Consider the following 72,089-nt stretch of genomic DNA (forward strand, 5'->3'; position numbering starts at 1 on the left):
CTTACAGTTGTTAAGTACATGTAAGTTTATTCTTGTATTATTTTCATATGAACTATAAACCTATTGCCCTACCCTGTGTATAGAGAGAGGTTTAAGAAATTGGCTCCCATGATCGTGGTGGTTGACAAGTTCAAAACCTGCAGGCCAGGCCAGCAGAGACCCAGGGTACAGTGTCCTTGCAGCTTAAGCCCAAAGGCAGTCTGGAGGCAGAATTCCCTCTTGCTTGGGAGAACTCAATCTTTTCTCTTAAGGCCTTCGCCTGATTAGATGAGGCCCACCCACACCAGGGAGGGTAATCTTTTTAAAGTCAACTGATGGTAAATGTTAATGACATCTAAAAGCCATCTTCACAGCCATGTCCAGACTGGTGTTTGAGTAGACAAGACATCGAGTCTGAGTGCTGTGGCCTAGCCAAATTGACACACAAAATTTTAACCATTACACTAGCCGAGAGTCAAACATATTCTGAGTAGAAAGATTTATAATTGACCTGTGTTGAATAAAATACAGGTGAAATCAAGACATTCTGGATTTTGTTTTAGTTTTAGGCTAAAATTGCCGATATTTCAGCATTTTAATCTACAAAAGGGGTAACCCGGTGCGGCTCAATGTCATACTGAGACTTGTCTGTGGTTGCACTGATGCTGCCATCTTTGCTAGGAGGCTCGGTCAGGAAACCTTTGATAAAGCTGATTTCTCTGGGACAGCGCTAAGCCTTAGTACAAAGTGGTGCCTTTGCTTAGGAAATGTTTGCTAGGACAAATACTGTATGATCTCACCTATAAGTGGAACCTAATCAACAAAACAAACAAGTGAGCAAAACAAAACCAGAGACATGGAAATAAAGAACTGACAGAGACCAGAGGGGAGCAGGGAAGGGTCAAGTAACACGAATAAGATGGACAAAGATGGACAAAGGACAAAGATGGCAGGAATCTGGGAGGTGCGTAGGGCAGGGGAGAGTAATGGGGGAAAAATGGGGACAAGTGTAATTGAATAGCAATAAAAAATATTGAAAGTTGGACCCTGGCTGGTGTAGCTCAGTGGACGGAGTGCCAGACTGTAAACCAAAGTGTCCCTGGTTCAATTCCCAGTCAGGGCACATGCTTGGGTTGCAGGCCAGATCCCTAGAATGAGGCATGTGAGAGGCAACCACACATTGCTGTTTCTCTCCCTCTCTCCTTCCCTTCCCCCCTGCCTCTAAAAATAAATAAAATCTTTTTAAAAATTTGAAAATGAAGGGAGGGGGAGAAGGAAAATGTTTGCTAAATAAGTGTTTAAGGAAAAGTTATAGCAAAACATAAGCTGTCTGTAGCCAGACTGAACTTTCTCCTCCTCTTAATGGTAAACCACTAACATTGGTATGAACTTTTCATTCTTGACAATAACATGAATGAAAAATCTTTCAGCCCCACTGGGTCTATGGTGCAATAAAGCAAATTGCATTTCTAATTACTCTTCTGTAAAGTAGATAATGTCTTAAATGAATTAACCCCATATTTTTTCAGAGTATGTCAGTTCTTGACATATTTCATATTCACAAATTTAAATATATTGTGTTACTGCTAAGAATTAACAAAAACTTCTAGATGTGCTGGAATTAAGATGTGAAAAGAGGAACTGCCAACATTAGAATGACTGTACATATTTTTTACGTCTCAGAAAGCCGGAGAGCCTAAAACAGGAAGCCATGAAGGAGGGATTTTCCCCATCATACTGAAAGTGTTGCTATGAGATATATAAAAAATTATTTCTATGATTGTTCCTAGATAAATTGAATTTGCAGAATTAATATCTTTTTGAAGCTCCATTACTGTTAAACTTAGGAGTTTTAGATGAAGTACGTGTGTGTGTTGTTTTGGTCTACATGAATTGTCACGAGAGGGTTTTCAGCAAAATTGTAGACGAACAGCCCAGGAGAACTTGTAAAAGGATTACCTAACGTGCCGACAGACAGTGAGTGTTAAAGGAATGCCAGTTTTATCTCCCACAAACAAGAAACAGTATCAATTTATACTTTCTGATGATAGCCCTTTTGGATTCTTTTTTGAATTCTCAACTGGATTAAAGTTTTGATGCATCATGTTTTGACTTTTTTATTTACAATTTCTATCCTTCCTTTAAATGTACAAAAGTTTTTAGAAAAACAAAAACAAAAACAAAAAAGAAGCCCCAGAACTTTACATTTCATTTCAATAACTAACTGTTGTCTTAGAGGCAGCTATTAGAAACTTGCATTAATACTTATCAAATGAGAAAATATTTAAAATTCAAAGTGAAGAAAAAAACATTTTACCAAATAGAGATTTACCATCTATTAAAATTTCAGGAAGATCTATATTATCTAAAGCCATTCTATAATTTTATTCATATATTTTGTGGAGTTCACATATCTCTTTCTTACAGCAAACATAACACTGTAGGCCACAAGAAGCTGCAGTACTACTGTTTAATTAGCAGCAAATTTATACTTTATATCTGGGTAACTGGACAATAAATAGCCTGCTTCTTTGGATGTGGATGTTTAAAATGGACTATCACTGCAGCTTCATAATGTGACTGCTATTTTACAGAGCTTATACACACACAAAAATATGATCTTTGTCTATATTTTATACAAATACAACAGTAGTTTGTGGATACATTTTAAGTACATGATATACACGATAAGCCACTTGAATTCCCAATATCACAGAATAGCGATTTTAAATGCAATAAAAATATACAAAATTCAGCCTGGAATGCAGATTTTTTTCTTTCCTATTCTGACTCAAAATTTTATCATTAAGTAAAACATTTTTAGAATTCTAGTCCAAACACTTTTTCTTTAGCTTAAAGTACAATTTCAGCAGTCCGGCTTACGTTCAGGCACGATGCAATCCACTTCCTAATGGATTCCCAGTTTTTGTTCAATTCAAAGGGCCGTTAGTAACACAGCATATTCTTCGCTCTACACCATGTTATAAAGCCCACTTTTCTTTTTGAGTTACAGTCACCTTGTAGACAAAAGCTGGGTTTTTTCTGATAACATTTGCATGTCCAAGATTTCCTTTTGCAAGTGCACATGAATACATTGTGGTGGGTGGTGTAAAAGTTTGTAATGACAAATTAAGTCACAGTATAAAAATATATTGTACACCTTTACACCTAGTGAAGTCCTTTATTCCTATGGATAAAAAAAAAATTGAGTGAATGAGACAGAGACGTTTGTAGCACCATGAAGAGTTGTATCCCAAGTTACATTAGCAGCATGATCCAACATAAAACTGAAGGAGTGTTTCTGAGAAGATAAACATTCATTCTGGTTCATCTGTACCACTGAAGCTTATATAATGAAGTGTTTTATACATTAGCAATAGTTCTGTCATTTCTAGAGCTAGATAACTTTATCAAAAGACACTGCCTTCCATCCTCAGAGGGTTGATAACGTTGTAGGAGGGGAGAAGGGTGATCTAAGAGTGCCTTTTGGTTGGCTGTAGCATCTTGTTTTACATGATCAAAAAGGAGCTCTTAAAAGGTGTTCAGCACAAGACTACACAACATCACTCATGTGGATCTATGTAATCATAACAAACTATTTGGTTGTTGATGTGACTGCTGACACAGTGAGAGAAATAAGACAAAGTCAACTTAGCCACTCATCTGTCAGAGATGACAGTCTGCCATTACTAATGAAGAATACTCAACATTGAAAAGATCTCCTCCAATGCCTCATGGATCTCAATAGGCTAGAAGCAACTTGGGTGAACTGGTATTTTAAATTTACATACTGGGAAGACAGTGTGTTTTGAGACACGTAAACCTTGTAAAAAATAAACCATTGTAAAACCTTATGAAAAGACACACACTGATTCTGTGCAATATAGCAAATTGATAAGAAACACTGTAAAAATGTACCTGTTTAAAATATCGTCTACCATTTTTGAACACAAAGCATTATATATCAAAGGCCTACATATATATAATCTAATGGCACTTGAAACAAATCATAATAAGTCTTAAAATAAAAGGCATAACCTATAAGTTTCTGTAAAGGTTTAGATTGTTTGAAAGTGCTATATCTTGTAATATGTGTAGTATAGAGGTTGACCAAGCTCTATTTTTTTAAAAAAACATATTGGCCTATATATGTGTATTGCTTACTAGATAAATGATCCTGAAAATATGTACTCTTTAACATTCAATATTAGCTTAATAAAGCAGTCAGCTCTGGCTCATGTTTCAGTCAGTATATGGTTTTTAAAAACCGCTACTGTCCAAATGAACACAATGTATCACTATATTCCACAGATGACTAAGAATAATAAAGCACAAGCAACAAACAGGCAAAAATACGTAGTTTGGAAGAGACACTGAATGGAACTCAACAGTTGCACAGGGTGGTGCACGACCAGCCAGGACAACCGAAATTCTGAACAACTGAACTTGGGGATAGGGTTTAAAAACGCAAATTTTCAGTGACCAATAACTAAATACAAAGATGATATTTGCATATAGAAGCGGATATTAATTGCTTACTGTGCCAAGATCCTTCCACAGTCATGCTTCTGTGTCTGGTGACCGAATTTATACACACATGCAGAAGTTCAAACTGAATGAGGTTCAATATCTTGTCTGAGGTCCAAATTCTAAACTGAAATATTTTTACTTGATGAAAATCCCTTTAAATATATTTTAATTTTTATTATTAGTAATATTTTTGCCAAGCAAAGGCACTAGAAATTTTAAGGATGATTCTGGCCACTGGAGAACAAAAACAGCATTGGCAGTAATTATTTTTAATCATATCCAGTTGACCTAAAAACAGATGTCAATTTTTTTTCTAGGAAATAAAAGGAGCCAATTCTGTGTTATATACTTGTTAAACCATTGTGAAATGAAAACAAATGAGCCTGCCTCATCTTTAACAGAAATTCTCTCCAAAAAGTTTTGGTGACCACTACAGTCAATTTAAGAAACAAATTAGCTCAATTCCTCTCACTTGGATATGTTATTCTAAGTCTGTGGGCCAGCAACAGGCAAAGAGATGTATGTAAGAAAATCCGGACCCCACAGCTGTAACACTGGTGCCCTGAAAGATGTGCCTCCACGTATCTGAATCCCACGCTGGGCGAGAATTAGGCTAAAAAAATATATACATACACGGCGCCTTTCCCCATGTCTAAAATGCTTTCTTTAATAAATCCTAGTACTCCCTTTTTAATTTTTTATTAGCAGTGAAATACGGCCTAGTAAGGCTGACTCAGTTCATTAATTTGACTTCTCCTTTTGCACATCTTATATAATAAGTAGTGTTTCCACACTTGCATCTGTAATTTCTATTTAAAAATAGGTTTTCTATTTATTTGTGCTCTGTCACCAAATTTATTTTTTTCCATTTTTAAAAATGGTCATTAAAGCAATATTGAACACTAATCATTCAACTAATGATTTCGGTAAGCAATCTGTTTCACAGAAACTAAAGGAAGCAGTAATAAAGCAGAGCTAAGAGCCTACTTTCAGAGCAATATTCTCCTAATCAAAAGCTTAGGAGCAGTTTGAAAAAATTTTAAATGCATTTCCTTATTAACATATATAATTTTAATGCCTTTGGAACACTTTTATAAAATGTAATTTTTAATAATAAAATTTAAATATAAGTATAAAAACTACTGCTCCTAGGATTAAAAAAAATAGGAGCATGATAAAATATCAGAAGCCAAAGTTCCTTAAGAGAGCAACTTTGATTCTATGAAGTGCGATATATGTGTGTGTGTATAGATATAATATAGAGTGAAACCCCCATTTACATTATTACAATTTACATTCCTCCACAAATTATACTACTCCCAAATATTTTAAATAATGCATTATATTCAGTAATCTGCACTCATTTTTTAGAAATTCTTGGTAAACATTGCAATCTGCAGTAATAATTGGCCCTATAAAAGGGGAAAAAGCTTCCATATAGGGCTGAGTGCTCAAAATTTTTTTTCTTTTTAAAGAGATATATACTCTTCTACAGCTCCCTCACCCCCACCCCTACACCTGCCCCAACAGAGAGGCTCCCAAATAAGGTGTTAACAAGTGCTTAATAGGTATGGTTTTTTAGTTTGATGTCCCTACTGATAATTAGAAAAATATGATAATTTGACATTTCACAAGATTATGGTGGTTATCCGACATGAGGAAAGCCCACAACAACTTTATTGATTATTTTCACATTAATTAAGATAATGTTTTACTTCACCTTTTCTCCCTCTACAAATTCAACTTACTGATTTGCAACACTCCCCACATTTCCCAGAGACAAGTAAAAGTGAGTTTTACTGTATATATTTTTAGTTGCGTAAAACTTTGTGGTCATTCCTCAAATAGTTTTCTACTGCATTTCACTTTAAATTCTCCATTTGAAAATAGCAAGGAAAGACAAATTAACACGGAATGAGAAAGATACTAAGCTAAAGATATGTAGCTAAACTGTTGTTTTCTGCTATTGGCTCTTAAAAGAAAGAAAATGTTATCAAATTTAGCTACAAGTGATATAAGCAACAGGTTTTACTTTACTTCTCCATAGTCTAGTTTCCAACTCTGTTAACAGGGAGCATGATCCCTACACAAGTCCCCAGATTGAAAGGTATGCTTCGTATCTTCCAGTTTAGGATGTTTAATAAACCATTTAAGATGAGACGGTTCACTCTGGGGTAGATACACCCAACACCTGTGTTCCACGATGGCTCTGGATTATGGACCAACTGTGGTCCAGGATCTGGATTAATAAAAAAAATAAAATTGCTGGCTGCATTTGACCCACCCTTTGGCCTCGAAAGGTAGAAAATATAAAAGAGAGCTATCTATGAACTGACTCTGAAGAATCTGATGCCATATACATTAGTATTATTAAATGGAAAGAGAGCAAGTTAAAAAGTGTGAAATGTGGCAAAATATCCTGTGTACTAATTTAAGGCCAACTATTGAGTAACATGGAATGCCATGTCACCTTGCTAGGAGTCTCTTTTTGCTATAAATACTGGTGCTTTGTGTTTAGGTTTTGTTTTCCTTACACGTGCACAACGAAGACAGGAACTATTTGAGCCAGACGATAGCAAGTCTTCAAAATATACTGACCTGAAGTTACCGTACATCGAAGAAGCGTCTGTTATCTCCCCACAATGGACTCTTAATTCATTTGAAATATATGATTATGAATCCATTTAGAGGCTAGTAAAAAACTTTAAAAACTCTTGGGTTATTCATATACATTTTAGAAAACTTACATTCTATTGCAAATTTTTTTAATGAGCCAAATGTCAAAAGGTAGAGCCATAAGTAATGGAAAAAAGAAAAAGTCTAAGATCAAAAAGTAATTCAAATGTGGGACTTGTAAGACGTTACTAGTAATAATGGCTTTCCTATATGAAAAATAACCTTAAAATATGACAATTGGCAGTGAATTAGGGCAAAATACTCAGGTAAACATAACTGAACACAAACGGTTCCAAAGCTAGTTTCTATTTTATACTGGCTTAATGAATATTGGTACTATACAAAAGCAGAAACTTTTATACTGTCTAAAAGTAGGCACTAAAATAAAAAGAGTCTTCTAAGGCAGGGCTACACACACATTTCTGTATTAAATCCATGTCCTGGAATCCTACTGAAAAGCTTGATGGAAACGTGGGAGGGTGGTGCTTGTGCTTAAACTACTGGTGAAAGCTGCTGACAGTGAGTGAAGAGACCCAAGACTTATAGTGTTTGCAGGATCCTGAAGATCCTGTGTCTGTGAGGGGAGCTGAGACATAGAAGAATGTGCTTCTTCTTGGGAATAGCTCATTCCAAGGCTCCCCACTGATATAGGATTATAGGGAGGACCATTTAATGGTATGAAATTAAACAACTGAGAAAAATCCAATGCTGGTGTGTTTAGAGGGTCACTGATAGAAATAGAGCTTTTTGACAGGGAGAGGTCCCCTGCACCATCATCAAGCGACCCCATCTGAGAATCTAACCCTAGTTTAGATGACGATGCTTGAGAATCCTGGGATGAGGAGGGCACGCCCCCTTGTAGCTCCATCAGGTAACTCTCAATTTCTCCCTTTAATGGCTGTTCTTTTTCAGGAATGGAAATTGCATATGAGGTAGAACTGAATGGGTATTTGAAGGAAAGGTGGTGAGAGGGATGAACAGCATCCATGTCTATTGGGCATGTCATTCCCAAAGGTAAAGTTGTGATCATTTGGTGGGCAGATCCGGAGCTCTGCATGGACTGAAACGGAGTGTTATAGAGGTTTAACTGCAAAGTGTTTGTGAATGGCTTTGACAACAGTTCACTGGAAGGTAAGGACATCACTGGAAGGAGCTCATCTTTTATAGGCACAGAAACATTACAGGTAAATGGATCCAGAAAATCCACTGGTTCTGTTTTGACCTTCAGAAGTTCTTGATTGTGACTCTTCTTCATATGTCGAGTCAGGTGATCCTTTCGGCCAAATCTCTGTGCACAGTACTGACAGAGGAAGTCCTTTCTTCCAGTGTGCACCACCATGTGTCTACGGACGTCTTTCCGGGTGTAGAACCGGCGGTCACAATGCTCGCACTGGTGCTTTTTCTCTTTAATCCCTCCAGAGGACTTGCCTGCATGAGATTTAAGGTGCTCCAGCAGCACTCCCGTGCTTTCGAAAGTCTGCAAACAGACCTTGCAAGTGAGGTCACCACTTGTTGCAGCGTGCAAGGCCAAGTGACGTTTGAACCCAAGCTTGGTGTTGTAGTTCTTGCCACACTCTTCACACTTAAACGTCTCTTTGTTAGGGTCATGTGTATGTAGGTGATTCTTCAGGTGATCTTTTCGGTGAAACATTTTCTCACAATAATTACACTTGTGAGTTTTCTCAGGAGAATGAGTAGCCATGTGCCTTTAAACATAGACATATTCTGTAAGTATCATGACAAAAATGGCATGTATTCACTTTTCAAATGGAAGCTAAACTACTATGCTAAAACAGAATTTCCCTACTAATGGACACTTTTAAATTTAATCTATACTACAAGGATAGTTAATATACCTAAATACTGTAGAACTTGAGTCATTTAAGTTGCCACTTGAATTTTCACTGGCTGGTTTTCAGCTATTATTACAAAATCAAATGAGCAAGACTGAATATACTCACGTAAACGTCCATACCTTTTCTTGTAATTTCTTTGTACAAATGGAAATTCTATTCTCTAATTAAACATTTCATTTTTAAAAATCCAAAGACACTAACACATAAAAATATGTGATTTAGAATACTAAAACTAGCCAATGTCTAATCTACTTAACATTTCCTTTCTGCAAATCAGCTAAAAAATGTGTATACAAATATATACGCTTACAATGGCTTCACACAGCCAACATCATAGCAAATATAATCTGAAAGACAAATAGAGTTTAATACCTTTGTAATTTGTACTTAGAAACAAAGGCTTTGGTGCAGTCTTGTTGTATGCACTTGTAGGGCCTCTCTCCTGTGTGAGAGTAGGAGTGAACCTTTAATTTCTCAATACTGTTAAAGGCCTTGTCACACAGTTGGCAAGGAAAGTTTTTTCTTGGTTTGGTTTCACCACGCTTACGTTTCCCTGAAGGGACTTTCTGGGTATCTCTTACTTCTGACAAATCACCAGGAATGACAGTGGCCATCGCAGCCTAAACCAGGCCTTCTTGTTGGACACTTGGGAACTGCCCAACTCCACTAAATGATTTAGCTTTAGGTGGCTTCTCAAGTTTCATGTGGTCGTAAAAGAAAGCAAAAAGGGACTGGAAAAAAAAATAAGAAACAACTAGTTTGTAACTAAATTTAATTTTTAAAAATTTTATTTGCTATGTGATGCTTTTGAATTAAAAAGAAAGCATAAAATGGATTCAGCTGGTCTAATGTAATATCTGTAGGTTTCTTTATATTTGTCAAAATACATATTAATGCATTGCTCAGAATGAACAGTTCACACATCTCTTGAAATTCCACCTGACAAATGTTGCACTCAAGAAAAGCAGTAGCGATTTCAGAAGCACTCAGGAAGCATCAAAACATGACACTAAAAAAAGTACAAACAAAAACTTCAGACCTTTTAGCCAGTAATTCTCATTTTAGAAATGAACTTTATGGAAATATACAGTCTCAGAAAAGATTCGTTTATAAAGATCATTATTACACCATTATTTATACTACCAACTGCTAGAAACAACCCAAATGTCCAAAAATAAGAAAAAATGTATAATTATGAGGCTTTCATGTAATATAATAAAATACAACTATTACAAACGTTATGTTAAAAAGCAAGATACAAAATACATGCAGTATAATTACTTTCTTGTAAAAAAAATATGCATATGACATAAAAAACACTAGAAGAATCTATATCAAAATGTTAAGTGTTGCTGGCTCTGAATATTGAACTACGGATTATATGTATTTTCTTCTTGGTAACTTTCTATGTTTTCCAAATTATCTATTATGCATATATGCCCCTTTATAAAATTAAGATATTTTTAATAAAAACAGAAGTATTTTTTATCATAGTTAGGAAAATAAAGTACTATATAATAAAAAATTACACAAATCTACAAGGCAGATTTGAGACAGATGGAAAGAGACTAGAGAACATAAATCTGACTGTGAACACAAAAATGTTCCCACAAATATTTTAATGTCTAAAAATCATTTTAATTTGTGTCACATTCTTTGTTACAGGAAAATAAAAGTAAGCAATGGAAAACTCTTTTAGGCACCTTGTGAACTACTCAGTCCATGATAGACATAGTTAATGCAGACACCAGAGGCCTGAAAGAGTTGAATGGGTCACCCAGAGTGAAAATATACTCTTTACATCAGTGTCATCACACCCAGAGCAATTTCTGAGTCAAGAGTAGAAATGGCTAATCTTCACAACAAATATGCATTCTTGAAATGGTAAAGTCTTTTGATGTTACATATTAGGTGAGGATCATGGCTCCTTGTCATTTGGAGGAAAGAAGGATTTGGTTGAAGTAATTTTCCTCACCGGTTTTCATTTTTCGCATCATAGAAAATGATTCTGTTCATTGGGCAGACTGAGGTTAGTGGACGAACCAGAGTTATCAGGCCTCCCCAAGAGCTGAGCGGTCAGTCTTTGACACACCTGTAACCTGTGTGCAGCACACCGGTGGGACTTTTGGCTTAGAGCATGGTACCTATGCAAGGATACATCATTATGGAGGTGTTTCAGGTTGTAAAAACATGTGTCAGAGTTTCAATTTATTATTGATGCACTGAGAAAGAAATGAACATATTGTAGGAAACAGAGTATGTCTATTTAAACAAAATTTTTAAACTGATGGAAAACTTTGAAAATTTGTGGACAAGAGAGAGTAAATATTATCAACTGTATTTTTCAGAGTAAGAAACGAACCCCAAACATTCAACTGACATAAAAGAGCTAAATGATTCCTCAAGGTTTACCAATATTAGTATAGCAATATACTTTTAAGAGACACAGAAATAATACCTACAGACTCTTTTAAAAAGATGTTTTTAAATTGAAAACTGAATGTGGCTAAATAACTGTTATCAACTACTAATCATCTGGATTTTTTATCCTAGTATATATTCAGAAAAAATAAAGAAAATCAATTTCTTTGTATCACTTGTCATTGGCATGAGACTGACACTTCACAAGCTAGAGGTATGACACTGACTTTCCCAGATTCCAGTTACATATTTGGAGAGACTTTAAATTTAACCTACACTTTTGTCAAAATAAGTGTATTATTACAATATCCCCTATTGTATTTTAACATAGAGGTGTCACTAAACAGTCAAAATAGAGTAATTATCCACTTATGTGATTGAAATGTAAAGCATATGGGTAAGCTAACCAGTGTTTGGTTCGTGTATCTTTTCTTCACTGGTAAGCAAACACAGGCAAGGCTTTCCTTTATGCTGTTCAGGTTGCCTAAATCTCCCCTGCAGTTTAAAAGTGACATAAACACAAAAATGCAATTGACATTACTAATACTAACTCAGTATGTGCCCTCTGGTTTAAGGTCCAGTTTGGAATCCAAGGACTTAGTCTTTCCTGGTATAATTTCATTCAGGAGACGCCTCTCTCAGAAATATTTAAACAGTGATTCTGCTGTAACCAGTAATGACAGCATAAATTGGTATAGAGCACTCTTACAAGGCAGGAAAAAAAAAGCAACTTCAACTGTTTGATTTCCTAACGTGATGCTCTTGTACGCCTATTTAGAACATTGCAGGAAACAAACTTACACATTTTGCAACTGTAAAATCAACACAAGAATGCAAAGAATCTAAATCCCTGTATATAACTGATATCTGAAAATATTTCAAAGACTGGTCATATTTGACATTGTATTATGAGATCCAACCATAATGGGCAGAGAATTCCAGCTGAGAAAAATGGTAACTTCTAAGTTATTGTAAAAATTATAAAAAAGTACACCATGAAACAATATACAAACATTTGATTATGTAAAAATTGGTGATACTCAATATGGAGTAACAAGTGAATTCTGTTATCATTGGATGTACATACTGAGCAATGAGGAATTGCAGATTTCAAATATTACACTTTTCTAAGACCAGCTGAAATTTTTTCATGGCTAATAATATCTTTTTATCTCGATATATTACAAAACTCAAATTAGTTATTGGTGCATTTAAAACTACAGGATAAATATAAGGTTGCAAGTTCAACATTGAATAAAAGTCCACATTCATAATATGCACTATCAATCAAATACTATAAGGACACATGCACAGAACTGTAGTGAATTCTGATCAATGCACACCTGATGACAGATGGAAAAAGCCTCAGACCTTGACCTTAGCCAGTCCCACTGACTCTTCGTGGAAGAGAACGGAATCCAGTCCTTCCCATTTTGGCCAATCTATGAAACAAAAAATAAGAATGGACTACACTCTAAATGGAACCAGTAGGTAAATATTGGAAAATAAAGAATCAAAGAATTGCAATGTCATGGCACATGCTGACATTCCATACTCTGCTGATGAGTCATGCATTAATTTTCACCAACTGCAAATTTATTAGTTCTAAGCACATTTACATGACCAAGTAAATGCAGGAACAAAAAATAAAATAGTATTACCTATATAAATGGCATTTTGTGATGCTGAATGACTCCCCACTTTTTCCCAAATTTAAATTTTTAAATCTAACTTGCCTACTCAGAGAAATAGATATTAGAGTTACTTATTTGTAAATCAAACAGATCAAAATTTCATTAAGTTCAGTATTATGGAAGAAACAAACTCAGCTCTCTCCTAGAGAGAGCACATGTGGAACGCCACCAAAGGACAGCAGCCTCCTGAAAACAGCACCTTGCAGGCCCACACTGTACACGCTTATGCAACTCGGGCTCGCTACCTGCAACGCCTGCCAATTTACCTCTCAGAATGCTGCAAGGATTGCTGAAATGTAGCAGTAACTCTGTGCTTTTTAGATCTCAAAACACACAAAGGAAGTTAAATACAAGTTTGCTATAGGAGAAAGGGATGTCATTTGGTTTTGAGAGGTCATTGTTGGAAAAATCTTAAAATGTTTAAAAATGCTTATTAGTAGCATGATCTTCAGAAGACTAAGACCATGTATAGAAAAAGAATGGTTACTAATTTTTTGACTGTGCAAGTAAATGTGAAAGGAATAATGGCCGAAGGCAGAATAGACTAGAATCATCTATTATAGACAGTACAGGGCACAGAGAGCTTACTAAACAGTATCTTTTGAGATGAGCATTCAGAATCATGATTGTAAGAACTTGAGGGAGATAATATAAGTCAAATAAGTAAAATAAGAAAAGGATTTACTAATGACAGAAAAAAACAAAATCATTTAATTTAATCTTCTACACAAATCTAATTTCTCCTGAAATGAAATTTTTTCTTTTAAGAATTTGATGACGTGTAAATAAAATATTTAATAGAGTACATTCAAGCATCATTACAAAAATAGTATGGGTATATTTGAAAGCAGCATTATTTTCATAGTTTAAAAGATAAGAAAAAAATTTAGACTAATAAAAGATATTTTTAAAGTTAAAGAAAAAGCTCCATTCTTTTGTAAAGCACAGGACATGCATAAATGGAAGAGCTGAATTCTGCACAATAAAAACTGCAAAATAATAAAATTAATTTTGTAAATACTTACTTGCCCAGGGTACATAATGAGTTTTTGTAAGGTAATTAAGAATGACTCTGTTTTGTGTATTCTGATAGTTTAATGACACAAATACCTTACAAGTGTAGAGCGTTTCCATCTCTATTCCCTCCCTGGAACTCAATGGATCTGAGAGGTGGTCGCATTTATCATCACTGCCATTTTAAGGTGAGAGGACCAAAGAAGCTGAACATCCTGATAGTGTATATGTGGTCAAGCACACCCATACGGTTAAAAGAGGCTTATGCCTTAAAACTCCTATTTCACTCTTATACTACTGCATTCTAGAAGGGAAGGTTGGCAAACCAATTTGCAAGCAGACAAATCCTGTAGGATTACACTTAAAAAACAACAATAGGGGGGAGTACCTATTTTCTCTCTCAGAGCTATCGAATGGAAAATACATTGAAGATTTTAAAAGCTTCTTCAATAAAGACAATTTGCAAAGTTAATTTTAAATAATTTAAGTAACAGTTAAAATAATACCTAGTATAAGTGTCTAATGGAGAATTATTTGGGTAGGAAATATCTAAAACCAAAGTTGACTAGTAAACAAATGACATGTACTTTTTTCTTCTTTTCTTCACCAGTATAAATTTTATGGCATTTCAAATACAATCATAAAAATTTTATTTATGCTTAATGTTCATGGGCATTTATAAAAATGTTGTAGAGTATATATTGTATTTCAATATAGTTTAAAATTATGCATCTTGATTTGAGATATTACAAGTTCAAATTACTCCTGTTACATATTTTATAGTCTGAAATAAAATCATGAATAAAGCCATCATTTTCATTCATTTTATCACAAAAATCATTCCAATATCACTGTTATTTTCCTAAATTCTACCTATTTTGAGTTTTTATGAGTGGCCAGATAATTTTGAAGAACTGCTGATTATTTTCCCAAACAAAAGAAACCAGAGTTGGCTGAAGTTCAGTATTATTTGGCCTGGTATAATAAACAAGAAAAATACAGTTTGCATTTATGTAATCTTATAACTAAAAGCCCACTAAAATTATTTGCATATTCTTTTTTATGATTAAAAAAACTTGAAAGGCATAAAGTGACTACTATTCTGAAAAGTCTGCAACATTCATTCATACACCTGTTTTTCTTTTTTTACATATCTAAAATTAGTTAATATGCTGTTCAAATGTTTAAAGTTCTTCAAGTTATGAGACAAGCTAGAAATTGTACATATAACCGTTTCAAATTGTCCTAAGATGAAACAGTACTTCAGAATACCCTTCTAGCTTTTGAGATACCAGCATGGACATTTTTTCCTAGGACAACTTTGCATATATAAAAATAATAATTAAAAGGGCTATTATGTGTGCACAGGTTATCTTCCATGTTTTACATTTTAAAACAGTGACTCACAGAAAAATAACAAGCAAAAATGAATCCTACATCAATGGTCTACTAAAACAAACTCCAAGAGGATGCTGGCAAGGGAACAGACCTTTACTGAAACTGTTTCTCCACCTAAAATGCCACAGTTCTGGTAGTCACTTCTCTACCAGTGGGGATTTTTTACAACACTTACCTTCATCAACAGTTCTTTCATATTTAAGTTAAAAGTCAAACATATACTTTGCTAATTAAGGGCAAATGCTATTCACAATGAAAGCTTTATTCTCCTTTATGCTAATCATAAAACACCATTAGTTAACAATTCAGAAAATGTCAACATGAGCTTGAAACATGTTTTGCATATTGCAAAAGAAAACTTACCAGTAGTTAATACTTTAATTTACATATATAAGGCACAATAGAGGTCTGAATTGTGTGAAAGAAATTATTAACAAGATAACATAATTGAAGACAGTCAATTTTGAAGTAAGGGCAATAGCATATTTAGAATATTTTTGATCCTGTATGATACTGTGGAAATTTTTACAGCATTCATTTTCTGTAAAGTTGTAAAATCACTTATTAAAGAATAATAAAAGGAAAAATATCTTGCAACCATAAAAAATCTTAGTATTAAAAATAGACTGTAGGCAGCATTAGGGCAGGGTGTGTCAGATTCATTCACTGCTGTTCCCCATAAAAGTAAAAATTTTGATGCCTGAATGCAAAACATTAAAGGAGGGCAAGTGCTTTCCAGCAAGAAAATGAACTATAGGCCTCGCTAAATCATGATGGTAGATATAGACGGAATATACATATCTATGTTCAGGTAAAAAAATAATACAGTAGGATGCAATCTGGTTCACCAAATTGAAGGCCACTAGAAAGGTATTTCTGAAACTTAGCTTTGAAAAGTCTTAGATGAAAACAACAGTAATTGTAATAAAAGCTGCCTAATACCCATTTCAGAAAACAAGGCTTCTCTGATTGGTATCATTGCTAAGATATCAATCAGTCCAAGTAGATAATATCAATTTGGTTCCCATTCCTAATAAAAATTTCTCAAGTGAAAACATGCCTGGTACTGCATTCACTCCTGCCCCATCTTTCAGGAAGCATGAAAGATGGTTAGAGGGGGCTGCTGATGCCTCAAGAAGAGAAGGGCAAGGAGCAGGAGTGCCCAATGCGAAGCAGGAGGCATAGCAAAGAGCTGGGTCTGCACCTTATCTGCTGAGGTTGTAAGTAGGTACCCAAATCACTCATCTTATACCTGCAATACTGAAAACTCAGCACTTGGCTACCTATAGTTAACTAAAATTAATTAAAAACAAGAATGCCTTCTTTGAATTACTGTTTTGACATTTTCAACTTTTGAGTAATTCATTAAAATGCAGTCCTAGAATAATTCTTTTGAAATTAACCATTAAAATTTAGCCTTAACTGATATTTACAAAGCCTCGTATTTAATATACAAATAAGAAGCAAACAGAAGAGTGAAGGAAAATAGCAGAACTATTTGATTTTAAGACCCAATAGGAAAAAAAGCAATGAATTCTAAAGCAGAACCAACAAAATCCGTCAGTTCGCTGATCTGCACAATTAGGATGTTCCTTTTTGGGTCACCTTCAACTTGGGTATAGCTGTCCGTTTTGTTTTTTAGAGTACCCAGAGAGAATGAATAGACACTGATGATGAAAGAATACTCAGATACTTTTTATCTTCCAATTCAGAAATATTCTCCTTGGTTAATTACTTTATATAGAAAAACTGTTCGGGTTAAAAAGTTTTCTTCTTTTTTAGAAACTCTCTTCTAATGACCCATAACTTAGAAGTTAAGTTAGCATTCCATTTTAACTACTGCATAGGGGGATTCCCTCCACTTTGGTTGCATATTATTATCGAAATAAAAAAACTAAAAAATACAGATGAATAGTACACCAGTGTGTTTTCACTTTCTTCACATAGGATAATTACTATTTGCAAACAGGAATGAAAGAGGAATCGTGCAAAAGGGAAGCAATGATGCCTAAGAGAATAAATAAATAAAATTACAATTACAGTTGTAATTGTAATTTTACAATAAATCACAATTACATCTGAATACAAAGTAAGATTACTTAATTATAATTTAAACCATTTTTAGAGGTTCTCCTGGTTTTCTCTGGGTTTTATTTGTTTGTTTGTTTTTTGGTATTAAGCATTTCCAAAATATTAGTGCTCTGGCTAGGATTATAAAGTAGGTAGTTTACACATCAGCTCAATCTGAAAACGGCATAGTTTCCAATTTTTAAAATTTTGTTTTTATTTCTGGTACCACTAACCCATTCCATTTTTAGGGCTATAGCAAAAATGCTTGACACCAAATATAAACTTGTTCACATTGAAGACCCTAAACATTTAGAGGACATGCCTCCATTAATTTATGGTTAACTGTCTAGTGCTGTTAAAGTTACAAATACAAGCCCTGGCCAGGTAGCTCAGTTGGTTAGAGCATCACCCTGATATACCAAGGTTGTGGGTTCAATTCCTGGTCAGGGCACATACAAGAATCAACCAATGAATGCATAAATAAGTGGGAACAACAAACTGATGTTTCTCTCTCCTTTCCTTTCTCTAAAATCATTAAATAAAAAAATTTAAATTACAAATATAGTATAATCCAGGTTTCATGTTTGAACTCTCTAAGCACTCATACTGAATCTGCCTATAAATTCAAATGGAAGGGCAGAAACATTAAACTTTAAGGCAAGAAGGATTACCTTGATTATAAAAGCTCATGCAGAAAATTAGTTTTAAGCAATCTCAAAGTAGAGTCCAGTTCAAATAGGCTTGTGCTATGGTACACAATGTATAAATGTTGTTAAGTGTGTATGCAAAATCTTGAGTACCACTAACTAACCTAATGACAACTGAACCCACACCTGGGTAAGGCTTCATACATGCTAGACTCTGTCCTCCCTAAGTCATGCCCATGTGGCTGTCCAGGACACAGCCACTGTGGAAAAAACTGCTTCTATTTATTCCCATGTAATTCAAGGTAAATAGGGTCAGTTCTAGGCAAAATTGTTAATCTGGGGTTGGCTACACCCTCTTCCACATGCGGAGGACCCATGCACTCCTACAAGCTGTCACAATCAGAAGAGATTCAACAGTCAAATTCCTTGCCCAATTTTACTTGAGCAAGAATGAACTTCAGAACTTTACCTCTCTAAGCCTTTTACTCCTAAAATACAGACTATAAAGCTCTTCTTGAAATTGTGTTGCCTATCCTGCAGGATGGCAAATTCATCTACTTGGAGGGAGACTATTATCTATCCTCGTATTCCCAGGGAGACTACTATCTATCCTCGTATTCCCAGCTCCTGGTCAGGGCCCTAGCACACAGTACATATGTGATAAATACCTGTTGTATATGACTATAGGGCCTTTAAAAAAGTTCAGGAATCAAAACAAGCAGGTAAACATGTTTTGGGGTTCCTAGAATCTCAAACTGATTTGATGCAAGCTCAGAAGACAAATCCCACAGAATGAAATTGTTAGTTTGTTTTGACAGAGAGGTGGAAACTCAGGGGAGCGTCACAGCCAACTTGGGGTCTGTACTGTTTCTGTCAACGGGTGTCAAAAACTAAGGAGACAGGCCCATGCTACTCAGAGGCCGGCAGGCATCCTGATGGGCACAGAGACACTCCTGCGCAGCACTCAGTTGGCTGGCATTTTTCAGAACATTTGTGTTTTTAAATGTTCTGTTCCATGGCTCTTTAAGCCACGTCACCTATACTGATAACGATTTACCAGTTGGAAATAGCCAATGAAGTTTTATGAGAAGGAAAAAGGAACAAAGTAAAAGTCAAAATCTTTAAAGAGGATGTTCTTCATGTTAAATTAAAATGTGAGGAGGATGCTGAAAATATCAGAGAAAATCTTTGACTGATTACAGATACGAGAGAGATCAAAAGAGAAAAGCTATGTAAAAGTAGCTGGCTAAGTAAAAGCAACGAAATTTTTTTTCTTTTCCTAGCTGCCAAAAAAACACCTTTGTTAAAAAACAAGTTTAAAAAGTACAATGAAATAGAAAAAGAAAAAAAAAACTATATAACCTGTAACACAAAAAAACCATCAGCATCTTTTCATGTAATGAAAAAATATTTGTAACACAAAAATGACTAAAAAATTTATGCTAACTTGATTTTATCTCCATGGGAGGCTGCGACTGGAGTTTTAACCACATTAATTAATGCACTTTTTATTTGATTACAAAGCTCTGTCCATGCAGACGGGAGCTCTTGGGTACGTCTTCCTTCCCCCAGGCCTGGGCCCTGCCTGCTGCCAGCAGAGTTGGAGCCCATCCCCGGGCACCTGGCACAGCCATCTTTGTTTGTAGCAGTCTTCCCCTCCTAGGACTGAGGGTGCTGGCCTCTAAACCTCAATCCTATGTCTAAGTTCCTGCTGACAGACTTACCTGAAGCAAAATCCATGTGTACCTGATTTCCAAGTATCGCTACACCTTGATTCTGTGCCACTGAGCTGCACCTACACGCTGGGAAATCTAGATGCCTGTGTATTGTGCTCTTCCCAGCAAGGGCTAACAAACTGTTGTTGTCCCACAGAGTTCCCTGTTCTAGTACCTGCCCCATCCCAGAAAGCAGAGCTAGTCTCCTTCCCCACCTGCTTAGAGTTAAACAGATCTTTCCCAGTAGACGGAAAGAGATACAGTGGTAACATGGGGTAGTGTATTACTCTGAGCAGGGCTCCAAGAAAGGAAAACTTCAGAGTTCATCTGTGGACTATTAGGGGACATGAATAACTAAGCTCTTACAGCAGCTATGCATTTTGTGCAGAGTAAGGAAGACTGCCCCTTGTCAGTATTTCAATCCTTCCACTAGGCCATAACTATTAACGAAGCCCTACTGAACACAATGTATATTGACAGACTTTAAAATAGTAAGTGGCATGCTTATTATGTGGCATGCTTTTCAAAGCTTTTAATTTTATATTATTTAGAAACTGGAGTGATTGATCACTTTGAAAGCCATGCCATATAATGATAAAAGCCACCTACCTGAGCCCCTGCTCCAGACTCTAGCAAGGTAAACTTATTAATAGACCATGACAGAATGAAGCATTCTGGGTGCCAAATACGGCCAATGCAGCACCAAGAGGCAACCTAAAAAGAAAAGAAGAGTTAGTTTGAAATTCCAAAAGTCAGACCCAACCTGGTCAATGGTATATGAACCAAATTTTTTTATTCATTATCACTTATTCATACTCTTTATATTTTATCTTTATTGGAAAAATCTATCTCAAATCTCATTAGAAACAAAAGTGAAACAAAATACATACAGTACATACATTGAAAAATGAAAAGTAAACAAATCCACAAACCTAGGTTCATGTATTTCCCCCAAAACACAATTATCTAAAATTGTTCATATTTTTATTTGGTAAAATATTAATCCAAATTTACTGCCATTTGTCATAATTGTTGCTTTTTTCTTCATTTACATTCTAAAAACATTCCTATTTTCATTTTTCAGAAAAACCTTTTGATTTGTAGATTCACAGTCTGAGCAACAGCTGAGGGAGAAACCCTGCCTGAGGAGGAGTCCCTCGGGCCCTCCGTTCCCAGGGAAGAGCACGAACTGTGAGCGCCCTAATGGAGAGACATAAGGACAAGGACAATTGCTCAGCTCCCAAGTTACTCTTTACGAGGAGACCACTGCTGTTTTAAAGTGAGTTCACTGGTGGCAAATGCATCTTCAACCCCCCCACAAAAAACTAAAATGTATTCTAAAGTACTCAAAGTTTGGGATTATCCTCAGCTTTCTTCTGTTGGTACAGGTAGTGAAGACGTACCTCTAGGGCAATAACCAAGAGAAGAAAGGGGTGCCAGGCACCCGACACAGAAATCACCTGCTTCATTTCCCAAGGCAGAGGGTCACTGCTCAATTACACATGGCTAGCACTTCACTAAGATAAATAGCTGACAGTGATGTAATAAATATTACCGCCCCTATTATATATGGCACCAATCTGAATTTCTGGAGATACAAATAGACACAGCCTCTGTTCTCTAGGTGCATATAAGCTAGCTGCAGCTGCAAGACATATACTTGAAACTATACCTAGTTTCAAGTTAAGCAATATGATTGTTAAATAAAATATAAGCTATCATAAGAAGGTAACAGAATGACAAATCGATAGCAAAAACATATTATATGGTATAAACAACTACAATAGAAGTTCAGAAGAGGAAAAGAATATCAAGGATTTTTGGTGACTTCTTCCTTGAAGAATATACAATAAAGTAAGCGGGGAAGAGGGATGCGGAGGACATGCCAGTGAGTCTTCAAAACTGGTAAGTCAAAATTGCAAACTACTATAGATTCTAAGATGACTCTCTGGCTGGAGTGCAGCACAGACTATAGCCATTGTAAGGATTCAAATGAGAAAGGTCCACCAACGCCCAAATGTCCTAAACATTTACTAATGATGAGAAGTGGGGCAATTGTGAAACACTGAATGGGTCAAAAGCACCAAGAACAAGTACCAAGGGAGGAGGGAGAGTGAGAAAGAGGGGAGGGGAGGAGGGCACAGGGAGTGTTTGTTCAAATGAGATACAGGAGATGGGTGCTGGAGTAGCCCAAGTGTTAGAATGTGCTGGGATACGACCCGAGCCTCCTCCTATGCTGGAACAAAGAAGGTATACACTACCGCCTAAACACCTGACTACTAGATTCCCCCTGCTGGAAACAGTTGAATCCTCACTGCCCTCCCCTCTCCCTCAAGCTTTCTACACAATCAGCCCTCCCTGACCAGATACCCACTACACCCTGCTGAACAGATCAGCAGGGTGACGCACCCTTCCAAGGGGGTCTGCTACAAACCTTAAAAGCCCTCTACCCTTTCCCTTGGGGCTACCATCAGTTTGGACCAAGGCTGCCTGATTACAGTGTCCCTCCTCGAATAAAAGCCCTTAATTGGACTGTTCTGGCTTCAGGTCATTTCTTAGCCACCTCAGCTACCTAAACGCAAAGCACAGAGCCCAAACCCACCAAAAACAAGCATTTCCTAAAAGAAAGACCACTGATATGCCTGACAGTATAAACAGAGGAGATAAGAGGAAGGTAGACAAAGACAGTTGTATAGCTTATTCTCCAAAACGATTCAAACCAAATTACTGGCTAACTCACTTTGGGGCCTAAGGACCACCACTAGAAAAAGAAACCAGGTAATTTAAAGGGCAGAGGGTCAGAGACAGAGCTTCAAGAAGAAAGAGGTGGCAAGATCCACAAGCTAAAGCTGCTAAGAGTTATAAAATCACCCTGCAATTCTTGCACAAAATTCACCACTTAGGCATGAAGACACCAAACTTCAGCAAGAAAGAACATGGTACATAGAATGGTTAGGAGTGAGAGAATGGGAGATGAGAAGGGGAAATACCTACATTAGGACGTTAGGTGAGAGACAGGGAAATGACTTCCAGCAAGAGTATGCTTTCTTTCGAAGACCTTTGTACTGAAAGAGAAGAAGAAAGGCAGGGTGGTTACTAAAACAGAACTCAGGATGCCAGGTGGGAAAGACAGGTGAACACCTCTGTGCTGAGAACAGAGAGGCAGGGAATAAAATGGAGCATTCTGAGAGATAAGGCAAAATGGGAAGAAAGAGGTTGCTGTCTAACATAAGAAAAGGTCTTCTTTATGACCTAGGAGGGATGTATATTCGTCCTGGTAAGATTTTGGTAAAAGAGGCATGGGATGCAAGGAGTTTGCTTAATTTCATCAGTGCCAAGTAAAAAGGTCATGTCTGGTAAGGATACAGAAGGAAGGAGGCACTTGGCCTGGCGACAGGAGGGAAGATTAGAAGGCCCTGTGGAGAACCAGAGGGATGCCCCAGAGCATCCTGGAGGGTTTTACAAAAACAAAACTTGCATAAAATATTAAATGTCTTAGTTATTCCTGATGGGAATATAAATTGTTAAAACTTTTCTGCAATACACTGTAAACAAAATGTAATCAAAGCCTTTAAATGTTCATTTATGTTGATGTGATCATTCATTTCCAAAAATTTAAGACAAAAAAGGATGAGACACAAAGATTTAAGTATAAATGTGTTCAAAGAATATTTTAATAATAAAGTTTACAATTTTTCATAAAAGACTAAGTATATTAACTATGCAGCCATTACAAATAATGGATTTTATTAAATCACCTGAAAAAACACTGATATAATTTTAAGTTTAAATGGTACATAGAATATACCATGATTCTAATTTTGTAAAGTACATACTTAAAACTACCCTCCCCTCAACAATTCACTTAAATGTACCTAAGTTATAAAGAAAAAATTAGCAAGATATAGGCTTCCTACTCACTTATATTTTATTAAAAACCATAAAAATTTAGAAGAAAAACAGTCAAAAATCTTGAGACATTTAGTCAAAAAACTTCTTGCACAACCCATAAAACAAAAAAATGACAAAATAAATTTCATTACAATTTAAAACTGCTCTTCCAAAAACAATGTTAACAGAATAAAAAAAAACAAGCCACTAGAAGAAAATCTTTGCAAGGTTTATACTTGATACAGAACTTGTAATCAGAAAACATGAAGAACTTCCAAAACTCAACAATAAGAAAACCCAATAAAACATGGGCAAAATATTTGAGTAGACATCTCAAGATAAATGGATGGCAAATAAGCACATGAAAAGATGCTCGATCTCACTGGTCATCAGGGACATATAAATTAAACAACAATAAGAAACCACTATCTACCCACCAGAATGACTATTAAAAAGACTATCTGGCTGTACCAAGTGCTGGTGAAGATGTGAAGCTAATAAAATCATACACCACTGATAAGAGGATAAAAGTGGTATAATCACTTTAGAAAGCAGTTCAGTAGCTTTTTTAACAAGTTAAACATGGCCTACAGTTTGACACAGCCATTTCATACCTATTATTTACCCAAGAGATATAAAAACCTTTCTATAAGGACTTGTACATGAATATTCATAGTAACTTTATTTGCAATAGTCAGAAACTAGGTACAACCCAAACATCCATCGATGTGTAAATGGATCAACAAATTGTAGTAGCATCATTGAATGAACTACTAATCAGCAATAAAAAGGAATGAAATTCTGGTACATGCAGTAACAGATAAACCTTAAAATAATTATGCTGAGTGAAATAAGTCAGACAAAAAGAGTACACATTAGACAATTCCACTTACATAAAATTCTAGGAAACATAAACTAATCTGTAGTGACAGGAAGAAGCCCAGTGGTTATCTGGGCTTGGGGGAGGGATAACTCACAAAAACATGAGCAAACTTCTGGGAATGAAAGTGATGGTTTGGGGATGCAGACAAATGTCACAGCTTGGTAAATTGTACACTTCAAACATGTGCAGCTTATGAAAAGGCAAAGTTTTTATACTGAGAAAAACTTAAAATTAATAAAAATGAGGAACAAATCTTTGTAAGAATTTACTTACATTTGCATCCCCCGCCCCCGCCAAAAAAACCTCCCCCCAAACCACTTTCTGTGAACTGATAAACTAAAATCCTTTTTAAAGGCAATGACTCCAAACAACCAAAATCTGATTGAGGAATACTAGCTTAAGAGACACATTCAATTCTTACTAGAAAGGACACGTGTCTAGGCAGTTTTTAGAGCCACATTCTCAGCTGTCGCCTTTGGAGGAAGCCAGTGCAGTTCACCTGTTGTCTCACAGACTGGTACATCATACTATATGATTTAAAGGCTCCAGGAATACACTCTAAGTGGAACTGAGACCTACAGATAATAAATAGTTCTCGGATAAGTTCCATTTATCAAATACCACAGGAAGTACCCACTGAAGTGTCTTAAGTCAGCCTCTGTATAGACCTTTTAAATATGTTAATTAGTGGTACTCCTAAAAAGAAGCATCATGCAAATTGGTAGGCTGTCTTGGATTAATTTAAAACAAAAAACAAAATAACACTCCAGCAGATGACAAAAGAAAGATTACATGTTAGCCAGCTCCAGCAGGTATTCTAGGCAGAGGGAGTCAGAAAGTGCATGTCGCATCTGGTAACTTCAGGCAATCTGCTACTTTTAAAGACAAAAGTGAGAAACAGAGTGGGGCTATGAGACGGGAGATAAGTGGAGGAGCCTTGTATGGGCCGTGTTCCCAAGGGCTGGCAAATTTTAAATATTCTGACAGTTTGCTAATTATCCTAAATGTAGGTGCCAGTACCATTTGTTCCTCCCACTCCCACCCCCAGCCAAGTTTTAGATTATTCAGAAAACAACCTATCTTTGCGCGCCTTTGTTGATTTCTGAAGTAGATTTAAGTGGTGATCTGCTTTCAATTTGTATTTAGGTTAGCATTTTTTAAAAGAATGGAATTTCCTCAGAAAACTAAAAATGGAACTGCCTTTTGACCCAGCCATTTCACTACTTGGATTATACCCTGCAAGCCCTGAAACACCAATCCAAAAGAACCTATGCACCCCTGTGTTCATAGCAGCACAATTTACAATAGCCAAGTGATGGAAGCAACCTAAGTATACCCAGCAGTAAATGAATGGATCAGAAAACTAGGGTACATTTACACAATGGAATACTATGCAGCAAAAAGAAAGATCTCCAACCCTTTGTGACAACTTAGATGGAACTGGAGAGCATTATGCTAAGTGAAATAAGCCACACCGTGAAAGACAAATACCATATGATCTCACCTATAAGTGAAACCTAATCAACAAAACAAAAGGGACCAAAATATAACCACAGACATTGAAATTAAGAACAAACTGACAGTAACCAGAGAGGAGGTAGGAGGGAATAATGAGGGATAAAGGGGAAATGGTTTTCAAGAACCGTATAAAGGCCACATGGACAAAACCGAAAGGGGGTAGGATCAAGGGTGGGAGGTGGGGATGGCTGGGGTGGGGGGGAAATGGAGACAATGATACTTGAACAATAAAAAAAATCCATAAAAAAACTTGACCTTCCTCAATTATAAACTCAGTTAGGTCTTTGCAGTGTTTGCTGACAGTAATTAGCAAAAAGGGGTTTGCATTCACCAATATGGGGCCTCTGAGTTCCCTTTCTTGAAGCATGAGCCAGGACCTGGGGCAGCTCCTTTTCCACTGCAGCACAGACGGGTTTGCTTCCCCACCCGACTTTGGTAAGGAGATGCGTCACAGAGAGAAGGTCTTTCCATAATGTTAACCAGTACGGTTCTGGCAATCGTCTTTACCTTGCTCCTTCAAAACTCTGACTTAGAGGGCCTCTACATACAAATCCTTACACCAATCCAGAACTGAGAGCAGTACAGGGGAGCACCTGTGCATAGGAAGAGGACTTGCTTTTTGGGAATTGGAACTGAGTTTGAATCCTGCCTGACCCTTACTATCAGTGGACCTTTGAACAGTTTGACCTCTCTTCAGCATTTTGCTCTGCAGAATGGGAATAAATACTTACCTTGTATTACTGCAAGAATAAACAAGGCGATGTACATAAAATCTCTAGCATAGTTCTGAAGGCTCAAAATGCAAAGCTGCTGTTTAGTGTGTTACCCAGAAAGTACTGCCCCCAAATGGCCTAATGAGTACCTGAAAATAAGGTGGTTGTTTTTTTTCCCTTGGCATAGGCTTTTATTTCAATATATAGAATCATAACCAACAGAACAAACAATGGGAATATTCTATATGAAGAAGACTAAGCAGTAATATTTAATGTGAGATTTATATTAAAAGTGGTATTTGGTAAAGCAGCATACTTCTAATGTTCTCACATCTCTGTGGCCTAGATGGGAGTACCTGAAATTTTCTGGTGATTACAGTCACAGATAAAACCAAATCACAGCCAATAGAAAACCAACCCATGTAGAGCCTGAAGTCATTTTCCATGTTGAACTGAAAGGTAATTTGGGAAACAATATGATTATTGAGCGCCCAGGGATAGATTGGCCCATTTGTGGCTTAACTGTAGTAAAAGATTATAATGCACTCGTGAAAATATTAAGATTACTAAAGTCAGATAAAACAGCTACAAAATTTTTACAAAGTACTCCACTGAAGTACACAGCACACCAAAATTCCACCCTGGGTACTCTACAACGTGGAAATGTCTCTTTTACATAGCCTCTCAAGTTAACCCCCACCTCAATCCTGAAACCGAAGGGCAGAGAACTGAAGGCCAGGGCAGGATTAGGTAGAGATGAAAGGCACAGCAGGGAGATGAGGAGCCAACGGTGGAAAAAACGGGTACTCAAGGAAGATTCGCACCACAAAAGGATTGCTATAATAGACAGTGACTTCTCATAGTTCTTAAACAAGCAACGTGTGATTTTGAGGTTTCTAAATGATCATACATATACTATTTTTACACTTTCTTATCCCTTGCAGAAGCTTCTAAACACTAAATGATAATGTTAACTAAGTAAATTTATATTAGGTTCACATTGTCAAACAGTTATATGATTAGCAACAAGACAGTGGCTATCAAATTCATGTACAGGTATTCATCACAATACTGGACTTCCTTGTTTTATTTTGCTTTAAACTTTTTTACTGGCGTTGATCTTTATCATAAACTAAAGAATGATACAGAGACCTGAGTATGTATTTTTCCAAGTATTTACCTATGCAATACTGGATATGCTTTTTGGCCTTTCTGGACCTCAACATCTTTAACTGTAAGAACAGAGTTGACTCTTAAGTGAGATTACTGAGAAGTTAGGTAGAAGGCCACAGAAAATCATGGCTGAAACAAAATTAGTAGCAGCAACACACTGGTGGTTCTTTCCCTTTTTTACACTGAAACCTTTTTGCACAGTATAATAGTATAGATCAATCCATGCCAGAGGATGGGGAAAGTGACTTCCAGAGTAACAAAAATAGCAAAGAAACTCTTGGGTCCATCTCCATTATTTTCATTTGGGTCCCACTGAAGTCTGCAGAACAAAGTCTGTCACAGCAGAGATATTGCCTTGTATTATCCATTTCTATATTCCTAATATCTAGAATAGTGGTCGGACAAAGGACATACTCAAATGTTTGTTGAATGAACAGAAGGAGGAAGAGGGAAGGGGGGAAACTTTCCATTCTGGTGGCCAAATGGATCGGTGGAAGAAAACAGCTGCCCAAACTACTTGATTGCTTTTGTGAATGATTAGGCATTGACTAAATACTTTAAATTCGAAAATTCTCTTGGATTTCCCTTGAGTATTCAGCCATCGGAACACCTTGTTCTTTCTTTTTTTCCCCGCCCACCCTCGCAGACTGCAGGACGCTGCAGTCACTGTGCCATCTTGTGGTCATATCTGGAAAGTTCGTCTTCCTCAATATACCAGTATAATCCCCCTACCCATACAAAAGGCTCTTGCAATGGAGCTGTAAAAAAAACCAAAAACCTTTCAGGTGAATAAATCCCTGTTATTTAATTTAACTATCAAGGTATTATGGAAAACCCAAAGATTAATCAGCCACCAGTTGTACCATCAAAGTGTGTGTAATCTAGTAGAGGAGGTATCCCAAAAGGATACTTATAATTTATAATTATTGGTAACACGAAATAGAAGATAGAAAATGCAACAAAATAAGATTAGAAGCAATGGGGATTCGGAGAAAAAAAAGATTCTTTCAAGCTTCGGAGGTGAGAATTTGGAAAAGAAGAGGCAGCTGAACCAGGTAAAGAGAAGATGTGGACACGTCAATGGGGCTGGAAGGTGGGGTGCAACCCAGAGGTGAGGAGCAGCCCAGAAAGGGCAGGGCCTGCAGAGTGCGTGGACAGCAGGAAGAGCAATTAACTAATTCCCTGACCGGAGCCCACAGTGCCTTAAGGAAAGGAGCAGGAAAGGACGTTGTAGAAAGGCAAGGCTGTGAGTTTAGGACAACGTGAAAGGGCCTCTGCTTCAGGAAGCTGAACAGCAGAGGGAAAAGGCAGTTTTGTTTGTGGAAGCACTTTTTGCCTGGTATTGCCAGGGGTCACATGGATTAGCTGTGTGGTCTTGGGTAAAGAGGACTTACCTTTTTCAGCTGGTGTTTCCTCAGTTGAAAAGTGAGATAATTGAACTCTACAGGGTTGTTGTAATGAATAACTGTTATTGTATATAAAGCACACACCACAGTGATCAGCAAATTGTTTAAAAAATTAAGAAACAATTATAGAGATCCCTGAACACTAAATATTTGATGATATTAAGGAACTGTTGTTCTTTTGGAGTGTTATAACTGCACTGTGATCGTACATTTAAAAAGAGTTTGTAGATTTTGGAAATATGTATCAAAATATACAAATGGTATGAAATAATTTGCATCTCTTGCTGCAGGAGAAGAGATGGGCATTGGCACGGGGACACTAAATAAGACTGGCCACAGAGGCAGTAACTGTTGAAACTGGTTATGGGTATATCCTTCCTACTTCTGTACACTTTTGAAATATTCTATAATAAAATGTTTTTAAAAATCTGGAAAGGCAGCATTACTCGTACAATACACAGTTAACCTATATGTCATATACTACAAACTGTGTGGGTGCTTAGTAAAAAACTGGTTGATAACAAAGTCAGAAATTATTTACATGTAGTTTATGATGCTTACAACTTCTGTGAACTAAGGAATGCACACGATCATCTCTGAAGCCCTTACCTGGCCACCAAGGTCACAGGCCAATCAACTGGTCTATGCTACTCTATTGAAGCCAAGTAGTAACTTCTTCGGGCATGAGAGGATGTAAAAGTAACATGGTAAATTTTATCGTTAGTAGTCAGGGCCTTATCATTATATAAACTATGTTTTAGAAAGAAATATTCTGGGAGATAGCCTTTTTAACATTTAGGCTTTCAAGCAATCAGTTAGCATGCAATGACTGGGTAATTTTTTACCTCTAATAAAGGTGGATGATAAATTAGTGTAGCAAGATCAGGGTGCGTCAGGCCCCGGCTGCCTTACTTAGCTCAGTTGGTTAGAGCAGTGATTTTCAACCCATATGCTGCAAGAATTTTTCAAACATACAATACCTGAGTATTTAGTCAGGGATATTGACTTCTTTTCTCTGAGACTGGCAAATAAAAAATGAGAACAGCTAACACAACAATGGCTGTACAGATTAATGAATCAAAATGATACCTATTTCGCCCTGGCCAGTATGGCTCCTAGCCTCGTCCTGTGAACTGAAAGGTTGTGGGTTTGATTTCTTGTCAGGTGTCAGTTACATGCCTCAGTTGTGCGTTGGGTCTCCAACTTGCACACCTACCAGAGGCAACTTGAAGGTTTCTCTCTCACATCGATGTTTCTTTCTCCCCCCCTCTCTCTCCTTTCCTTCTCCTCTCTACAATCAATGAGCATGTCCCCTGGTGAGGATAAAAAAAAAAAAATAAAATCTATTTTTTGTCAGATCAGCAAAAATGTTGGTTTTTTTTTGCTGTGCCACAGAATTTTAGTAATTACTTTATGTGTGCCATGAGATGAAAAAGGCTGAAAATTGCTAGGCTAGAGCATTGTCCCGATATGCCAAATTTGCATGTTTAATCCCTGGTCAGGGCACATACAAGAGTTATCAATGAATGCATAAATATGTGGAACAATAAATCAATGTTTCTCTCTGTCCCTTGTGCACGCTCTCTTTTAAAAAAAATTAAAAAATTAAAAAAATAAAGATCAGGTTGTGTCAGTCTGTGACAAGGTGGATGACTATGATGCTAATGGAAGCAAGGTAGGGGTGCACCTCAGTCAAAGGCCCCAGGGTCACGCAGCAGGAACATATTCCAAGGCACTGAGAGAAAGCATTTGCTTGACTTGCTGAGAGAGAGAGAGAGAGAGAGAGAGAGAGAGAGAGAGATTAGTTGCCCAAACTGGTGAGGTTTAGAAAAGGAGGTAAAGACATGAGTCTGGGGGAGAAAGAGGATGGGTATAGGGAGGAGGCAAAGTTAAATGAAAGCCTTGAACCACTTTGGCTTGCAGAACTACCGGATGAAGAAAAGGAGCCAATGGGGTGAACACATTTCCATATTTCATAGCACAGGAAAAGAGATCATAAAAGAGATGGTGCACTTTGGGCAGGAGCACTGAGCTTCTCAGCAGCAAAGAAAAAAAGGGGTTAGGGTGCAAATAAGGTTGGAAGTCAAGGAACAGACTGTTGACAGGGCATATCTGAGACTCAATTTTCTCAGTGAACTTGGGGCAAACTTACCTAATGTCTACTACAGATCCTAAGTAGAATCACTACAGACTATTAGCTATTAATATATTAGTATTAATTATTAGAATATAAATACTCCATACTTCTACTCTATTAGAGTAGAATAGAAAATATTAATAAATATAGTCTATTAATAAACGATTAGACTCTTAAGAGATTCTAGTTCTATGAGAGTATTATTATTAGTTAGAATTTCACAGACTGGACAGGGTTGTTTAAAAAACAAAAACCACATATGCACTTAAGTGAACCAGGTTATATGCTGAAATTTTTTTCATGTATTATGTCATTTAATACTTAGTCATCTAACTTCGCTGAGCCTCATTTTTTTCCCTCTGAATAGAGGATAAGAGCAGTACCTACCTGATGGTGTTAGTTGCCGGGAGAATGAGAGGAGTCACAGAGTAAGCCCTTCACAATGTTAGGTGATACTGTTGCTCCAGAGAAGTGAAATAACTTCCCACCTCACAGGTTCAGTAAGAGCTCCCCGCAGAAGCTAACCAGCCCCTGTGCATCCCCAGTACTGGGGAGAGAGCTCACAAAGGCAAGAACACGCAGGAAACAGGTAGCCAAAGAGGCTAGCAGGAGTGGAGCCATGAAACAGGCACCAGCATCACGGTCTGGGTACGGCTGAAGTTGTCTGGAAGTTCTTCCCCAGTATCTGGAGAAAGCGTGTGCAGGTCTCCTGGCCCGAAGCATTCTCCGTCCAACTCCAAGTAAGGGGGCCTTGAGCTCACAGAGCCTGACTTCATGTGGGGGCACAGGAGACAGTGCCATTGGGAGAGAGCCAGCCCCCACTCAGCTCTGGGTTGGTGAGAAGACAGCATTCAAGACTTTCCCTTTAACTATTATAACTCAGGAGGCTCATGTCTCACAAAACTTCCTCAGTGCTTGCTGTGTTAAGGTGAAGGGCGATATCAAGATAATTAAGACCTAGTCCTGTGAATGGGGAGAGGACATCCCCAACTATAAGTCAAAGCAGGCTGAGTGCTCAGGGTTAGAAGAAAGGCACTAAAACAGAACTCTGGGGGGCGGGCAGAAGACCACTTAGGTAGGCCTGAAAGGACACTGTCTGGCGAGCAGAGAGAAAAGAGAATCCCAAGCTCAGGAGCCAAGGGCAGGGTGGGTTCATTATCAGTGCTTCAGGTAATGACCTATAGTGCTGGTGAACCAAAGGGTTTGTAAATCTGCTCTCAAGATGGTTGTGATTAACATGTACATTATACTCAGAAAAAAATCTTTTTATGTGAATGTAAGGTGACTTTTAGTATTTTAATTAAAGCAAAAGAAGGGTGTGACCTTCTGTCTGGGATCTGTCACTTGAGGGGAGACTAGAGTTTTAGGCACCTTCAGTGGTCAGACCACAACCTCCATTATAGATTCTCTGTGAAAATCCAGTGGAGGCACCGGGACAAGCACACTCCTCACGGGGACTGAGAAGTACTGTGAGTGTTTCCCCGCTCTGGTTCCCTGGTGTGGCAGTGCAAACACCAAGGGTGTGGCTGAGCTACATATCTCTTCTCCCTGCCCTGTGTGCTGTCCTTTGCTTGGCCGATGTCTCTCCTCTGCGTGCACCTCCCTCTTGCCCTTCTGCAGGTCTGCCTCTCTTTCCCCACTTAGTGTGTGTAGGTGCTTGGGCACCTTCCTCTGCAGATGTCTGTGTGTCTCTGTCACCCACCGCATCTGGTTGTGTGTGCATGCATGTGTGCCAACTCCCTTCTGAATTTCTCTGTCTGTGGTCATATTTTCCCAATTGAGGGTATATGCCTACTCCCTTCCAGGTTTGCAGATCCCCTAGGTGTGTGTGTGTGTGTCTTGCTGTCCTCTAGGTATGTGCATAAGTCCTCTTCCTCTCTGGGAGTCTGTCTCTCTCCTACTGAGGATGTGTGTATGTGGTTTCCCCCCTACTTTGGGGGTGTCTCTCCCACCCTTTGGATGTCTCCGTGTGTGTCTAGCTCCTTCTAGAAATGAGAGTGCTTCTCCCTCCCTAACTCAGTGTGCCTAGTGTCAGTGTGTCTCTCTCCCACCAAGCCCAGTGCCAGCCAGTGTGTCTCCTTTCGGATCCTGGTGTATGTGAGTTTCCCCCTTCCTTCTGGGTGTGTGTTTTCTCCCCTCCCCATCCTGCAGTCTGTTTCTCTCTCTTCCGCTTTCTACATGTGTTTCGCTAACCCCTGGCCCCAGCCCACCTATGGGAGCAAGAAAGTACCCATCCCCACTTCCATGTCGTCCCCCAGGCAGGGGAGAGACAAGCACGGAGTTGCCAATGTGTTTTTCTTTCCCCTCTCTAGGTATGAACTGGGTGTGCTGCCCTCTCTCCCCTCCCTTGTGTATCTTTCTCCTGTTCTCTGTCTCCTGGAACAGAAATGCTCATTTATACACACATACATACAGAGATACAATCTCCTGGCATACGTGTCCCCCATTCCCTCTATGTGTAGGTCTGTGTGTCTGTGTTTCTCTCCATGCGATTCTGAGTTCTCTTAAGTGTGTGTACATTTCTCCCCCAACACACGTCTATCTACATCTGTCTTTCTTTGGGGAATGTGTATTGTCTTCACAGCAGCCCTGCAAGGCCGTCTGTGGGTGAGGGTAGGACTGCCTGGTGGTGCGGAGGGGCTCTATCTATACATGTTGGGAAAGGGTCAGGTCATGAAGGGAGAAGGACATGGGGTGGGTGGGGGCAGCAGGATGAGACAGGCCACCTCCCTACCTCCCAACCTTGCTATCTCACACTTCACAGTTACCTGGAGACTGGCTGCGATTCCTGAGGGCCCAACCCAAGCCTTTTCTTGTTGACCTCTATCTGGGCCTCAGTGCTTCCTGCCATTCCTCTCCTTGACACTCTTCTGGGACAACCTCTTGGATGACTAATCACACGGCCCCTAAGCCCCGAACTGCTGCTTCAGGCTTCCACCAGCTTCTACCATAGGCTGCCCTCCTATCTGCCCCTGAGAACAGAGCACTCCTCCCCAGGTATGTACTGTGGGCCTGATTCCAGAGAGAGAAAGCAGGGAGGAGATCACGGATCAATCCAGGGAGAAAGCTGAACTCGCACTGGATGGGAGCAGTGCCCAAGAGCAGTGAATGGAGATGGCTCTGCAAGCACACAGGGGTCATCCCAACCCAGAGACAGGCAGGCTGGAGACATGCCTGGGACACACCCAGGCACAGAGCTCCAAAGGAGCAGGGGAGGGAGAGGTGAAGAAGGTCCGAGCAGGGAGGTCACTCGTCAGGGAGCTGCTCCCTCTAGGTGCCATACCTGAGGGAGGGGATGACTTGGCCCTTTAACCACATGAAAAGGGCACTCATAGAAGAGGACGAGGCTTGAGGCAACAGCTGGCCTGCAAAAGGGTAACTCATGCTGTGCTCAACAGTCCTAAGCCCAGTCTAGGCTGGCTGTCCCAAAGAGGGCACAAGATGACCCAGCAGGGCAGCTCTCTGGCTTCACCCCCTACCTTGCTCCTTCTGCCTGGTTGGGCTCCTTTTCTGACAGGGTCTTCCATCTAGAAGTGCCTTCCTTCGGTCGTTCCTGGCTTGATCCTTATCATTTTAGGCCTCTACACCTGCAATTTTCACCGGGTCTGAGGCAAGACTTTTTTAAACACGTTATACCTGACTATTTAGTCAGCGGCCCGCACCTCTTTTCCCTTTACATTGTCAAATACAAAAATAACAACAGCCAACATAACAATAACCATACAGTATGAATGAATCAAAATTATACCTATTTTTCTGTCAGATTGGCAAACAATATTTTTTGGTGTGCCGCAGAATATTCTTAATTAGTTATGTATGCCACAAGATGAAAAAGGTTGAAAATCAGTGCTCTACACAAAGGTTCCTTTATCAAACGGTCTTCCCTGACCACTGTTTCTAAGGGTCTCTTCTACCTGAGGACCCCAAGACTTTTCATCCTTGTGTTTATTTTCTTCAAACCTCCTACCACGACATAAGAAAACTATTTACTGTCTGTCTCCTCTGTTCACTGAGGGTGGGATCTGGCTTTGTGTCCGGTATAGTATCTGACCCCTGACAAGCACTCTAAATAAGAGGTGGAAGGAAAGGTATCCTGTACACAGATGTGGAGACATTTGTGTACATAGAAAAACAAGCATGGAGACCCAGCAGAGTGGTAAGGACCGAGGCGTTCTGAGAACAAAGCTGCAAGGCAAAGAGAACACAGGACAGGTAGCAGTGCTCAGGAAAAGTGTACATTGAGAGACGAGAGGTGGCGGACCAGGGAACCCTGCAAGCCCTAGAAAATGCCAAACTGCTGGTCAGTAGGGACAAGAGGAAGAACCAGCACAATCAAAGGCGAATACAAAGGAGGCGCTGGATGAAGAGCAGGGCCAGAAGAGCAGGAAAGGTGTCGAGTACTGCAGAAAGGCGGAGTAGAAAAATGGAAAATATGCCACTGGGTTTGTATCTGGGGGCTACGGATGGATGTTCTCTTCAAACAGAATACAAAGAGGGGCAGGATGGGTTAAAGAGGAGATGAAGAGATAAAGAGACTACCACAAACTACTTGTCTAGAGAGTTTGGCACCACTGGGAGAAAGATATTTAAGGAGGGGGTGGGATGAAGGCAAAGGTCTTCTATAGTATTGGTTTTTGACAAGGGAAGAAGATTTAAGCATACTTTGCAGGTGGAAAGCAAGAGATAGGCAACACCGGGATGGGAGGGGTGAGTGGGCTGGAGTAACAGGCTGGCTCCAGCAACCCCAATACTGCACGCCTTTCAAGACCATGGGGCCCAGGCTACCTAACCAGACCAACTTTCCCGGACATGCAACCAAATGCTGAGGATACTGATGAGAGAACTGAAGGAAAGTACTGAAAATGGAGACACAGCTAAAACAGCAGCTTTGTATCACCAAAGACCCAGCTTTGAATCTCAGTGGGTCCCTCTCTCTACAGCGTGCAAACACTTCAGTGTGGTAATCAATGTCCAATACACCCTGGCCCCAGTCTCCTTTTCTACCCTCATCTGCCATCATTCTGCTTATTCCACATACCCTCCCCTCCAGCTACAGAAGAGGACCCAGCATGTGTCGCATGACATCAGTCATCCTTTCCTCGTTCTTAGCTTCCTCCTCCCGTTCCCTGCTCTAGGACCACCTTCCTCTGTGAATCAGGTTCACCTGTGGGTATAAACTGCCCCTTCCTCTGTGTGTCCACTTCATTTAGGCCTCCCACAACAAAAGTACTAAACCTGCAACACACGTTCCAGCTGAATGTAGAAAAGGCAATTGTGTTAGCACAGTCCTGAAAGAATGGTAAGGCCTTTAATAAAAGTACTTAAGTCTGAACTGCTAATTTTAGGGATGTTGAGAGTTTAAGATGGCGATCTCCCTTCCAGGTGGCTATGTCAAAGAAGTCCTTGAAAATATACAGTAAATCTTTATTAAATATTAGTGACAGGTTCTGTGACTTTTAAGTGAAACAACATATAAGGAAATCGGTTTTACCATACACTAGTTGATATCAACAATAGTTAAGTTCCTACAGCAACTCATCAATGTTTTTAACAAAATGGCTTTGAACAAAACATTATTCGAGGATCTGTTGTATACAGGCTTTGAACTTGATAGAGAGTGAGAATGAGCCTGGTGATAAAATCTCAATCATCTATGCAGCAGTGAACTACCACTTCAAATCTGGATTATATTAACATTTCTGTAACACCTAGTATCATACTCATGGGCTCAAGTTATTCTGGATTCTGAATCAATTTAATTTGCTCAACTCACCCTTTACTGCTCAAAAAGCTACCATGCGTTCTATAGCACAGAGTGCAAACTCCTCAGGATGCCAATCAAGGTTGTTCACAATCAGGCCTTAGCATACCTTTCCAGTCTTACCTTGACTGCTCCCTAAGGAACCATCCTCTCCAGTCAGACTGGTCTTCTTGTTGGCCACAGACATAAGTACATTTCTGTCTCTGCTGAAACCATGCATTTCACCTGAGCATCCCCATTTCTTTCTGCCTGTTCCTAACAAAAGCCTTGTTCGAAGTCCACCTCAAGTTCCACCTCTTCTTCCCTTGAATACTTATAGCTTTCGTAGTTTGAAATATTCATTTTGCATTTAAAAATACAAGGCTTTGTGATTTCTTTCAGACACTCACCCATCATAGAAAAGAAAAAAGAAAAGAAGGAAGAGAGAGAAAGAAAAAGAAAGACAGACAAGGCAAAGAAAGAAAGACAAGGAAGAAGTAGAAAGCAAATATAAGTACCCTAAGTGGGGCAGAAGGTTCTTGCCTCCTTTTTGGTTCCAATTTGGAGTAAGAATAAAGAAACTTCAAAAAGAAGATGGCTTGATACGACACTTAAACGACAGCTAAGAAGTGGACAGGAACATGAGAAGAGCATTGCAGGGAGACTGAGCAAAGTCAAATGTCAGGTATCTCTAAATCCCCTAAACTTAAGGAGATAAGTACATGAAGAACAAAACAGAGATTTGGGACTTAATTTGGAATTCTGGAGTAACTGGGATGATGTCATATACTGCATTTACATTGTTTCCATTCTCCTAAATGGGAAGACCATCAGTGACTTTCCCATCTTGAAAGCCTAACATCTAAAAGGAAACAAACTAAATAATATTTTCAATTGTCACAATTACAGAATTATAGTTTATTCAACTAAAACCACAAAAAATTCAAAAAGCGATGCTCATTATTCTGAAATCAGATGGTTTTGCTGTAAATTTGTTTTAAAGTAAAAACTGAAAAACAAAACAAAATCCGTACCTATTTAAGATCACTAAATTCTATAAAACAAAGCTTAGGTTTATATATATTTTTAAAAATCTCCTTTATCTCACTAAGTTTATACATTTCCCCCCAATTCCCATGTATATCTGATAAATAAGCAGACATGCAACACCTCCTAACTTGAGTTACTCAGTGTCAACTTTATGACTGAAAAATTTTAGTTTTACAACAAATTGATTTTTAAAATAAATGTTAACTTCAACATGAATAAAATTTAGGTTTATACTAGCAAGCTAATGTATACTAAGTAGACTCTATGGCCTGTCCATTCTAAAGACTTACTTACAAAAAGTGAAAGAATTCCGGTTTCTGAAGTCATTATTCCTTGCATACATACACATTATGCCTCCACTTCCTATCTCACAAGATTACTGTGAAAATTTAATAGGATAACATAGACAAAAAGCAAAGACTACTATCCAGACAGACTATTTTATGGCTAACACTTAGTATCAATACTCAAAATACTTTGGGTGATATAATTTGAAAGTCATGTTGGCTAATGATTCAGGGAATAATTTAACCAATCGAGTTAGGTTTCTTTTTCTTTTAAATGGAAACAGTCTCTTTTTTGAGCTTATTTTTGGTTTTGCTTTTATGGAGAGAGCTTTTAACTAAAACTTGTCTAAAACAAACAAAAAAAATCTTGTAACATCTCTCACATTTTTAAATGCCCCAAAACTCCACTTTCTTATTTGATCAATGTCAAGCTACATTTAAAATACTAGTCTAATTCCACCTTATTTTAGTGAAGGGGCAGATGAAACAGATAAAGGTATTTTACCTTTTAGAAGTCACAAATTTCATTTTGAGCTATTGAATACAATACTTCTGAACTGTGTAGCTTTTAAAAATCTTGATAGTACAGCATTAGCCACAGAAGCAGAGTATACCAAAACATCTTTTAAATTTTATTATAATGTATATGCTTATTTTCCAGAAGGGGTTTTAGACAAAATCGCTTAACAAAAAGCACAGAAATTAGTGCATTCGGCGCCGAGGCACTGCCATACACAGGGTGGCAGCACTGAGAACAAAATGCTAGCAGACAGCAGAGCACTTGGAATGGCCAAGGCAGGCTACAAGTGTGCCTGCAATCTGATTATGAAAACTCCTCTCAGACACACGGGTACTTTGGCTTTAATTAAGAAATTCCTTTTAATTCTGGCAGAAGTATCATGCATTTTAGAAAAGCTCTTATGAGTCAGTCTCTGAATGTGATCAATTGCACTTCTCTTAAAATCAATTCTTTTTCTCTTCCTCTTCCTGAAGTGACTGACAAAAGGTGAACTGGGCATGATTAAATGTAAGCACTAAACAAGAGCCAATGTTTAAGTAGAACACTTGGATCTATAGTGTGTATTTTTAAAAACCCAAGCTATGATTAAAAGTGGTGCAAGATAGGATTTTTTAAACATGATCTTAGGAGCACAAATGCTCTTATTAAATAAAAGCAGTTAAAGTTTTATAACTATCTTAATTAGGTTAAAATGTCTAAAAAGAATTGGTTTTAAGGAAAACCTCTGTAAAACTACTTTAAACAAACTAAAATATTCCTAATAGTATTAAATTCTTAATGATTAAAGTTTTCAAGTGCAATTGATATTCAATTGATATACATAAAACAGGGCTAACTCATTCATCACCATTTTTCTTTGAAAAATAACTGAAATAATTGAATGTGTTATTTTTGAAGTAATTTAGCCCATGTGTTTGAAATATATATTTTCATTAATTGTCAAAGGACGGATGTTTAGGAACTTCTACAAACTGATAGACTTTTTATGTTTTCACTTTGTTTACAAACTTCTAGGCACACAAAAATAGATCCAAGTACAAAGACAACTTTCACCTAAAATTCCCTATATTTCAGCAGTACAAGTTATCCAGTTAAATATTTAAAACTTCCATTCTGTGTATAAGTAAGTCTGTTACTTGATAGTTTTCTTTCATTTTGATTTGGGTAACTTATTATGATAATTTATTTTATATGTACTATCTTTGAAAATGTGACATATGCCAAATTATTGCTAAGAAATAGGTCTTATACTTTTGTCTAAAAAGTAAATTAAAAACTAAACCTGATACATGTATTTTACACGGGTCATGGTTACAGGGCAAGGTTAAATCAGTTGTTTGCTTGCATGACAGCAGCACTGAGGATGCTCAAGTTTTATGAAGCAGAACAAGAACAGCATAAAACATCGCCAACTGCTGTCAGAGGTGTGCTTTAGACTCATGGGCACTTTCCTTCTTTGAAACATTTTAAACTCTTCCAAATAAGAACTACAGGGCTGCTCCACCTCTCTTAGTCTAATTAACCTACCTCTTTTATTATATGTCTAATTATATTTTAGTGCTAAAACTCTATGCATGGTATAGTGATTTTCAAATAAAATACTATTAATATTAGAAGAGAAACATAATGGAGATATGGAGATTGAAACTTTACTAAATTAAATTACCTCAGACTATAACAAATTAAACAACACATGAAAAACATTTTCTCAAAGTTATTTAGAAAATAATTTTAGAAATATAAGGAAAGAAAATTCATGTTTGATATGTAGCTTATTATCAGATATGTTGGCCATATTGACATTTATTTTTAAGGTTATAATAGATCTTATCCAAATATATAAAGTGAGAACTCTCTTATAAACTGTAAATTTAGAACAAATTTAGTTTTAAAGTAAAGGAGCTGTTTTCTTGTCTTTGAAATGAAACAGGTAGAAATTATATTCAGGGAATGCAAAAAGTAGCTTAAGAGAGGGAATGTATTCTTATATAAAGCAGTATTTTCATTTCATTGCCTAAAGTTAATAAAAATAAAAGTTATTATCATAAGCCTTGTGTGATACGATGAAAATTGATGTAGGCTCTATGTAATTCCAGTGTTAAGACAACACAAGAAAATAAAATCAAGTTGAGAAAATCTAGCAGACTAAAATTCAAACATGCTATTTTGTATCTGCACACTTGAACTACCTTAAGCTTTCAGGTTCAAGTTCTTAAAATTCTTCAGATCAAGAACAACTGAACCAATTTTTTTACTAATATATCTTCAAGTGAATAAAATTAAAACATTTTTAAGATTGTCTTTTAGCCAAAGGAGATAAATTCCTCTTCTCTATTTGATTTCTAGTTTAAAAGTCTCCAAAAAATATATCTCAAAAGTAAAGGCTCTAATGTCTAAGTATTAATTTAAAAGATATAATTTTTTAAAAGTCAAATGACAGCCCTTTAGTTGTAGCATTTAATTTGATAATGAATGTTCCCATGCTCAGAAACTGAAAGACAGACTATCATAAATAATCGACTTGCCCACGTGCAATTTCAACATTGGTTTGAGACAATAATTCTAATACTTAATAACTGAAAGACTAAAATGAGTCTCTTATTCTCAAAAAAAAGTTCAAGACTGCAATGGCAAATCATAAACAATCTGCAGAGGACTCAGTCTCCCTTCAAGAAAAGATGGCTCCTCTTCCTTGAGAGTATTTTCTAATATTTAAGGAAACTTCTATTCTTGAATGTAATAGCATAATAAGTCTAGATTCTCTTTCAGAAAATCAATTAATAAATGAAAAGGACAATTTCTTTTATGGTCAGCATACACCTACAAACATTCCAGAAGTTAAGAACTCTATTGGTGAACATTTTATCTATAACTTGTGAAAAGTTTTTAAAATGTTATTAAGTCTCAAAGAAATGACTTTAATTTGCCCTAACAAAATGCACAAAGTCCTCTGCTCTTAGACTAAGGTTTTAAAATGTATTTCATTAACTTAATAAAAAGTTTTACACTTTCTAATGAAAAATGAAGAAAACAATTTGTAACAGTTTCTAAGATTTTTTTGAATACTTCCCTTAGGTATACATTTTAAATAATTTTAAAAATCTTTTAAAAAATAGCAGAAAATTATTTTTCCTTATTTAAAAATTAATAACCCCTACAAATTATGCTTGGGATGTAATTTAGTTTAATTCAAACCTGTGAAGATACAGAGGAAAGGCTTTGGGGGAATCTATTTTCAGAAAGTTATCATAAAATGAGTAGTTTGTATCAAGATACTCTTATAGTTTCCCTCAATTATCAGTCATATTTGGGAGGGAATTGATTATTTTTACTTTTCTAGTTAATTATTCTTTATCCAAATAAGTCACATTTTAAATTCAACATGGTTTTTACTTGAGTCTGAAATTCTCATCCACCTAGCTCTTTCCCATCAATTTTGGGCACTTTAGCCATACTTCAGCTCTTATAGACACTTCCATCACACAAAACTCTTACTTTTAAAAGGCATTAAAAAAAAACATTTTTGCTTTCTAACACCTTCACACTTCCAGGGTTTCTACATTTTTAGATACAATTTTTACTTTAAAAAATGCAAGAAAACATTTCAAGCAAACTGCTTATCCTATTAACCCTAAGACATAATTTCCTAAGTTCACTCCTACATACACACACACACATTTCTGAGGCAGTCATCTCAAATTCCCAACACATACTGTGGTTAGTTTAATACCGTGATCCTGCAGTAACTCTGTTTACAAGACATCCTGGGACTTTTAAATACTAACAATTTTCATGTAGTATCACACGACTTCACTTTAAAAAATGAGATATTATTTGTTCTGCAAAAATGGGTTTTTGTTTTCTCATAAGCATTAACAAAAAAAGAACGAAAACCTGTGTACCTTAATAACAACACACAAAATCAGAAAACAAAAATATCAAAGCACCTTTTTTAGTTCTATACCACCACAGCCTTGTCACCTTAGAAAGAGGAGGCAGAGACAGGTGTATACACTGAGTAGAATGCAAACCTCTGGGCATCAGGCCAAACGATTCAAAAGTAAAAATCAAATTATGCCTCTGTAATAAGTTCTACTAGGCTTTCATTCATGTATATTTCTTATAACTTTAAACATTAGTAACTATACACCAATACTTTTTATGAAATATGATCTAGTCAATTTCATTTAATTTCTCAAATTATATTTAAAAATTAAATTTGTTGAAGAGATAAGAAATTTGTCCTGTTATAAAAGTAATAACACAGTGGATGGCAGGTTCAGGTATTTAAAAAATGAAGTTATAAAACAAATATGAAATGTAAAAATTAGTTACTTCCAAAGTGGTGTTACCGTAAAATGGAAAAGAATTCCTATGCATGAACTCTAAAATCATAATTAACTTTAAAGTTTATCAATCCAATGTACTCTGCCTTCACATTTAACTTATTTGTAAATGCTTTTCCAAGGCTACCTAAATACTTACTAATTAGTTAAATATGCTGCCTACATTAATTCTCTTAAAATTAAAGGAATTAAAGGTCCACTTTTGTTTCTTTGCTATGTCTGATATATTTTCAAAGTACTCTGTATTCAAAGTTTCCCAAAAGGTGTTTGTCAGGTTCTTAAAACATTTCAAAGATGGCTAAAGGGACAAATTACAGCCCTTTTACCTTTAACATACTCATATCTTGCAGTTTGTTGAACAGATTCAGTTGTTTTTTCCTTCTTTTGAAACTCTTTCCTTATTCAAATAACTAAAGAATCTAAGATATTATCAATATAAAGAGGACAAAAATTATATTCTTTCTTATACATTTGGAAACACATCAAAAAGAACAAGTATTCCAAGCAGTAAAGTTATTCAGCAAAACTTTTTTTTTCTTGAGTGTGAAAGTGTGTGTGTGCATAACAGGCAATTTTTCATATATCTTTTACAAAGAACAGTATCGTAAATAAAAAGATTAATACATTCATAGAAGAAACCAATATTTTGATTACAGATCAAGAGCCAAATGATTATTGAAACAAAACTTCAAAGATAGTTATAGATGTGTTTCAGTTATCTGGCTTTTCAGATCGCAAAGACAAGCACATCCCATTTAATTTACCAAGTACCAACTTAATCCTGAGGGAGGAAATTTCCAGAATAGCAAACAAAATGTATATAGAAACAACCAGTATTCTGTGAAAAATGAAGGAAACCCTCCACCTTTGTACAGCATTAAACCACAGAGCATCCATAAAAATTTTAAACTATATTAACAAGAGCAAATTTACTTATTTAGCTGTAAGATGTCTATTTATTAAATATTTTGGTTATAATAAATATACAGATATAGAATTTTATTAGTGTTCGTCCATATTTATAAATAATTTTCCACAGCAGCTAAATTCCTTATAAAATTTCTCATAGCAAAATTAGACATATAAATTTCAAATAAGAATCTCAATGTATGAGGTTTCTCTAATTCGAACTGATGTAAAGATTCTGAGTATACAATATCCTAAGATTTCTTCTGTAAATTGATGTAATTTAATTGAAGCTTCAGAAAAAAACATGTTCAACAGGCAGATTTCTAAGGCATTAAAAAAGCTCACTACAACAAATTCAAATTAGATATTGTGCTGTGCCCTATCTAAAGACTCTCTAAGGAATTACAGATTTTATACTTGTGCACTGAGAGTGCATTTTCTAATTCAGACAAGTAACTAGTTATGTCAAACCCAAACATGAAGAAAGTTTTGTATCACCCTTTCTGAGAGAAAAAAACCCCATAATACCAGCACTTTTATTTAGGCTGAAAATAACCATAACTTGAAGTGTCCAAACAACCTGATTAACTCAATGGTCTAAAATAACTGGAAGAAATACTTTTTCTTCACTGTTACAGAAATTGAATTCATTGACACTATCTGGTTTGTCAAAAGAGACAACTATTCAAGATCTAAAAGACTCATTCTTTTTAAATACATAGCCTAATTCTGACAACTTATAGTCAATATAACTGTCTTGAGCCAAAATACAATAAAAATGTAAGATAAACTTCAGAGGTTTTATAACCATTAATAACATTCTGAAATTTTTGGAAAGAAGACTATTGGGAGGAGGAAGAAAGTTTCTCTTCTGCATTGATAGTTTAATCACTTCCCAATCAATTTTGATTTAACATGGGATTAATTTCTAATGACTTCTTATAAAGTTGTAATTGCTTCCAAAATCAGAAACCACTATGATGTACTACAACACTACACTTATGTAATGCTGTTTTAGAGGTATTTACACCAAGGTGCAGATAAGAGCTCAGTTGTGAACACAAGTTAACATACAATGGACTCCAAAATAATGTTTGTACAGTATGGCAAGAAAAAGTATTCTGAATAAGAAGTCTAAAAATCCAGCTCTATTTTTAATCCATTTCTCTAAATCATAAAAACAAAGGAAAATAGGCACTTATTCTAGAAATTCCATATACCTGTGGAAAACAGAACACAAGTAATTTTTATTCAAGATTAACTTTAATCCCAAATAAAATACAACTAACATTTTATATATTTTAAATTTTGAATATATTGTAGAAATCTAGCCCATTAGAGACAACAATAGTTTATGCTCAGTAAACTTTTTTAAATAAATTACACAAATAAATTAACTTAAAAGATACAAACTGATGGGTCTCAGGATTAAAAAAATCTTCTAAATTCAAGGCATAGAGTTACAGCACATGTATAGGATGGGCTTTAAAAATGGGTATACGTAAACTTTTCCATAGTGTTGGTTTATGTGCTTTTTTTTCTTAAAGAAATGCTTACTGCTTACAGTGTTAAACAATCTCCATCACTCTGCCTACAGTTTTCAACCAGAAGTCCTCATTGTACCTTAAGCCAAATTGAATATTAGGTATTTTACAGCATTTTACAAAATGGCTGTAAATTCACATTATGGGCATACACAGCTCTTTGATCTCACTGCACAGAATTCATAACTGTTCAATAATGCTATACCATTACACCACACACCTTAAACTATTTCCATTTTTCCACAATTCCTTCCAAAATCAGCTTCCAAAGCAAAGCAATGTAACATGAAAAGTTCCTGGGAGGGCTTATTACACAAAAGAACAATTTGGAAACAAACTAATCTATACAATATCTATCTTCTGTTGAGTTTGTTTATCCCTCCGTTCTCTCCATCACGCCTAAAGGTGGGCGCACTTGAGTAATGGAAAGAAGGCTCTTCCATCACCACACACCCTCCTAGCACCTCTCCTCTTGGTCCTCAGACAGTGATTCTGTGTAGGTGATGAAAACCATAGGAAAAGAGAAGCTGTCCCTTTAAAATGCCGTGCTCTGTCCCATATCCCACGTGGAACCAACATCAGCAGCACTTTCCCATTAACTTCAATGTGATGCAAGAGGCACCATGCTTTTATATACATAAAACCAGAAAACCTCAGTTCAACATTCTTAACTGAGGATGAACAGGTGAAGCAAACGTGTCAGGAAGGAAGAAGCCAAGCAACTCCCCACCCCTCCCCAAAAGGTGCTCCAGTCTCGCACTTCAGCCTCTCAGTGCAACATCACCTCTCTACCCCTCCTCTGTACAGCCTAGTTTAAAGAAAGGAGGGAGCCACTAACAAAACCTGAAGCATAAATGCGACGAAAATGCAATCTAAAGCCAGAAAGGTTTATTCTTCCAATCACACATATTAACTCTCTTAAGAAAAATGGCATCACTTTTTTTTCCTACCAAACTCCCCCCCCCAAACCGCAAAGATCATTAAGAGAGTTATAAAATAGCAAATATAGTGTTTATCTTATCTCAGATCAGTCCACATTACCAATAAGTTTAGCAGTTTCTGCTCTACCATCTCCCCCCTCCCTCCCCCTCCTTCTCTTGCATCGGATTTTCACGTTTTCTCATTGTCGGTTGAGTTATAAAAGGCTTTTGCCCTTCGAAAGTTTTAAAAAATAAATAAATATTAACTCCTTGGTCCCTGCAAAGTCAAAATGGACTTCAGGGGAAAGGCGGTTCATACTTTTACCTTTAGCGAGAAAAGGGGGAGCATCCCGGATTTTTAGGGATTTTTTGCGATTTTTTAAAAATTTTTATTTGGTTATATGCCTGAGTTCTCCCTCCATTTTGGTTGTTTATGATACTGACAACAAGCTGTCCCTGCTCTGTGCAGATCTCCTGCTTTCATTTAGCACCCCCTCCCCCTATCCCCCGCCCTCGCAGCCACACATCCAAGGTTCACACCTCCCTGAAGACCCCGCACCCGGACCCCAACTCGCCCACCTGAGGAAAGGGCAAAAACAAATTCATTTCTCCCAAAAAGAAAAACCTCTTTTGAAAAAGGGGCAAAGTTACCCCAAGTCACTCAAAGTGCCCCCCAAATATTGCCGACTGCGGGTTTCCGCCAGGCCCTTTGGGAAGCGACCTTCCCCCGGGATGTTTTGGTGGAAAATGCGGAGAGTTTACTCTCAAAACTGAATTTATATTAATTTTTCCCTTATTTTTCGGGTCTCTAATGTCTTCCGCTCTCGCTGCTGCCGCTGCCGCTGTCACAATATTCACAGCACCAGAGAGGAGGAGGAGGAGGAGGAGGAGGAAAACTTTTCAAACTTTCCAGACCCTGAATAAAGGGTTTTTTTTTTTTTTCCCACCGACCTCACCTTTGGGTCTCCAGCCGCATCGCCCCCCGCCCTGTCAGAAGCGACTTCGGGAGTCCTCACACCCTCAATTAATTATTTTATTTTATTTTTTATTATTATTTTTCTCTCTGGGGTCCTGAGCAGGGGCTGAGAGTAGCACAAACTTTTCCTCCTCCTGCCGCCGCCGCTGTTCCTCTGCCCCCTCGGCTAGTCCCATAATTTAAATAACCCTGATATTTCTCCCGCTAAACGCCTCTCCGCCGCCCCGGATCCCGGGAGAACTCACCGCGGGGCTTTAACATCCTCCCTCCGGCCCGTCCGCCGCCTTTACACCGCCCGCGGAATTTCTAATAATTTTTTTCTCATATTTCGGGCTGGACGCGGCGGGCCTGGAAATTGTTTCCTTACGCCTCTTTCCAGCAGCCATTGTAGTGTATGCGCTGCCCCTGCAGCCCAACTTGCAGCTGCCGCTGCCGCCGCCGCCGCCGCCGCTGCCGCCGACGTCGCGCCCACCACCGCCTCCCCGGGCCTGCTTGGCCACCGCCCCCACCTCCCCCCGGCCCGCCCCTGGCCCCCGCCTGCCGCTGTGCCCGCCCCGACTCGCGCGCTCCGCCCTGGGTCCGGCCACTAGATGCCGCCGCCGCAAGAGTTGGGCATGTCGATTGGCCAATAGCACCGCCGATCAAGGAGAAGTGTTAAGAGGCAGGCCGCGGCGTGGGGGGCGCGGCGGGGCGGGGGAGGGAGGGGCGCGCGTGTGGCCCCGCCCACTCCTCCCGCCTCTGCCCCCCTGCCACCAGCTGGGGGCGGGCGCCAGACCCGCCCGCCCTCGCTGCCCAGAGCCCGGATCGGCTGTCAGTCTGGCGGCGGCGCGCGTTGATTGGACTGGCGGCCTCCGAGGAGCGGGGGCAGCATGTTGGGATGCGCGCTACTTAAAGTCCGGCTGCGTGAGCTATTGACGTGTTTGGAGTTGGAGACTGCCCGGTCGCTGGTAGAGTGGCACCCCGAGGTGAGTGGTCTCCATCCCTCCTTTCGTGGCGAGCTGCAGGGAACGGGGAAGAGAGGGCTGCCCTTGAGTCGCCAAGGACCCAAGAGCACTTCCGCGTGAAGCTGCTTCTACCGGCCTTGCTGCACTACGGGCCCCTTCCTTTCGCTTCTCCTCCCCGCAATACGAGTCTGTTTGGACCCGGGCGATGAAGTTGACTTGTGTCCGGGCAACCCCAGCTGTTTTGTTTATTTTCTTTCCCAGTCTTTGAAGCGTCATTGCGTGTACCTTCACCCAATTTCCTTCGTTTTCTTCGTCCCGTGCCCTTCTTGGCACCGTCGAAGGTCGAAGCAAGGTGTGTTCACCTGTGCCCGCCATCCACTGTTAGACGGGCTGGCAGCATCGTGGAAGGCAGCAAGGGTTCGGACTTTATCTCTCCGGTTTCTCTGTTCGAGTTCCCCGCCAGCCTCCGGTATGCCACCCTGTCTCTGCACCCTAGAAATAGGTGAAGGGCTTTATGTTTTCACATGACACTTTTCAGCTTCCCAGTAGTTGCATCTGAGTTTTGTCAGAGCTACAGATAGAGCCTGCATATCTCTGACCAGCCTGGGAACATGGCCGTAGGGTCCCTTCCCCCTTGCCTTTCATAGCTTTTAGGAGTGGGAATGTGATGGGAAATCAAATACTTTTTTAAAGCAGTTTGCCCTTTAGAGAAGATTTCAGAGTTGTTCCTCACATGTACTTGTGCGGCCCCTCCTATAACTGTGGTTTTTCTTTCTGGCAAGTAGAGCTTTGTAACTTTTGCTTAGTACCTTCAGAAAGTAGGTAGATGAGGCCTCTCTAGCAGAACACTCGATTTTGCCCTTCAGCCCCACTTCTCACTGAAAGTTGACATTTCCGGTTTATACATTAGGAATTTATGCAAAGAAGGTGACATTCGGAAGTCCAAACTTAGATGGACTTGTATTTAGAACTCAGAAGGGAAAGGAAATGAAATATGAATGTGAATAAACTCACACTGTAAACCTGATTCGGGTGATGTTATCTAGGTGTTATTTTTAAAGAATTCCTGACTAATGATGATAATAAAATGCAGAGTAGGAAGCTTTCATGTAAGGTATGCAATCTGAGTTTTGTCTGTGTTTGATGGTTGTTGAGATTATATCCAAGGAATATGAACACCTAGGCAGAGTTCTGTGTTCTCTTGTAATAGGATAGATGTAAAAAGCAAGGCTGTGCAGTTATTTAGCACCATCATCACTCTAGGAAGTCAAGGCTGCAAAAGAATTAATTGTGTTTAGTAAAGGAAGACACTTCTGGATAGATATATTTGTAGAGCATCTTGAATATCCTTTTTCCAAGATGTTTCTGTTAACTAGGTATATTCATATATTCAATGAAAATCATAAAATGAAACGATTACATAGTGGGTACAAAAGTTAAAGGACCCCAGAATGGCTAAACTATTTTCTATCTTTGTTTTGCAAATGTTGGTCTCTTTTAGCCTAGACAACCTAATCTTTCCCATAATAGAAGAAGCCAGACTAACTAGGTCACTCTGATTGAGAATACCTCTCAATCAACTCTTGATTGAGAATACCTCCACTTTTCAGGAGCTTGTGGGATTTGATTATTTTTCTTATATGTACTTTATTTTTTTAATGTAACATATCTTTTGATGGTTCTATCTTGGGCAAGGAAAATACAAACCATTTCATACACAAATTCTGACTTCTGTCTGGTTATGCTGACCATCAACATGCTGACATGTCAGTAGCTCATGCAGCTGGATTTTTATTCTGTGGCATTTTGTAGGTCGTACTACATTATTTTCTGGTTTCTCCTTCAGTCTTTAAGTGGAAGATGATTAATCTAGAAGAGGATTCAGGAAACATTTGTGGGTGGCTTATCCATGGTATATAATATACTGAGACAAAAAAATCACTTCGAAATATTTCAGTTAGTTACTGTTTTAAATTTTTCTTATAGTTCCTATGGCATATTTGAAGATAGTAGGCATACCAATTTTAATTGAACTCCATTATAGAGAGCAATTTACCTGGTATGTAATTGGCATATCTATTATATGAGTATATGACTTGACTTGGATTCACTAATTGGCTCTTAGGAAACTGTTATCACCTCTAATCAATAAAAACTTTTGCAGGATGTGTCTATAAGCCTTGAGCTGAAACATTAATGAATCATAGCATTCCCCGATGCCTTCAACCCAGAAGTCTCCATTAGGTAGAAAACATTGGGAGTAGAGTTTCAGCTTTAAAAAAAAACTGTTTGAAATGTCAACTAAGCAGTAACTTTTGTTTTTTGGTATATTGGTCACTCCAGTGCTGGCCACAGAGTAGGCATTCCTGTTTGGTAGTTGACAGATGTTTTTGCTAAAGTTGGGTTGCACTAAATTATTCCACACTTATTTTGTATGCTAATCAATGTATTGAAGGGAAGTAACTGTTAAAACACATGCTATATTAGGTTTTGTTAGTAAAATTAATTACTTAACCTTTAGAAATAAGAATAAGCTAAAACTGAGTGATAGCTAAACTATCTTTCAGTTTGGACATTATAATCAAATCTCAGTAGATGCATGTAAACATGGCCTTTGTACTGAGGCACCATAACAATGGGAAGGAAAAACATATCCAAGTCCTTATCTTCAAAACAGAGAGGCTACATGAAGTTCTCACTAGATAATCATTATTCCAGAATTAATTTTCAAGTACTCAAGGGGCAAATGAGATTGATTGATTGATTGATTGATTGATTGATTTTATGACATCTGCTGTATAACTATTTTCCCTAACCTCTACTACCTTCAGTAAGAAGACTGTTAGGATGCCAATGGTAACACGGAGACTGAGAGATCCTGACACAAATCCTTGCTTGCTGGTAAGGTGGTTTGCTTTCAATTTTCATGAGTGTTAAGTTGGAAAAACAGGCTTCTGATTTTGTGGACATCTGTTTTGTGCAGGGTTTTTTTTGTTTTGCTTTTCTCAGTTTGCTTTTTAATTTTAATGGGATTTTTTTTCAAATATAGAAGTTTTACATTTCCTACCCAGAGATCCAGTAAATATTCATTTAAATCTTCGTTTACTATGTTATTTATTATTATTTTAAATTAGTTATTTTTTATTAAAGTATAATTGACATATTAGTTTCAGGTGTATGACATAGTGACTTGACATTTATATGCCTTATGATGTGATCACCACAATGAGTCTAATGAAACCATCTGTCACCGCAAGGTACTGACTGCATTCCCTGTGCTATACATTACATCCCTGTCACTTAGTTTATTACTGGAAGATTGCACCTTCACCTTTTTTACCCATCCTTCCACTTCCCTTCCTTCTGGCAGCCATCACTTTGTTCTCTGTCTCTATCAATCTATTTCTGTCTTCTGCCATTTTTAATAGGAGATTTTGTATATTTATTTTTAGAGGATGGGAAAGGGAAAGAGAGGGAAAGAAATATCAGTGTTCGAGAGATACATGGATTGCTTGCCTCTAGCGTGCCCCCAAGCGGAGACCTGGCCCTCAACCCAGGCAGGTGCCCTGGCTGGGAATCAAACTGGCAACCTTTTGGTTCTCAGGTTGGCACTCAGTCCACTGAGCCACACCAGCCAGGGTTGATCCTTAATCATTATTTTCTTCAGTTTAAAAGTTGGGTAACATGATATGAATACTCATTTTCTTCTGTTGACTATTGGGTACACTTTCTCAGATTGCTCTCAATCTACTGGAAGGTAAAGATACTCTTTTTCCTCCCTTCATGAAGCTGCCTGTTTTTGGCTTCAGTCTTTCATAGATCCGGAGATTTGGTTCAATGAACTTTATTTCTAAGTCTTTTGTAGGGGAAGGTGCTAACAAAATACACAGACATATCCCCTGACTTAGGCTGTGGACAAAGGCCCCTCCCCAAACCCGTCAGTTGTTTGATTTCTCAGTGAACATTTCCATTGAGTCCCATGACGTGTGGAAGAGGTCCATTAAAACAGTACGTCTAAAATCATCTCCATGTTTCCGTTATGACCAAATTATACCCTTAGTAAGGGAAATGTCTTCTTTTTTCTCCTAGAGACATGTATTATACCAGAAGTACAAGAAATATGCCTGATAAATGTTTGAGATTTTACTGCCTGTATTTTTCTTCTGAGATTTTTAGGTAGCAATGTCTCCTTGGACAAGAGAAACAAAGTAAACAAATAAACAAATGGGGCTATATCAAACTAGAAAGCTTTTTGCATAGCAAAAGAAGCCATAAACAAAATGAAAAGGGAACCCACGAAGTGGGAGGACATATTTGCCAGTGATACATCTGATAACTGGCTAATTTCCAAAACATATAAAGAACTCACACAACTCAACACCAAGAAGACAAACAACCCAGTTAAAAAATGGGCAAAAGAACTGAATAGACACTTTTCCAAAGAGGACATACAGATGGCCTGCCATTTTTTCAAGTTATTTCTATATAAAAATAGTCCTAACTAGTGTATCCTCATTTCACTAGAGCATTTTTTAGATATGTATAATTTAGCTAACAAAGATTTATCTCTTTTAAGTTTTACTTATTTATATAATACACAAGCATTTGGTTTTCACTATACTATTAAACAGATGTATGTAATACCCAGGAAAATTTTTAGTCCAAACATGGAAAGTTGCAAAGCGTGATATTTTAAATTATCACTGAAATTTATGTTTTAATAGTAATAATTTCATCATGTCCTTGAGACCACCTGGCTGAGAGTAAAGGGCTGACATAGACTTAGTCTATTAAAAGTTTAGAAGTTTTAACAAAGGTATGTAAACAGAATATTTTGCTGATTAATAAGCTCTGTTGGCACTTATCTGGTATGAGTAGCAATCTATTTGTCACCCTTGAATTATATAATCATCAGATTGGTGCTATAAAATGATATTCCCTGGCCCTATTATGTAGACTTTCCAACTATACATATTCATTGATTATCTGGCATAGAAATTTAGATTTGTTCTGTATATTTGATATATTTTCAACTGCTTTATTAAGTCTCTTTAGATAGAATATGTTTCTTGGATCCATGAAGCAAATTACCTACCCCTTTTGTTAAGGGTTTTCTTTAGGTGGTGACCTGTCAGAGTCATATCTTTCACTTTGAAGTTTGTTATCCAATCTACTTCCAGTTCAGACAACTTAAATTTAATTCCCAAATGATAGCTACCTTCCTTTGAACTCATAGCCCTGTGTTGCTTACTTACTTTTAAAGTGATATTAATGATATCTATTAAACTTGCTTTCACAGTAGTGTATTAACTTGTGTAATGAAGTAAATGATAGCCAAAAGTACACTAAGATGAATGGTGTTACTTTAAGTTGCCTTGATGTAGACTAGTTATTAGCAATTTACTTAGATCTCAAAACTAACATTAAGATCAGACATTCAAGTCAAAGTCAGATTTTGGAAAAACAGGATTGCTGTCCTGTGAGTCAGGAGACGGTTTTGATTCTAGCTATGCAGCAGCGATTTTCAGCACATTGCACCTCGCCACAGCTTCTTTGTTAAATGGTTACTGGGTTAAATGATCTCAGCCAGTGCCTTGGCTCGAACTCCGTGATTAGATATTCAGAAAACTGACCCAGACTATAAAAAGAAAGATGTCTGTCCTGAGCAGAATGAATGCTTGGGCTAGTTGGAAAGATTATTAAGTTTTTGTTCATTAAATTTTCGTTAAAATGAACAAAAAGGGACTGTTTCATATGAGCTGCTTTGTGGTGGCAGCAACTTCAGAAGTTTTGGGGTTTTTTTTTTTTAGATGGCATTTCACCTCTTAAATGGTGCTTATTGTACATATTTAAGGAATCTGATGCTTCTGCCAGATGTATGGATGAAAATAACTATGACAAGGAAAGGTGTTCCACTTACTTCTTGAAGTACAAAAACTGCCGGAAATTCTGGGTAAGTCTACTGTGGTTTGATGAAATGGTCTTAACTCATCTGTTAGGCTTGATACTAAAGCCTGAAATGAATCAATATCCACAATCCTGTCTTTGGGATGGCTGCAGTGAAACAGTTTTTCTCTTTATTTTAATTTAATTTTTTTATTTAAATATTTTATTGTTTATACTCTCGCAGTCATCCCAATTTTTCCCCCTCGCAGCCCACCACCACTCCCACAGTCAATCCCCATACCATTGTCCAGTGTCTGTGAGTCCTGCATATGTGTTTTTTGACTAATTTCTTCACCTTCTTTCAGCCAGTCCACACATCCCCACTGGAAACTTAACTTTTTTACTTTATCCTTAAGGTGTTGCTTTAGCCCTAAACAATCCTTTAGAGCTCTTAGTTGCCTTATCGTACTCCAAGGTGTAAGGATGCAGTTCAAATAATAGAAGTGGGTCTTCTTAGGTGTATAAGTATCTGCAGCCCTAAAACAATAACCTTATTATAATTTTATTTCTCTTGGAGATGGACAGAATGGATAACTTGTCATAACACATATTAGTCTTCCATTTCTGCTGCCTCTCCTGCCACCACCCAAGGTGGTTTAAGTGGTCCCATTTTTCCTGAGATATTGGTATGTAGTTTCTGTTTCTTTGAGCACTACATTTAGCTGCTTTAGTTCTCTCAGCTAAATTAATTGATGTTTTCACTGATAGACTGTACTTTTGTGTTCTTGTAGTTAAACAGCATGTCCCCATCCCAGTTACTGTTTGTGTATTTCTGTGAGAATATCACTTCTGTATAATTGGTAATAGTTTGAAAACTGTATCTGAAGTCCTACAATTAGCTTTGTTTTGGTTTCCTTAACTTGGTTTATAGACTTTTCTTTCTGAGGAAGCAATAACAAATTACTGGAAAATGATTAGCATTTAATGCGTGACTGACTTTGGTTTCTTTTTTTTATACCTACATGCAGAATTCTGTCATGGTGCAGAGAAGACAGAATGGAGTAAAGCCGCCTATGCCTACAGCAGCAGAAAGAGATGAAATCTTGGGAGCAATGGGAAAGATGCCCTATTGAATATTTGCATTAAAATTGTTTATTTAACTTAAAAGCAGATACATATTTTTAATAAATCATTACTGCAATCTTTTAAGACCTCACAGTTTTTACCCAGACAGATCCTGTGTTCTACAAGGGGAAACAAAACTCACTGAACCCTGTGTCCTTTGTGTTTGCCCTCAGTGCCATGGTGATGCTGTGCCACTGCCGATGTCCTGTGTGAGAATTTATATCATGTCCTGGAGTTAAGGGAGTGTTAGGAAGGGCTACATGAGGGGTTGGGCTTTACCTTTGAGTCTCAAAAGAAAAGTAAGGTATGAACAAGTAAAGACTTAATGGGGGTAAAAGGAAGGCAGTATTTCATGTGAGCAACAACACGGTGGAAGGAAAGCTTGCGACCAATCCAGAGAATTGTCTGTCAGCTGTTCCACCTAGAGTTTAAGATGGGTGGAGGCGTAATGCCAGAGGAGACTGAGAAGGTGAGGGTAGATGTGTGCTGGGTCTCAAATCCATTGCTCATTACTAAGATCTCTGTCCTTCAGTCATCTTTGTTTAAATAAGGTTAGTGCATTTACTCAATGGGGAGCGGGGTGTGGGAAGGTTGCCTTAAGTAAATGACATGCAAAAGAACTGGTTTTCTTTAAGGAAGGCATGGTTAAGGGATTCTGTGACTAAAATCCACAAATATCAGATACACTTCTGAAGACATAGTAGTCTTGAACTATAGTAATGGGAAAAATAATTCAGAATCGTTTTTAGTATGAGATGGGTGCGGAAGTTGTATGGGATTCAGGTGAACACAAAACTGGAATGAAAGTAGAGCTTACCTTCACTTGATATAAAAACAGTACTCAGTATGGTGACTGGGGTGGACTGTAGCAACTCACGCACACCACCTTTTAAAATCCAGTTTGTTTCATTTACGGACTAATTTTATAAAAGACATTTAATAATAGGAAAACAACAAAAACAAATAGTTTGTGTCCCTTTCATCTGGTCCGTGATCATCAAGAGGATAATTTTAATGGCAACTGACAACAAACTTCATCTCATTGGTCTTAGTCCAAACCTCAGCTTTGAGACACCGGACTTTGACTGTTAAATGTGATTCTATCTGAATAAAATGTGATTTCATTTTGAATAAAACTCTTGGAATTTCTGGATTGTTTCAGAAATTTTTGTTTTTATTCATTACTCTAAAAGTGTTGGATTACAATAACCTGACAAGAAAATAATCCATACTTGTGTAAGAAGCATGCTTATTTAAGGGTTTGGAATTTTAATGTCACCTATTTAAATGTTCACACCAATATCAACATTCATCTTGTAGCTATTTGTCCTGGCATAGCTCTTTTTAAAAATAACAAGTACATTGCAATACAATTCACATGTAAGTCTCCAAAAGTGGACAATGCTACAATGGTCTTTAATATATTGACAATTTAGGTCAGCCTTCACCACAATTGGTTTTAGAACACATTTATCACCCAGAAAGAAACCTTATATTTATTAGCGTACATTCTCCATTTCCTCCTAACACCAGTTTTCCTCCCTACGTACCCCAAACTTAGGCAACTACTGATACACTTCCTTTTCTCCAGAATTCCCTGTTCTGGACGTATATATAAATAGAAGCATATAATATGTGGTCTTTTGTGACTGGCTTCTTTCATTTAGCCTCACGTTTTCAAGATTCACTCATGTTTCATCCATCAGCACATTATTCCTCTTTATTACTGAGTAACGTTCCACTGCACGAATATACCACATTTTATAAATTCATCAGTTGAGTTTGAGTTGTTTCCACTGTTTCACTAATATGGGTCATGCTGTGTGTTGTATATTTTTTAAAGTATATTTTACTAATTATGCTATTACAGTTTTCCCATTTTTTTTACCCTTTGCTCCCCTCTGCACAGTACCCCCATTCTCTACAGCTCGCCCCCCACCCCTGCTTAATTCATGTCCATGGATTGTACATATAAGTTCTTTGGCTCCTACATTTTCTTTACTATTCTAAACTTTCCTGTCTATTTTGTGCCTGCCATTTTTAGTTCTTATCCTCTGTACTTTTTCCCCCATGCTCCCCTTCCTCTCTGCTGATAACCCTCCATGTGATCTCCATTTCTATGATTCTGATCCTTCTAGTACTTTGCTTATTTTTATTTCTGGTTCAGTTGGTGATAGTTATGAGTTTGTTGGCATTTTACCGTGCATACTTTTGATCTTTTTCTTAGACAAGTCTAACTTTACATATAATTCCTTGGTGGTGATGAACTTCTTCAGCTTTACCTTGTCTGGGAAGCACTTTATCTGCCCTTCCATTCTAAATGTCTTTGCTAGATAGAGTAATCTTGGATGTAGGTCCTTGCTTTTCATGACTTTGAATACTTCTTGCCAGTCCCTTCTTGCAAAGTTTTTTTTTTTTGAGAAATCAGCTGATAGTTTCATGGGAACTCCTTCCTAAGTAACTCCCTTCTTTTCTCTTGCTGCTTTTAAGATTATCTTTAACTTCTGGTATTTTAATTATGATGTGCCTTCGTGTGGCCCTTTTTGGGTCCAACTTATGTGGGACTCTGAGCTTCCTGGACTTATGTATCTATTTCCTTTATCAAATTGGGGATGTTTTCTTTCATTATTTTTCAAATAAGTTTTCAATGTTTTGCTCTTCCTCTTCCGGCACCCCTATGATTTGGATGTTTGGACATTTAAAGTTGTCCCAGAAGTTCCTAAGCCTCTCCTCTTTTTTTTTGAATTCTTGTTTCTATTCCAAGAAAGAATGTTTATTTCTTTCATTTGTTCCAAATTGTTAATTTGCATCCTGGCTTCCTTCCCTTCACTGTTGGTTCTCTGTATATTTTTCTTCATTTCACTTTGTATAGCCTTCATTTCTTCCTTTATTTTGTGGCCATACTAAATCATTTCTGTGAGCATTCTGATTACCAATGTTTTAAACTCTGCATCTAATAGGTTGACTATCTCCTCTTTGCTTAGTTCTGTTGTTGGAGTTTTGATCTGTTCTTTCATTTGGGCCATATTTTTTAGTCTTCTCAATTTGTCGGTGCATCTGTTATGTTGTAAGGAGTGGAGCCTCAGGTGTTTTCCAGGGTTGGGCAACCTACTTCACTACGTTGTAGTGCTGTATGTAAGGGAGAGAGGTCATAGGGGGAACAATGCCACTTGCCTGGCTCTGCCAGCTTTCAGTCACTCCCTCCACTTCTGGCAAATGACTGTCCTGGTGCTGATTCCCTGAGTGTCTGGGCTTGTGTACATTCTGGGATCCCTTGGGCCCCTCAAACACACTCTCCTGAGAGACTGGCAATTTATTCTGCTGCCACAACCCCCCCCAGGTTTTCATACTTTCTCTTACCAGTGCTGGAACCCTGGGTTGCGCGGTCTGTCCTGAGGCTGAGACTTGCTTACTCCCCAGTTGTCCTGGTTTTTATTCACATGTGAATGTGGGACTGCCCATTCTGCTGGCCACAGCTGTTTCATTGCATGTGTCCTCTCTGCCCAGCTGCTCCTCTCTGCCCCTTCTCCATGTGTGAATGAATGTTTCTTCTTTTACTCCTTGGTTGTTGGACTTCCATACAGTTTGATTCTCTGGCAGTTGTGGTTGTTTTTTGTTTTTAGGTTGGTTGTCCTTATGCTTGTGCGAGGAGACAATGTGTATCTACTTGTGCCTCCATCTTGGCTGGAAGTTCTATTTCTTGAATATTTGTGTACAAATATTTGTGTGGGCATTAATTTTGGATATATTCCTGGGAGTTGATTTATTGCATCATATGGTAACTATATTTAATCTTTTGAGAAAATGACAAACTACTTTCCAAAGTGGCAGCACCATTTTACAGTTTATGAGAGTTCCAATTTCCTTGCATCCTCATTAACGTTTATTATCTGCCTTTGATTACAACCATTCTAGTAGGCGTGAACTGGTTCTCACAGAGGTTTTGATTTGCATTTCCATGATGGGTAATGCTGTTGAACATCCTTTCATGTGCATATTGGCCACTTGTATGTATTTTCTGGAGAAATATTTATTCACATCTATTGCCCATCTCAAAATTGGGTTTTTTGTATCATTATTATTGAGTTGAAGGAGTTCCTTATATATACAAGGAACTCTTCCTATCAGATAAGTCAGTACAAGTTTCTTCCTATCAGAGACATAGTTTGCAGTTTTTCACTCCCATTCTGTGGGTTGTATCCTCACTTTATGGTGTCCTTTGAAACACAAAAGTTTTTAATTTTGATGATGTCCCATTTATTCTTTTCTTTTGTTGTTTTGGTGTCACATCTTAGAAAGTATTGCCTAGTTCAAGTTTACAAAGATTTATACTTGTGTTTTCTTCTAAGAGTTTTGTGGCTTTTAGCTCTTATATTTAGGTCTTTGATTTGAGTTCATTTTATATATGCTATGAAGTAGGAATCCAAGTTCATTCTTTTGTATGTGACTATCCAGTTGTCCTAGCACCTTTTTTTTTGTGAAAAGACTGCTTTTCTTTATTGAATTGTTACTCCATTGTAAATCAGTTGATTGTGTTTGTGAGAGTTTATTTCTGGAATTTCAGTTCTGTTCCATTGATGGATATGTCTATCCTTATGCCAGCACCACACTGTCTTTATTACTGTACCTTTGTAGTAATGCAAAGCTCTTTGACAATTAGTTTCTATAAATGTGTTTTCTATGAAGTGCTTTTAATGATGAACTAATTGCTTGCGTATTTTTGATCAGCAACCCTTTAACATGTAATCATAATATGTCTCCACCCATGCAAAGCTGTCAGATTCTAATTTAGTCTACAGTAATTTCCTAATTCCTTATTTTCATCTTTACACAGACCCTGATAACTTCAGCATACTTTTCTTGTAACCAGGTTGTTCAAGATCTCATTTCATCACTTTGGAGGGACAGAGTACCAGGGAATTTCCTTATAACCACTGTTAAATTTGCCACTATTTTATTCCTCTGCTTTAAGAATAATATTTGAGAGGCTTTAAGCTAATTAACCCGGTAAATTAATTATGTCAGGATTTTTAGTGAGTACCGTGAGAAATTTTGGAGTTAGACAAACCTTTGATATCAACTAACAAAGTAGGTAGAAGGAATATTACCATTTTCATGTAGATCTCACTCTTGTAGAAAGCATCTCATAGATTCTCCTTGCAATGGGGGAGTGTGGCCTACTGTGCTGTATGTAAAAGCAATTGTTTTGAGAATCACTATATCCATATGAAAGCTGGAGGATATAAACAATATTATTCATGGTTCTATCCATAATCTCTGGTATGCTTTTATTGTGTAATAAATGCTCAGTACATCTGTGTGTTTGGGGAGGGATGGCTTTTAAGATTGGACATACTGAGAAACATGCATGTTCAAACAATGCAAAAGGGTATACAATGTAAATAAATCTGCCCAGAAGCAGCCAGTGTTGAGTTTTCAAGGTTTTCCATGCATATACAAACATACCTGTATATTTATTTGCTGGTTTTATACACAAGGACCGTAGTAGTACATAGTACTGAAGGAACAGTCGCCAGAGTCCCTGCGCTCAGTCATTCCCCATACTGTGGGAGCCATGTCTCTCAGGCAGAAACTCCTCTTTAAATGTCATCAGCCCGAGTGGAAGTAATACCCTGTCCACAGGAATTATTCTGCCCCACCCTGTGGTGCCTAAGGCCAGCTGATGATCACAGCTTGATTAGATTAACAACCAATCAGTGTAAAGGCTGATTAGTAGCTAAAGAAGAAAACACAAAGTAGTAGCCAAAATGGGAAGACAAAGAAACAGATTTCAAATAAAAGAGCAACTGAATTCTCCAGAAGAACTCGACGAAATGGAGGCAAGAAATTTATTAGAGAGTTTAGAGTAATAATTGTAAGAATACTCAACAGTATGAAAAAAGACATAGAACCAATAAAAAAGGACCAGTCACAAAAAAGAATGCAATATTAGTATGGAATTTGCTAAGAAAACTAAAAATGGATGTGCCTTTTGACCCAGCAATTCCACTGCTAGGAATATATCCTAAGAACCCTGAAACACCAATCCAAAAGAACCTATGTACCCTGATTGTGTTCATAGCAGCACAATTTACAATAGCCAAGAGTTGGAAGCAACCTAAATGCCCATCAGTCAATGACTGGATCAAAAAACTATGGTACATTTACACAATGGAATTCTATGCTGCAGAAAGGATGAAGGAGCTCCTACCCTTTGCAACATCATGGATGGAACTGGAAAGCATTATGCTGAGCAAAATAAGCCAGGCAGTGAAAGACAAATACCATATGATATCACCTTTAACAGGAATCTAAACAACAAAACAAACAAGCAAGCAAAATGTAACCAAAGACACTGAAACACAGAACGTGCTGACAGGGTCTAGAGGGGAGAGGGGAGAGAATCACAGGGGAAAAGGGGAAGTACTCACATGAACAAGTATAAAGGACACATGGACAATAACTAAGGTGGGGGGCAGAGATGGGAGGGAGGTGGGGAGCACTGGGGGAGGGCAGGGCTGGAAATACAAGAAAGAAAACTGTACTTGAACAAGTTAAATAAAAAAATTAAAAAAAAAGAATGCAATATTTAAAATAATTAATACACCGGAAGGAATAAACAGTAAGTAGGTTAGATGAAGCAGAAGATTGAATCAGTGTTTTGGAAGACAATAGAAAAAAAACACCCAGGCAGAGGAGAAAAAAGAATTAAAAAATGAGGAGAGCTTAAGAAACATTTTGGATGACAAGAAGCATAACAATATCTACATCATAAGGATACGAGAAGGAGAAGAGAGCAAGGGATCAAGAACTTATTTAAAGAAATGATGACTGAAAACTTTTCTAGTCTGGTGAAGGAAAAAGGACACAAAAGTCTAGGAAGCTCAGAGAGTCCCAGACAAGTTGGATCCAAAGAGGCCTACACCAAGACACATCATCATTAAAATGACAAGGCATAAAGACAGGGACAGAATCCTAAAAGTTCCAAGAGAAAAGCAGGTAGTTACCTACAAGGGAGCACCTATCAGACTGGCATCTGATTACTCAACAGAAACATTCCAGGCCAGAACGGAATGGCATGAAATATTCAAGGTGATGAAAAGCAAACACCTACAAAAAAGGCTACTTTACCCAGCAAGGCTATCATTTAAAACTGAAGGAGAAATAAGGAGCTTCCCAGACAAGAAAAAGCTAAAGGAGTTTGTCAATACCAAACCAGTACTGCAACAATTGTTAAAGGGTTTACTGGAGGGATAAGGAGGAAGGAGAGAAGGAGGACAAGATGAGGAGGAGAGAAGGAGAATGAGATGAAGAAGAGAAAGAAAAAAAGAGGAAAACACTCTAACAATAAAATGGCACTGCATACGTACCTATCAATAATCAGCTTAAATGTAAATGGCTTAAACCCTCCTACAAAAGACAGAGCTGCTGAATGCATAAGAAAACAAGACCTACATATACTTGGTCTCCAAGAGACCTATCTCAGATCAAAAGATACACATAGACTAAAAGTAAAGGGTTAGAAAAAGATACTTCATGCAAATGGAAAAAACAAACAAACAAACAAACCCCAGGGTGGCAGTACTTATATCTGAAGAAATAGACTTTAAAAATATTTTATTTATTTATTTTTAGAGAGAGAGGAAAGGAAGGAGAAAGTGGGAGAGAAATATCAATGTATGGTTGCCTCTCGTGTGTCCCCTGCTGGGAACTGGCCTGCAACCCAGGCATGTGCCCTGACTGGGAATTGAACTGTGATACTCTGGTTCGCAAGCCCATGCTCAATTCACTGAGCTACACCAGCCAGGGCTGAAGAAATAGACTTTAAAACCAAGACTATATTAAGAGACAAAGAAGAACACTACCTAATGATAAAGGGAACAATCCAACAAGAAGATATAACCCTAGTAAACATTTACACACCAACAGAGGAGCAGTTAAATATGTAAAGCAATTCTTGATGGACATAAAGGGAGAGATCAACAGAAATACAGTCATAAATGGGGGTTTCAATACCCTACTGACTTCAGTGGATAGATCATCCAGGCAGAAAAAAAAAAAAGACAGTGGCCTTAAACAACATACTACATCAAATAGAATTTATTGATATCTTTAGAACATTTCACCCCAAAGCAGCAGAATACACATACTTTTCAAGTGCACATGGAACATTTTCTAGGATACACTGCATGTTAGGACACAAAACACACCTCAATAAATTTAAGAAGACTGAAATCATATCAACCATCTTCTTTGATCACAATGCTATGAAACTAGAAATAAATCACAAGAACATTGAAAAACATGCAAAGAAATGGAAGTTAAATAACATTATTGACAATGAATGGGCTAACAATGAGATGAAAGAAGAAATAAAAAGATATGTTGAAACAAATGAAAATGACACAACAATCCAAAATCTGTGGGACAAGGGAAAAGCAATCCTAAGTGGGAAATTCATAGCATTACATGCTTATCTCAAAAAACAAGAAAAAGCTCAAATAAACAACATAACTTCACACTTGAAGGAGCTTGAAAAAGCACAGATAAAGCCCAAAGTGAGTAGAAGGAAGAAAATATAAAGATTAGAGCAGAAATAAAAAAAAGCTACAAAAGATTAATGCATCCAAGAATTGGTTCTTTGAAAAGATAAACAAAATTGACAAGTCTTTAACCAGACTCATCAAGGAAAATAAGAGAAAGGACTCAAATAAATAAAATTGGAAACGAAGGACGAGAAATAACAGGTGGCACCAAAGAAACATAAAGGATTGTAAAAAAAATTATGAACAATCATATGCCAACAAATTGTACAACCTGGATGAAATGGATAAATTCCTAAAAACACACAATTTTCAAAAAAAAATCAGGAAGAATCAGAAAACTTGAAGTGACAGATTACACCTTTTGGAATTGAAGCAGTAATTGAAAAACTTCCAACATAAAAAAAACCTTGGACCAGATGGCTTCACAGTTGAATTTTACCAAATATTCCAAGAAGAACTAAGGAACATAACTAACATAATAAAGGCCATATATGACAAACCCACTCCCAGCATCATACTCAATGGGCAAAAACTACAAGCATTTTCCTTAAGATTGGGAGCAAAAAAAAGTGGACAGGAATGTCCACTTTTACCTCTTTTATTCAACATAGTGCTGGAAGTACAACAATCAGATAAGAAGAAGAATAAAAGGCATTCAGATTGGAAAGAAAGAAGTAAAACTGTCTTTATTTGCAGATGACATGATACTGTACATAGAGAACCCCAAAGATTCCACCAATTAACTATTAGAACTAATACATGAGTTCAGCAAATTAGCAGGATACAAAATTAATTCCTAGATATCAGTTGCCAATAATGAACAAACAGTAAGGGAAACTAAGAAAACAATCCTATTCAAAATTACTTCAAAAAGAATAAAATACCTAGGAATAAACCTAACAAAGAATATAAAAGACCTGTAATCATAAAAATATAAGACACTGAAGGAAGAAATAGAAGAAGATACAAATAAGTGAGAGCACACATCATGTTCATGAATAGGAAGAATTAATATCATTAAAATCTCCATACTACCCAAAGCAATCTATAGATTCAATGCAATTCCTATCAAGATTGTAATGACATACTTCACAGAACTAGAGCAAATATTTCAAAAATTTATATGGAACCACAAAAGGCCCTGTATAGCAACAGAGATCCTGAGAACAAAGTTGGAGGAATCATGCTACCTAATAGCAAACTGTACTACAAAGCCATAATAATCAAAACAGCCTGGTACTGGCGTAAAAACAGATACATAGATCAATGAAACAAAATACAGAGCTCAGAAAAAAACCCCACAACTGTATGGTCAATTAATATGTGACAGAGGAAGCAAGCATATGCAATGAGCTAGAGATAGTTTATTCAATAAATGGTGCTCGAAAAATTGGGCGGATATGAGCAGAAAAGTGAAACTAGACCACCTCCTTACACCACACACAAGAGTAAATTCGAAATGGATCAAAGAGTTAAATATAAGACCTAAAACCATAAAAAAAACTATAGAAGAAACATAGCCAGCACAATCTTGGACACTGTCAATAGAAATTCTTATCGGATATATCTCCATAGGCAAGAAAAAGAAAAGAAAAAAATAAACAAATGGGATTATCAAACTAAAAAGTTTTCGCACAGCAAAGGAAATCAACAAAATAAAAAAAGAACCTACAGAATGGGAGAACATATTTGCCAATACATCTGATAAGGGGTTAATATTCAAAATTTATAAAGCACTTACAAAACTCAACATTAAAAAAAGAAACAAGCAAATTTAAAAATGGGCAAAGCCCAAGTAACGAAAGCAACCTGAGTGCCCATCAGTAAATGAATGGATCATAAAATGATGGTACATTTACACAATTGGAATACTACACAGCAGAAAGAAAGAAGGAACTCCTACTCTTTGCAACAACATGGATGTAAGTGGAGAGCATTTTGCTAAGTGAAATAAGCCAAGCAGTGAAAGACAAACACCATATGATCTCACCTATAAGTGGAACCTGGTCAACAAAACAAATAAGCAACGAAAATATAACCAGAGACGTTGAAATTAAGAACAAACTGACAGTAACCAGAGGGGAGGTGGAGAGGATAATGCAGGAAAAAGGGGGAGGAAGAGTTTTTAGGAACATCTATAAAGGACACATGGACAAAACCAAAGAGGGGTAGGGTCAAGGGTAGAAAGTGGGAATGGCTGGGGCCAGGGGAGTGGTGTGGGGAAAATGGAGACAACTGTACTTGAATAACAAAGTTTTAAAAAAATGGGGAAAGGATCTGAATAGAAACTTCTCCAAAGAAGAAGTGGCCAATAGACATATGAAAAGATGCTTAACATCACTAATCATCATAGAAATGCAAATTAAAGCCACAATGAGATACCATCTCACGCTGGTCAGAATGGCTATCATCAATAAATTAAGGAGTGCTGGTGAGGGTGTGGAGAACGAAATCCTCTGTACCGTTGGTGGTAATGCAGATTTTTGCTGCCACCATAGAAAAAGCAGTATGGAGATACCACAAAAAGTTAAAAATAGACCTAGCTTTTGACCCAGCTATCCCACTTCTGGGAATATATCCGAAGGAACCCAAAACGCTAATTTGAAAGAACATAAGCACCCCTACGTTCATTGTAGCATTATTTACAATCACCAAGATATGGAAGCAGCCTAAGTGTCCATCAGCAGATGAATGGTAAAACAACTATGGGACATTTACACAATGGAATTCTATTCAGCCATAAAAAAGAAGAACATTTTACCCCTTATAACAGTATGATTAGACCTAGAGAACATCATGCTAAGTGAAATAAGCCAGTCAGAGAAAGACAAATACCATATGATTTCATTCATATGTGAAATATAATGAACAAACTGAACTAACAAGCAAAACAGAGACAGATTCATAGTTGGAGAGCAGATGACAGCTAGTGGTGGTGGGTGGGAAGGTGAGCAGGTGGAGGGATTGAGCAAAAAGGAAAGAGGACTCATGGACATGGACAACAGGGTGGTGATTGCTGGGGGAAAGGAGGTGTAAAGGGACTAAATGGTAATGGAAAAACACAATGAAGATTAAATAAAAACATGCAAATACAGCTATCTCTCTGCTTAAATTCCCAAGACCTGCTCATTACCTAAGGGTGATATCCAAATTCCTTCCCTTGAGGTACAGGGTCCTCTGCAATGGGGACATTCAGAGGGTGCAGGCTTGAGGAAGTTGGAAAGGTGTTTGGTTTTGGATAAACTAGACCCAGGCTGTGTCCTCAAAGACCTTGGGTTTCAGTAAGGGAGAGAGACATGAAAATATCTGACTATATCCCTTCTAATCCGTATCTTCCAGCCACACTCACCATTCCCCAAACACATCCTATCTTCTCAACCTGAACGGCTGTCCCTCAAGTGCTGCAATTAAAATCTCAGCTCACATGCAATCTCTCTGAAGCCTTTCCAGTATCACAAGTAGGAATTAATCTCACCTCTTCTTCATTCCTCTCTGCTCTACTCTGGCACAGTTGGGTAAGTAATTGGAAGTGGTAAAATTAGGTAAATAAAGTCACCTAAAAATTCTTTTAATTTTCACCTCTGTTTTAATGTCACTGAAGTGTTGAATGCTTTATTCTGGGAAGGAAATTTAAAAAGGTGGATTGGCCTTGCCTGGTGTGTCTCAGTGGGTTGAGGGCCAGCCTGTGAACCAAGGGTGGCTGGTTTGACTTCCAGTCCAGGGCATGTGCCTGGGTTACAGGTAAGGTCCCGTGTAACAGGTGCTCTTGGGGACACCACACATTGGTCTTTTTCTCCTTCTTTCCCTCCTGTCCCCTCTCTCTAAAAATAAATAACTAAAATCTTTTTTAAAAGGTGGATTAATTTTGTATTTCAGTTATAAACACAACAGTAATTTTTATTGACAGGTTTCAATATTATGAACAGTTTCTATTGTCATTGTGTCAGACAGCTCCTGACAGCCTTCATGCTGTACAGTGAGAGACCTGAAGCCAGCAGCTTTCAGACTCTGGAAGCCAGTTGGCTTTCTTCTAGAGCTGCTGGGCTCGTCCTCTGACAATTGGGTGGAGCTATTGCACAACGAAATGCAAAGTGTGTTTCTGAACACTTTCTTCTAGGAAAACTCTTAAATTACATTTAAATATTTGTTTGCCTACAAAAACTTTTACCAGTTTACACAAGTAAGGGCCCACTTTTTCTGTTTTATCCCCATTTTACAGATCACAAATAAATAGGCTTGAGACCTCTAATTCTCACTCTGATTCCTCTACCGGTCCCTCTACCGGTCCTCCCAAAGAAAATAACAGAAAGTAAGGGTCATTTCAGAGCATCATACTCTGGTATTGGCAGGATGAGGGAAAGGAGATAAGTTGCAAAAAAAGTATAGGTGGAGGGAAGAGAGAAGAACTGATAGAGAATGATGAGAAAAAAGAAGACAGTGGTTCAATGGGCTCTGGTCTGTAGTGAGCACAGAAGAATGAAAGATCATGAAAATAAAGATGCAAATGTCAGAACCGAAAATCAAAAATCCCACCTCCTATGCAAGTAAAACATGACATGATGTGGAAATAGCACTGCATTTGGAGTCAGATATCTGGGGTTGACTTCTGGCTCTGCCACTCCTTGCCTGTATGGTTTTGAGTAAACTGCTTAATTTTTTAGAGCCTTTCTTGCTGTGAAACATGCACTTTAAAAAATGCCCAAACTATCCTACAGGTGGTTGTGAAACCCAAAGAAGTTTTCATATGTGTTATGCAAGTAGATTTTATTAATATTTGAAATGCCTCTATAGAAGTAGATATTGGACTTATTTGTGATAATGAAAGCCTCAGTAATTCTTGGTCTATTCTGATAAAGCTACATTATCAGCCACTACAACTTCTCAGTTGACCCTCTCCCTTAAAGTCCCCACTCAAAAACCACCCAAACTACACCTCTGCTACAAGAGGCTACAAAAAGGCAAATTGATTGTTATTTTATTTCACTTTTTCACTTTTATAGTTTTAGTATAATTTGGTTCAGAATGTTGTCTTCTTATAATTTCATTCTCATTCATACACTACCACTCTCCTAGTTCCTTCATATATACCTACAGTGTCCAATAAGCAAGAACATGTATGAAAAAAATTTATTTGGGGGGAGGTAGATAAAAAGAACCAGAAATGTTTCCAAGTCACACAGAAGAAACAATATTATCCATGACTCAAGGTGTGACATGCATAAATAAACCCAAATATTGGCTAGATTGTCCCCCTACCCATGAACAGAAGCCCTGTCCTTTCTTCTTTTTTTGAAAGCTGCCCTTCATTCTTCGGGAGCCACCTCTAGCACCTCCTCATCCCCGCTGAGATCTGTGTGTGTCAATTCTACTTCACACTGTTCCTAGTCCAGAAGTTAACTCTCCGACCTCATGCACAGCTTCTCCTCCTGCTACCTTCCCAGTGCCGTCGCGCTAAGTACAGCTCTAGCTCTGTCCATGATTATTGGTTGGTGCCTATCATTTGTCCTTGCATTGTACACACAGCTTCTATCTGCCATGTCCCCCACTAACTTGCAAGAGCAGAGATCATTATGATAATTCACATTTTCACAGCACCTTGCTGTTTACAAGGTATTGTCAGAAACATGATCATATTTAAAACTCATGCCATCTGTGTGAAGTCTCTGTTGTTCTGGGCTCCCAGAAGCAAGATGGAGACTCATGCAGCCTAAGGAACCCCAAATTGTATGTGGTTGCCATGTTGCTTCCCCAACACACTCCCATTTCCCTGTGGTGACTCTGCCCCCCTCCCCCCTCCCCACTGTGTCTTTTATTTCCTTTTCAGCTCCTTCCTGTGGCTATTATTCAAATTATAATTCATTTCACCATTTAGCATTTATTAAGCCTGTATACAAATAAAAGTTTCCTATAAGGGATGTAAACGCGGATGAGAGAATTTACACTCTAGGAGGAAATATACAAGTAACCAGCACCATTGACTAATTCTCTACCAAACTTTTTCATCAACTCTAACAAGTCTTTTCAGAATGCTAGATCCTGTGTGCCCTGCCAACCTTGTCTCTGCCTTTTGCTCTTGCAGTAATAGTGAGACATGACATGAGTGAGAGATGGCAGTGTTCTTTGTCATAAAAAATAAGAACAAAGCAAAACTCTTGGGTGATCAGCAGAGTAGATTTTTTCTTGGATAAAATGGTTGATTCTGTCATTTTGTTGTACTGAAATGTTTCTTGACACCTTCGTAAATTCCTTAAACACTTGGGGAGTTGTAGATGGAATTGAGGGTGTTTTCAATTTATAGTGTATATACTCGGTGACTAGAGTGTCATCTTTTCTCCCTGTTTCTTTCACTTGAAACATACATGTCATCTTGTAGAGCAGCATTCCAAACCTTTGACAGCTTCTGTATATAATTTCCACTTTTAAAGAATGTCTTTCACAACCCTGATAGACTACATTTCTCTACCTCTTTGTAAAAAACTAACCAAACAGAGACAACAGCCACCAAGCCTAGACTGGTTCATTGTTCTGCAGCCCTGTTAACCAAAGGGTGCAAATCTCTAGCCCTTCATAGCCTTAGGACATCCCATATCAAACACAAGAATGTTTAGAGTAGTGTTTGTGTCGGTTATCTATATTTCTTCTTAAAATCCCTTTATCTATTTATAATTTTGGTATGTGAGAGAAGATACAAAAAGCTGAGAAAATAAGGTGTTGCATGGGAGGTGTGCAGTTTGGTGGTTGAAGGTATGAGTTCTGCTTTATACTGGCTAGATTTATATCCCTACTTCTTTGTAACTGTGGGTTTTGGATAAAAGATGTGAACATCTCAAGTTCTGCGACTAAAATGCCAACCTCAGAGAGTGGTTGTGGTCACTGAATAAGGTGATGTTTATAAAAAGCTTCACATAGTGACTGGACCATAGGAAGTAGCAATAAGTATTAGCTATTTTAATTCTCTTTCCCTAACTTTTGAAGGCAAGAAACAATAAATAAATAAAAAGATACACATGAAATGTTTATTCAAATGATTTTGAATACCAGGGACTTTGTTTTCCATGTGTTGGAGTAATAGAGCAATACTTTTATGTTGTTGAACTCCTCATCTCTGAAATAGCATCCTAGTCTTAAGTAAGAACTCTTTAGGGCTGAATGATTATAAGACTAATTGTAGTAATTTCACTATCGGGGTATTGCTAATGGAGAGGGTCAGTGGCATAAGATTGTATGGTTTGGCAACTCAGTAACCTTTAAGAAGATAGCAGCATGTTTACAATGATAGCTAGAACATTATATTGATTTGAATAGAGCACTTTCTCCTGAAACGCCTATGTCTCTGGGGTTCTGACAACTTCTCTAAATAATGAAACAAACAGTGAGATGAATTTACTTGGAAGGGATGAGTAACCAAGAGAAAGGATGCATTAAATATTGAAACATGGGTCACTTTGTAGAATATAGGTCAGAGTAGACAAAAGAAATAAATGTTTAGATTAAATAGAAGCTCTGCAATAGGGAATGTGGGAGGAAGTTAAAGAAAGAGAAGAAATAAAAAGGCATGGAAAAGTTTAAAATTTT

The 72,089-nt window shown here is 37.6% G+C and overlaps 2 protein-coding genes across 8 annotated transcripts; one reads left to right on the forward strand and one right to left on the reverse strand.

Moving 5' to 3' along the window:
- Nucleotides 1–5,644: 5,644 nt before the first annotated feature.
- On the reverse strand, nucleotides 5,645–48,455 carry PLAG1 (PLAG1 zinc finger). Of its 3 annotated transcripts, XM_037028573.1 has the most exons (5): nucleotides 48,259–48,455; nucleotides 20,610–20,714; nucleotides 12,806–12,904; nucleotides 9,414–9,772; nucleotides 5,645–8,891 (listed from the first exon to the last, which is right to left on the reverse strand). In XM_037028573.1, exons 4-5 carry the CDS (start codon nucleotides 9,653–9,655, stop codon nucleotides 7,634–7,636), a joined length of 1,500 nt encoding a protein of 499 aa, XP_036884468.1. In that variant the 5' UTR covers nucleotides 9,656–9,772; nucleotides 12,806–12,904; nucleotides 20,610–20,714; nucleotides 48,259–48,455; the 3' UTR covers nucleotides 5,645–7,633. The 3 variants fall into 3 exon arrangements, with proteins under 3 accessions (XP_036884468.1, XP_036884467.1, XP_036884469.1); XM_037028572.1 differs by lacking the exon at nucleotides 20,610–20,714; XM_037028574.1 differs by lacking the exons at nucleotides 9,414–9,772; nucleotides 20,610–20,714.
- A 263-nt stretch (nucleotides 48,456–48,718) lies between these two features.
- Nucleotides 48,719–57,117, forward strand: CHCHD7 (coiled-coil-helix-coiled-coil-helix domain containing 7). 5 transcript variants are annotated; one of them, XM_037028579.1, is made up of 5 exons: nucleotides 48,719–48,978; nucleotides 49,219–49,426; nucleotides 51,789–51,858; nucleotides 54,768–54,910; nucleotides 55,872–55,962. In XM_037028579.1, the coding sequence occupies exons 3-4, from the start codon at nucleotides 51,805–51,807 to the stop codon at nucleotides 54,882–54,884; spliced, it is 171 nt and encodes a 56-aa protein (XP_036884474.1). In that variant the 5' UTR covers nucleotides 48,719–48,978; nucleotides 49,219–49,426; nucleotides 51,789–51,804; the 3' UTR covers nucleotides 54,885–54,910; nucleotides 55,872–55,962. The 5 variants fall into 5 exon arrangements, with proteins under 5 accessions (XP_036884474.1, XP_036884470.1, XP_036884473.1 ...); XM_037028576.1 differs by having other exon boundaries at nucleotides 48,734–48,978; nucleotides 54,812–54,910; nucleotides 55,872–56,010; XM_037028578.1 differs by lacking the exon at nucleotides 49,219–49,426 and having other exon boundaries at nucleotides 48,732–48,978; nucleotides 54,812–54,910; nucleotides 55,872–56,010.
- The last annotated feature ends 14,972 nt before the right edge of the window (nucleotides 57,118–72,089 follow it).

The sequence above is a fragment of the Sturnira hondurensis genome, unplaced genomic scaffold (genome assembly GCF_014824575.4).
Source record: "Sturnira hondurensis isolate 20B ecotype Veracruz unplaced genomic scaffold, ASM1482457v3 Scaffold0020080, whole genome shotgun sequence".
Taxonomy (NCBI): domain Eukaryota; kingdom Metazoa; phylum Chordata; class Mammalia; order Chiroptera; family Phyllostomidae; genus Sturnira; species Sturnira hondurensis.

Excerpts from the sequence above, each read along its gene's own strand:
- PLAG1 (XM_037028572.1), bottom strand. The coding sequence starts at position 9,655 with ATGGCCACTGTCATTCCTGGTGATTTGTCAGAAGTAAGAGATACCCAG. Across the intron at positions 8,892-9,413 it reads TCTAAGTACAAATTACAAAG|GCACATGGCTACTCATTCTC; the intron begins GTATTAAACTCT and ends CTATGTTTAAAG.
- CHCHD7 (XM_037028575.1), top strand. The coding sequence starts at position 48,883 with ATGTTGGGATGCGCGCTACTTAAAGTCCGGCTGCGTGAGCTATTGACG. Across the intron at positions 48,979-54,811 it reads TGGTAGAGTGGCACCCCGAG|GAATCTGATGCTTCTGCCAG; the intron begins GTGAGTGGTCTC and ends TACATATTTAAG. Across the intron at positions 54,911-55,871 it reads AAAACTGCCGGAAATTCTGG|AATTCTGTCATGGTGCAGAG; the intron begins GTAAGTCTACTG and ends ACCTACATGCAG.